The sequence below is a fragment of the Wolffia australiana genome, chromosome 12 (assembly GCF_029677425.1).
Source record: "Wolffia australiana isolate 7733 chromosome 12, ASM2967742v1".
In the NCBI taxonomy this organism is placed as follows: domain Eukaryota; kingdom Viridiplantae; phylum Streptophyta; class Magnoliopsida; order Alismatales; family Araceae; genus Wolffia; species Wolffia australiana.
Genome location: NC_135846.1, coordinates 10881184 through 10953272, shown reverse-complemented (window position 1 = coordinate 10953272; position 72089 = coordinate 10881184). Strand labels below are relative to the sequence as shown.

The window sequence follows — 72089 nt, the reverse complement described above, 5'->3', positions numbered from 1 at the left end:
TCATAAAGATAGAAATTTGAAATCAGAAGTAGTGTTTCAGAACAATAGAAATAGAGTCTCAGAAAGATAGAATAGGAAATTGAAATAGGGTTCAAAAATGCCAGAAATCTAAAATCAGAAGTCGAGTTTCAAAAATATAGAAAGTTTTGGAATGGTATAAATAGAGTTTCAAAAAGATAGAAATAAAATTTGAGAAAGACGAAATTCAAATTAAAACCAAGATTTTAGAAACGATAGATTTAGAAACCAAAGCAAAGATTTTGAGGGAAGGATTTCAAAATTGAAATCAGAATTTTAGAAATGATAGATTTAAAAGACAAAATGAAGAGTTAGAGGGAAGCAATTCCAAATGGAGATCAAGGTTTTAGAAACAGTAGATTTAAAAGATCAAAACGAAGATTCAGAGAAAACCAATTCAATATATAAATCAAGATTTTAGAAACTTTAGATTTGGAAGACAAAACGATAAAAAACAGAGAATGTCTTTGAAAACAAACAAAATTAGATTATGAAATGGAATGGAGATTTAAAATTTGAGAGTTTTGGAGAACAGAAAGAGGAAAAAAAAACAGAACAATGAATATGGATCCTTTTCTTTTGATATGTGAGTTGGAATATTCTACGCACGGTGAAGGAATAGTCAGGATCTCACGAGAGATCATTGGCAGAATTTTCTTTTTTTGCTTGGCAGAATTTTTGCCTATGCTTTCTTCTTAATCAATTGCCACAAACTTGTCAGAGAGATAGCACGAGGAAACCTTTTTTGTCATCTTCTCTTCCGTTCCTCCTGAGGGCGAAATCGTAAAATAAGAAAAATTCATTTAGAAAGCTTAGAAAAGTGAAAAGGGTAGAAATTTTATTCAAGATGATCTGGTGCCACCGGCGATGATAAAAATATTCTTAATATATAATAATATATTTTAATATACATATTCCTATATATAATTACACATGATTTTTCATAAACATCAATGACTAAATTCTAAAATTATCAAACTCATTCTAAGTCGCAATGGCGATGAGAGAAAAAGAGGGGAAAAAGGAGAGAATGAAATTTTAGATTACACACTATGTATAAGTATTGTCTTGCTCTCCTTCAATCGATCTTTCTCTCCCTACCTCATCCTCGACATGCCCTTGCAGTGACTAGCCAGGAAGATGAGACTTTCAGGATCTTGGTGCTCAACGTAATCAAAGTAAGTGTTTTAAAGTGTTAACCATTTGGATATCCTTTTCCTGTAGAGAAAATTTTTTGATCCTTGAAAAATATAAAAATCCATGTTATGTTTTAAGCTCACTAGAATCATGTTTATTCATTACGGTTGTTGTTTCATGTTTATAGCGAATACCTTTAGTACAAGAAATGATTTAGTGAATCATGACGAGATCATTATATGGTGATCACTAGTCTTTAAACACTGGTTCTAATAAATAAGCATATTCAAAGGATACTCAAGTAGGACATCAAACTATCCACAGAGAATATCACTACATGATACTAAGTAAATGATAAATATGGCTGATTTTGTTGCTGCACTAGAGATAAATAGTGGATGCTCTATATATAGAGTGTTTTACTTAATTGATCAGTACGAATATTAGAATAGCATTATGCCTAAACCTAAACTAGGTTTATTCATGTCAAGGTCATATGAGTGTTTCGTTGACCTGAGATACAAAGTACATCTTATGGATGGATAAATTTATTTGACTAAGACATAAGAGTTTTTAATCATAGGATTCAAAATAGTCTTATTTTGACTAATATGCCAAAAGTACATGAAGATTATTAAGGGTATGAATGGGACGTTACGCATCGTTATAAGAGGAGATTTATTCTAGAAAGAAGATGCCTTAAATTATTGGCCAGGGTGGTGGAGATATTGGAGAAAATTTTTTGGCATCTTCATTATGCATCAGTACTAGATGGATTACAGATTAAGATTTAATTTTTAACTATACCAAAAGTCATTCATGAGTCTCAACTAGATGAAGGGTTATACTTACAATCAATCCGATATGGGAAATGTTCCATGCGACAGGGTAATCCCTATTATATATCTTCTAGAGCACGAGGTTAAGATTGGATTCTAATGGGCTTGAGACTTAATAGATTGACTGGGTTAAACTGATTTAACCAATTGTTGAGTATATATGTGAATATAATTAATTAATATGTTCAACTAGAATAGGTCTAGATGTCACACACAAAAGTTATACAGACATTGGTGGATTAAAATAAGTTCTAAGCGGCTTTGTGAAAAGTCTCAAATAAGTATGAATAGAGGGGGCGCCCATTATAGGTGCCCATGTGAGCCAGATTTAATTCCCTCTATCGTCTTCTCTTCTTCCAAAATTACTCTTCTCACTATTCATTCAAGGTGAAAATATTTACTATATGTTGAACAAGAACTGGAGGTCAAGAAGAGGAGATCCAGCATGCATTTGTTGTGTGAATACATAAAGTAGGAGGGCATGTGAATGACTTGAAGATGCCCTTTCAAGGAGAAAAGTGAGCGTAGAAAAATTGCACACAAGGTGATGGGATCATCTAGGATTTTAATTACTCTTCTCACAAAAGATCAATTCTGAATGGTTTTCCTGATTCTGTTGCTCAGATTTGATGTCAACCATTAAATTAAAGCCATCAAACCCAACAACAATGACATAAAATCTGTAATATATACAAGTTACATAAAAAAGTATTCCATGAGTTTTCCTCTATATTTTAATTTAAATTCCCTCAAAATACATTAAATATAAATATTATACGACATTATTTATAATATATTATTCATTGCGACGAAGGAGAAAATTATTCCAAAGAATTAGGAATTCTAAAGGTTCAGGGTGAGTCACTAGTAATGTCCGAGTGGAACTCAGCTAATGGACTATGACATCTGATTCTCAAAAAAAAATACACCACATTCAGATATTTCTATTTTCTTGTTGTTGCTTATATTTAATACATCTATGAGAGCAATTTATGTTTAATGTTCATTCATTATTTATCAAGGAAAAACAAGATACAATAAATGAAAAAAATTATTTAGACATGAATTTAGATCATGCTAATGTTTTTTATATTACTCATTCTGAGTGATAATTTAAGCAACATGCTATTGGGTGACTTTCAAGGACCAGAAAGCTGAGAACTAAGAAAAGTAATAAAAATATAAATTAAACAATTCCGATAGCTAAAATGTGACTTTTCAAAATTGACCCTGAGTTCAACAAATGTAATTATTTTCACATAATTAAATTTATTGAAAATAAAAATGTTTTCAGAGAACAGAAAAATATGTGTTTTAGAGAAATGTAGATCAAATAAAATAAAATCTTAATCGGTGTATATTTTTATATAATATACTATATAAATGTTTTACTAGAAAAGGTTTAATTACTGACTCAGTAAGGATTTGCTGAGACACTGATTTTCAGAATTACTCGAATGGAAATATAGCTCTATATAAATGAAGCAAGCATTAAAAAAGTGAAAATTGTGTTTTATATAGATTTGAAATTTGCCAAAATATTGGCACACTTTTTTATAGTAACTTTGACTTAATAAAACTCTCCATTGTAAATGCCAAAAAATATAACTATTAAATTATTATCATTCTCCACTTGTTCTAATGTTTCAATACAATGCTTTATGTTGGCTTCTACAGCAATACACAACTTCAAATAAAATTGGTGTAGAGGAATAAATATAAATGACGTCATGAAAGTTTAATTTAACCTTAAACATATTGATGACTGAGTTATCTGATGTGGAGGCAAAGAAACTTTTTTTTGACTCGTTGAATAAATCATATCAAACTACAGAAGAGTAGGACCCCTAGACTTATCTAGGCAATTATCAGCATATTTGATTTCCTCATGTTATATTTTATCACTTCAGTTAGATATCCATAATCAGTTTTTCACCATTACAGTCACATGGGGGGTGGGATTTGAGACTTGAGAAACAAGGGAGAATAACTGAGCACCAAAGGAGAGAATTTCATGGAAGGACCCAACTAATTAATGAATACATACATGCAGTAATTTCTTATAGGATGACCCAGATAACTAACTATATCCTACATAGATATCAATTCTAAGCAGATTAATTATTCCTATCCTTAAATATAATCGCTGACACATAAGGTGTCAACCTACATCAGTTATTCTAGAAGGTACAAATGAGTTCACCAGATCTTTTTCTTTAAACAATTTTTTTATCATTTGTCATACAGTTAGAATGCCTCATCCACGTGACACTACTACAATGTGGTGTAACACGATGATCGGACTTGATACTTTGCGTTACGTCAGGAGGATAAACACTAAATGCAATGTTAATGACGTGGAATATTAAGATGATTTGAGAAAATAGTAACGAGAAGTACGTCAATCGTCAGGTGACCCGAGAAGCAACTCAATTGGACGACACGTGAAGGGTTATGTCAAGAGCAAGCTCCCAATGACCCGTGTGATTGGTTCGAGGGACGACATAGTGAGGGACAGTTCTTGTCCAAGGATGTCCACACCGTCGCGTGTACGAACCGATCCAGCACTAGCAAGGAGATTTCCTAACTGGGGACGATGGCTATTTCAATCATACTCTTAACTTCTCTCTGGTCGATGAGCAGTCAAAAATTGGCACTGAAAGCGGTAATAATCTTGTAAGAGAAGAGAAGAGGACGTGACCTGTGATGTGGGAACCAATTCCCGTGGAGCACGATTGGGACTGTCGGTTGAATCGGTAGATGATTCAGAGAGATTCCTCAGTCTTATAGAAAATCAGCAGCATCGACTAGCATCACCGGGCATTATCAATTCATGAGCAGTTGTTGACGCAGCTTCTCTAAGAATATCTTTGTTCAACGGGTGAGTAAGAGAATTAGATGAAAAAATTTCCCCCGTCGTCAAGAGAGAGAGAAGCTGTAATTTGGTTGAATTCGATCAGCGAGCCAGCGGTGCCCACCAGGAATCGCCATTCAAATCTTCATACAAAGGGATTGCTAGTCTCGGCGAGGGAAGGATCTATCGACCTCAGAGTCACAAATCGACGCCGTCTCAAAATCTTCAGCAATGTGGTACCCTACAGAAATCGTTCACCGTATCGTTCAGAAGGAAATGGATGATCGTCCGGATGAATATTCAACCAATAGGACTTCAGCGGATTCAGGCGACCAGGGCACAATCAACTCAGTGAAAATGGAGCTTTCAAAAGAACGGGCCTCTGCAACGATCTCTCTCGTCAACAGGAGAGGATGAAAACCAACTCAGACCTTCACTACAACAATCTTTTTCCGTCGAGTTTCCTTTGGGAAAACACCGTAGTAGTCACGTCAGTTGTACAAAGAATCCTTCGGTGATGATCTCAGGGCAGAACTGCGATGTCACGAATCCCCACTGGATGCTCTCTATCGACAAGGAGTTCCAAGATGCACCCGGAAATGGACGAATTTCTATTTCGATAAAGTAGATCCAACAATCTCCCCAAACATCAAGGCTTCTTCGATCATAAACGATGACAATAACAGCGTATGAAATCCTCGGGAATGGAAGAACAAGGAACCCAAAAAAATAACAATAACTGCCAATTGGAAATCAGATCGGGAATTCTTCAACACAATGACTTGGCCTCCACGTCCACTCCTCCCCCTATTGGGCCTCCTTTTAAGGAGAAGGCCTATTGGGCTTTCCCCTTAAAAATGGATCTTTAGGGGAAGAAGATGCCCAACATGGATTTCCTCCCCCTAAAGATGACATTTAAACATAATTAAAATAAAACACGTACGATGGGAGGCCGGTACTCACGAAGGAGGGGCCTCTCGATAATCCAAAGACGACGAAAGAAAGAAAGAACGTAAAGATACATGACGCGAAGCAATGAGACGATGTCGCTTATCAAGCTTGGTAGTGGAACCGTAGATTCTTCACGTCGGCTCGGGCTTCACGATGTGGCTGGCGACGGATCAGGGCGTGATCGACTGGATGGCCCTCCATCACATGACTCAATTTATTGTGAACAATCAAAGTCCAATCACCCATTCTTGTTAGGACTGATGCATTGAGAAATCGTCAAATAATATATTTAGTGGAATTTCAACTAACTTGGCCAAGGTCTCCATTTAATTGTCTTCCTTGAGTTTGTCTCCTCTTATAGCAAGGGGATATGATCCCTTTTCGATCCCACATTCCTATCTCTAATATTGTTCGTACATCCAAGATAATTTTATTTGGAATATTGTGATTAGAGTTTCATATGTTTTAAACCAAATCTAAATATTCATGCACTAGATGACTTTGGGGTCTCAGGTACAAGGACCCCTTACACAACTGGGATAAAAATTGAACAGATTTGTAGTGAGTAATAGAATGATCAAAAGAATCTTGTGGATCTAGGATTCCTTGTGGGCAAAACGATTACGAGAAACATTTCCCGATGGACCACCCACTATTTTTCCTTAGTATATGCATATGAATGTTTATGGAATCAGCCATCACCATCATAAGAGTGCAATTATATCCTACTTCTGTGATGACCTTGAATTCCCATGGATACGGATGTCCAGGATATGTGTTAAAAGATAAGTGATGACTTTAGAATGGTGCCCTCATAAATCACTAATGCACACATCCCTGGAGTTCATTAAAACAACTACATGTAAAAATTATATCTAAGATTTATAAAAAATCACACTAAAATTATAGAGCGACGTGTGAATGGTGTGCAGGTCATATAATCACATCCTTTTAGAACATTTTTTCTAATTCTATCAGATTCATATGTTACTCTTTGTATTTATGAACTATATAATAACCTAGAGTAACTCTTACCAACTCATGACCTTTCTATATATCGCAGAGGTATCAGAATTCTTTGAAATAAAAAAGCTTAAGCTTATTCTGCACATCACTTCTAAAAAATTAAAATTACTTGAAATATTGACCCTTGTTACTAGGTGATTCAGTTACTAAATTATGTATTCATCCGTCATGATTTATAATACCCAGAAGTAATCTTGTAGAAATTCTAATACCTAATTTCTTGTAAAATAAATTATTATGATTTATCATACCCAAAAGTAATATTGTAAAATAAATTATTCACATTGTAAATGCTATGAACAACACATTGAAAATGAGATCGCAATAATTCATATAGGCTAATTTCTTCATATCATAACATGTTAATATTTTAAGGTTTATTTTTCCAATGCTAATTATGGTATAAGATTGAATTCGTTTACTTATTTAAGTATGACTGTAATAACTTTACTGCATAATTATGACTTAAAACTTAAGTGATAAACATATAAATATATTTACGTTCATTAAAAGGGGAAATTAATTTAAACAACAGAAGAGCTTTAATGTATTATGGAAACTTGTCTCGGAATTGTTAATAATATCTTTTTGCTTCTCTTTTCACATTTCTCTAAACTATTTTGTAATGTCATCCTACACATCATTAGTATGCATTTAACAAAATGAGAGACATCAAAATGATTGAGAAATTATAACTTTAACAAGAATAAGAAAATATTTGTCTCAGGATAAATAAAATCAACTTCTCTTTAGAAAATTATTTGAAAACAAACAAATCTTTAAAGTTAACTTTTGGAGAGTGGATTCACCAGCTGTTACCTGAATAAGTATCATTTTTTTTTCAGAAAATGAATAAGTAAAGTCCTGTACCAGTCTCATCAAAAGGTTCAGAATGCATTCATAGATGTTTTTTGTCAAGACTCTTTAAAACTTGGTAAAAGGGAAAACAACTACATTTTACATCCCATATTATTCTAATTATTCATCATTTTCACACTGATATTATTATATCACTTAGTTTATTTATGAATCAGTAATCTAAATTCATTTTTTATCATATTTTTTCTTTAATTTGACATGAAATCTAATCTAATGTTGACTCTATCTGTATGAGTTTGAATTCATACCTCCTTTTTCTGTATGATACTTGGAAAAGAAAATTTATCAGGAGGGATTTTGATTCACGTATATACATTTACTTGGAGAATAAATTGTTTTATTTACTTTAGATATAACATCTACATATCCAAAGAGAGAACGTGTGGTTTGGACCCGAACCTTGGAGCCCATTTGCACTCTTTTTCCTTTCATCTTATACACTGTAGTCTATCTTTATATGTGTGTGTGTGTGCGCGCGCGCGCGCGCGTGTGCGTGTGTGTGTGCGCGCGCGCGTGTTCATATGGGCATTACTAGAGGTAAAACAGCATGACGGCCTTGTGATTTTTGATACATATGCATCAATCACCGTGATGTTTTTGTGTATTAGCATGGGAAATTGGTTAAGGTTCGTCGATTAAACAAGTGAGAGGAGAATTTCCCAGAATACATAAAATGTCCGAGTTTCAGTGTAAGATAAGGTTAACTTTCCAAAACTGATTTACGCATTTAAAATAGCATCCTACCCCATTGTTAGATTTTTGCCCTGGGTTCTTCATAAATCCTCTATAGATACGCATGTATTCTATGCTTACAACGAAATCCAAATTTCCAAAAATACTTTCATCCTAGATCTAGTGATGACGATAAACACGTATATGAAACAATCCTGTTCCGCGTACAGTATCCTACCTAGCATAAAATGCAAGTATCAGCCTGTATGTTATCTCTTGGAATATCTTCGAAGTTAGTAATTGCGTACTAAACACATACATAAAATAAAAAATTGATGTGACGCGTTCAATGCAATTAATAGAGTGCGAATATAATTCCTGATGCCTATCCCCCCATCTAATTAGGAGAGTTGATGCCTTTAGACCTTACACTAAGCAGTAAGCATCATCATCACTGGCCGTACTTTATCCTCATTTACACGACGGAGGATCACAGAATAAAGTCCACAAAATTCTTTATCACTTTTCATGTTATTCTATTATACACGTAAGAGCACCTTCTTTCCCAACGAAAGGTTGCTTTGGAACTAACATATGCACATTGAGTCAGCATAGGTTGAAATGACTCGCATTCCCATATCACTCGTACGGATTGCTATCGCGTGCGATAAATAGTTCGCTGTTTCTAGGCTAAGTTGTTGACGGTCGAGAGTTCCATGATGGAGGACTGGAATAAGAATAAGAGAATAAGATAACTATCTCTTTGCATACTAAGTCAAAAGAGGCACAGCGAAGCGACGTTGGATCGTGATATCATACGGATTTATGGCGACAAATTCGAAGACTTTTCTTCCACAGGACCAAACATCCGATGTAACAGTGAAGTAGAGCTACTTGGCACGTCACAGCACAAAAAGAACTATCTATCACGCGCCATCGTTATCCTTAATGCAGGAAGTTCATTTGCCATTCACTCTACGTCGGGGGACAAACTTTTGGCAGATTTGTCTCCAATGTCATCCAGACAAATTTTATTTCCGTCCTGTTGATAAAGTCAAAACGTTGGCACGAAATCAAATAATTGAAAGGACAAAATTTGAAACCCGATACACGTTGTTGAGAATTGAGATATCCTAGGATTGAATTATATGTTTTAGTGAATAAGTTGTTGACGGTTAAGAGCTCAATGTTTTTTAGTGATGGGCTGACCCACACCCAAGCAAGATAAAAAGACAACTATTTTTCGCTGTGTCTCACTTGATAGAAAATGTGCAAGTTGTTGACCGCTGTAACAGGAAAGACGTTGAATTAATAGCCGCGTCACAGCAAAAGAAGCTTTGTCTGCTGCGTCCAATCGCATGTTGGACGTTCTTTAAACCATACGCATCACTGCACGTTGGACTCCAAAATGTCAAATATTTTCTCGCTTATGGCTGCCAAAATGTCAAATAGTTCCCGTTCCGTCCTGTTGACAAAGACAATTACGGACCCAGAAAAACAGTCTTTACAACAAGTTGAGATATCGTATAATTAAATAATACGTTTTCCCCTCTATAAAAAGCCGTCGATTGCCGAGTTGGTTCTTCACTGCTCTTTCAAGTTTCGAGCACTACTATCGAATCCCGTCCAGTATCTTCTCTCGTGTCATGGCTTTCGCTCGTGTAGCACCCATCATCCTGTTCGTTGCAATGCTCATTCCATTGCTCCTGACGTTTGGTGAGTGTATTCCTTGAATATTCCCTCTCGTACAGACCACTAATCTCGTATCTTTGGACGTATATGACACCTACATAACTACTGCGTTTTTCTTTTGATGAAGGAGCCATACTATCGTTTTTCTTTGGATGCGTTCGAATTTTCGGACCGCACATCGGACAGTGTAATATTAAATCGCACTGCACATCGGCCAGGGGCCTGTGCGGTGCGATTGTGCGGTTTTTGGTCCGGTTTTTTCTTCGTTCTCTTGTCTCTCTCTCGTTCCTCTCTCCCTCGCCGTCTTTTCTCCCGTTCCTTGCTCTCCTCTCTCTCGCTCTCGTTCCTCTCTCTCCCTCTTTCTCTAGCGCGCTCTTCTCTCGCTGTCGTTCCTCGTTCTCTCTCTGTCGTTCTCCTCTCTCCCTCTTTCTCTGTCACGCTCTTCTCTCTCTCTCTCGTAACTCGATCGTTCTTCTCTTTCTCTCTGGTGCTCTTCTCTCTTTCTCTCGTTCCCCTCTCTATCACTCTTCTCTTTCTCCCTGGTGCTCTTCTCTCGCTCTCCCGTTCCTCTCTCTCTCTCTCAAACTCTTCTCTCTCTCTCGTTACTCACTCCATCGCTCTTCTCTTTCTTTCGCACTCTGCCTCTCCGGGCCTCTGGCGTTCTTCTCTCGTTCCTCTCTCTCCCTCTTTCTCTGATTCTCTCTCGAACTCTTCTCTCTCTCTCTCTCGTTCCTCTCTGTTTATATCGTTTAAGACAGTCCGACCACGCTCCAATCTCTCGCACTTTTCTCTCTCTGGGTCGTTCCTCTCTCTTCCTCTTTCTCTCTCGCTCTCTCTTATCCCTTTCTCGCGCTCAACTCTCTCATCCTCTTTCTCGCTCTCTCTCATTCTTGTCTCTCTCCGTGTCTATCTTCCCTCGCTGGCTCACTATTTTCTCTCCGCTCATTCTTCCCTCCCTCTCTTGAGTACGCAGCTACAGGCCTACAGCAGTATCCTGGAAGGGCTCGGCCGTTCGAAAAATCTACCCGTTTTCCCGCACATCTTTTGTTCGATTTTGTGCGATGTGCGGTCCGATTTCGTCGCACAAATTCGGACCGCACATCGACCTGTGCTTTTGTGCGATCGAAAAAATCGCACGGCGGCCGAAAAAATCGGACCGGACCGCACGACCTTCTCTACGGGAAAGCAAAGGAAATCACTCCCCAGTTGTATGTATTATATCGCTGACTTAAATTATTAGATAGATATTCCTTATCGTCTTCATTTTGCGCATTACTATCGTCACTGAAAAATATTTTCCCATCACTTGACGGCTTATAGTTTTATGCATCATTACTACCAATACTCCCTGAATATGACCGGTTCCATTTTTAATGTGTAGTCATCGGCACTGACACGTATATTTCCAATACTCCCCTGAATTTGTCTGATCGATCATACTCATTATTTCAGGTGACGGGCAAACTGTATCGCCCCCGCCTCCGCCAAGAATCTGTTTTACGCCAAGCCGAAATTTTACGGGGAGGTGCACGAACGACAACAACTGTGCAATAATCTGCCAGACGGAGGGATTTCCTTCCGGGCGTTGCCGGAACACACCCACAATCCCTCGTTGCTTCTGCACTGTACCGTGCCCCATTCAGTAGACCTCGTCGGCTGGCTACCCGGCGCCTTCGGTGGCCGCTGGCGAACTGAATAACTAGGCGTGGCCAGAGTCACCCCCCTTCGCTTGTGTGCGTGTTGTTTCGTCCTCTATATCGCCTCCCTCCGTTGTTCCTACGTTTCTCTTGTCAGTCACCCGTGCAATAAAATTGGTCACCCGTTTTAATAATGAAATGGAAGGTTTTCTCAAGAGGAAACCTCCCTCTATGAGTTCATTCAGTTGATATGTGATAGACACTGATGGTCTTTGTCTTCTCATTGCTTTACGAAATTTGGCTATCGAGTTTCTGGGCATGGAAACAGCTTGTAAGATAATTTGCTAAGTTCAGCTGGGTATCTTGCAACATTCACGCCATTATAGCTCTCGTCGGTAGTCTGAATTGCGTGGCTCTATCCTGATGATATTAAACCTCAAAACATTAAAAGTAGATGTCCAAACTTGTTAGCGCAGATTAAATGATAAACTTCTGAGAAATGGAAGGTGAAAATGCAGATAATCCCATTCACTGATCGGAGATGCTTTACCGGAGCATCAAACCGCGGCATTGTTAAGATTATTGCTGTATAACTGGCGGGCTAACTGAGAAAATTTACGCTCTGTCTTATTGCTCTTCAGCTGGGCTTCTTAATGCGATGAAAATTGCTCATTCCAAGGGGGGCTCCACTCCCGGAGATACATCGTCAGAGATCAAGAGAGAACAAAGAGCTAGAAACAGCGTCAATCTCTATAAACCATTGCTCGGGGATAACAACCAACGGCGGCTGATTTACGCACTTCCTTATCGTTCGACCCTTATCGTAACCCCGAATCAGTTCCTTCGACTTGTTTAAGTGTCTGAGGTCCAAGGAAAGTATTAGGAAAGAGAAGTTTTAAAGTTGGACTCTCATATCCTGAGCATAATGAATATAATCTCCTAGTTCTCACAAAAGCTGAAACTCTTCGAATGGACTTGAGATCGCATTTGTAACAAGCTTACTCTTGGGTAAATATGTGGATTGGTGGTCAGAGTATTTGAAATGTAGGAAACGTTGGCATAATCTTGATTCAGATATACTTGGTGTTAGCTATTCTATGTAGTCTTTTGAGCCTATGATAATTTTTGTACAGATTGGATCATGTTTTCGCACTTCTTGTAGAACATAACATGCAGAGATTTTTAACAGGTTTAAAATTCAAAAAACAAAAAATAAACTGCGTTATATGTTATCGTATATCTGAGAACCACAAAGTGTCTGCTGATTCCAGAAACAACAATTCTAAAAGCTCTAATCTTCGCCTTATCCTTTAATAGGGAACGGTTGAGAGTTAAGACGGTTGCCACGCTAAGACGGTTGAGAGCTTTTAATAATCCATCCGTTATTGTCAGTTCAAAAATTTCCATGTTGGTTTCACGATTGAAGCAACACACTGTTTATAGAGCCGGACAAGTTATACCATCACTACTATCTATTGATTTGGCATGGTGCGTCGACATTATCAGGGGGTCCTAAGCATTGAATAGATCATTAATGGTCATAAATGTTAAAGCTCGGAAAGATGTCAAAATACTTTACATTATTGAGCATGACCCGTATTGTAGACCCTCTTTGTGGGCTAGCGCAAAACTGTGGCCGAATATACCAAGGATCTTATATTCGTCTAGAGCAACTAGTCAGCGTTACCGGATATTATAATTAAGGAACCTATAATTTTTCACATGACTAAACATGGTGCATTGACTTCAGCAGGGGGACCCAAGCATTGCAGAGAAAGATTCCATTGTATGTCTATATGTCAAAAGTATGAAACATAATTGAGCATGACGTGTGATATAGACCGTGATTGTGGACTAGCGCCGTGATGCAAAAATGTGCCTAGATATAACGAGGATATTATATTCGTTAGGACCAATTCGTCGAGCGAGCGTAAGCGGACTCTAAAATTAGAGAACTGCATAGTCCTATCAATATTTTGTTTGTATAGTGTACTTACAGTGAATTAATTTTTAAAAATCTTGATGTTGATGAAATTTTTGTATAGATTAATTTTTAAATTCTCAGATAGTCTGTACATATGATTTTTTTAATGATATTTTTAAACTTGAAATTCATTCTTAATTCTCGGTATCCACCTCTCTATTTGTGTTGGTGAATATTTTATATACAACAATGTAGTATAAAATAATATTTTATGGACATCAGATAGTATAAAATAATATTTTATGGATAATATTTTATGGACATCAGATAGTATAAAATAATATTTTATGGATAATTGGTAGATTTGAATTGTGATGTTCAAAAAGTAAACACAAATAATTTTGCCGATATCATAAAATATGTAGAGAGGAATTTTATACATAATAACTTTACAACTTATAGAATTGGTTCATAATTAATTACATCTACTACTTTATAGATATTATTAAATACGCTAGGGATATTAAAAAATATCAATGAGTATTATAAACATCAGATAATTGGTAAACCTTAATTTTTAATTGTTATTCATAAAATATTTTGATGGATATTTTATGGATAGTGGGTATTTGATAGATATGATCTTTTTTAATAATAGCTTCATAACTTTGAAAATTCCTCTACAATTCTCAACTTCGAGTTTAAGAAATCATATTAAGCTTGAGTAATGAAAATGAAGATGGCATCCACCACTTTGTAAATATTTGATAATCAGGAATTCATAAATATTCATTTCTTAAAAATAACGTAGGTTTTCTCATCATGTCTCCGATCAATAACAAAATAAGTGCATAAAAGTTGAAGCAGCTTTAAGCAAAAATATAGAGTTCAACCTACCAACCCTTGGTTCCTCATCGCTTGGTATTGCTGTTAATGTCATCCTCAGCTCGCCACTAACACTTAAACGTAATTAGTAGCTAGATGTTCTCTGGCATTGAGCCGTATATCGTTTAGTTGATATATAAGCCAGTGGTGGAGAATAATCTCTTTTAGGGTACGCTCATTACTGACACCGACATTAATTCATTTGCAATCCATGTTAATCCTATATATTGATGGATACTATGCGTGCATCAAGCCAATCACACTTCCATGATTTATTTAAGTTCATTCAATTACATATTAATTCATAAGTATTATTATATGATATTAATAATCAAGTGATGCAATACATGCTTTGACTTAGTGAATTTTGATGAGATCACAATACAGAGATCACTAGTCTTCAAGTGTCTCTTCTAAATTTTCATATTCGTTGGATACTCAAGACAGACATTGAGTTACCTGGATAAAATAACACTATCTTGCAATAAGTTTATGTAGTGTAGAGACAATAAGGACAAATGGTGGGTACTCTCAAGAGAAAGAGTTCACTCAAGTGATCCGTAAAAATCCCTTAATGGTATTATACCTGAGCATCAATGAGGTTGATTCATGTCATGGTTGTGTAATTGGCTCGTTCACTTGAAACATCTTGTGTATGGATGGGCATGCTTTGACTAAGACTAATGGGTCCCTAACCTTGGGATTCAAACATGTCAAGAAATACATGAAGGTGATTGTGCATTCAAGAGGGGATCATCTGTCCTCGGTAGAAGAGGAGATTGACTATAAATAATATGCTTGAAATCTCTAGCAAGGATAGCACAGATATGGTAGAAATTATTCTCTTGTGATCCCCATTATGGATCAATAATAACCAACTGGTGGAGTAGTGTTTGACGACTAATTCATTAGGGAGCTTTGTTGGAAGAACATATTAAATATATATGATAACAACTGATGGTAAATGTTGTTGGGTTGTAGAGGCCTAGATCTGGATTAACAAATCAAAATGATACACAGCGCAATACATTTGTGAATCGAATGGCATCATTAAAACCATGAAACGATGTGCCTTTGCACGGATCCCATCCATGATTTCTTGGATCCCAGAGTGAGATGAGTTGAGCTGCTCAAGTGTGCAGCCTCTAGACGTATCCACGCGATCCTCGGCACATCAAATCTTGTCCTTCTCGTTGATGAGCCTCGTTCTACCTCCACCATCGTTGTTACGTCGTTCTGATCGCATCAGGCATGGAGAGGGGTGTTGGGAGAGGGGAGAAGAAAGTGAAAGCTCCTAAACACTTCTGGCCTATGTGAATTTCATTCAGGGCCTTCCCCTATTTATACTAAGTGGGTATTTTTCATAAAACCCCCAAAACTTATGTATATCTTCTGACGTCCAAAAGACCATTCGCGTGTGACCCTCTAGGCCAATGTATCAGTCTAGTTAATGAATCTAGTGGCCCATTAATCTTTATTGGCCTTCAAAATTAATTAACTATATTATCATATAGATTAATTAACGTCAGATCAATTTAACCCAATCAATAAGTCGAGTCTCCAACACATGGGGTGCCAAGCTACACCTCGTGATCTAGAAGATACAAAGGAGTGTGTATCGACTCACTCATGGAACCTATTCATCATCGGTTATTGTGTATGTATAGTCTCTCATCAACTTGACGCTCTTTGGACGAGTAAGGGTATGGTCAACTGTCAAACCCTAATCAATCATCTGAGTTAGTACTGATGTACTCGGAAATCATCGGAAAACTCTTCTCTAATATTTCACTGCCTTGGCCAAGGACTTCATCGCATTGTCTTCCTTGAGTTTTCACCTCTTATACCGAGGGTGGACGATCCCATCTTGACCACTCAATCCTCTTCGTGAACTTCTTGATGTACTTGAACTAAGGCCGTTTAGGATCCCATGATTAGAGACTCGTAGGCCATAGTCAAAGCACAACCGTCCATCCACAAGACGTCTTTGGTGTCTCAGGTCTAAGGACCACTTACACAACCGTGACGTGAATCGACCTGATTGACATTTTGGTATAATACCATTCAGGGATTCGCACAGATCAATTCAGTGAACTCTTTCTGCGAAAGAGCACCCACTATTTATCCTTAGTGTCTCCACACTAATGGCTACGGGAACAGCCATACTCATCATATGAGTGAGGCTAGATAGTGCTATTCTATCTAGATATTTCGATGTCCTTCTTGCGTATCCTTCGAATAGGAATTTTTAGAACACATGCTTAAAGACTAGTGATCTCTGTATTTCGATCTCATCATAATTCACTAAGTCCGATCATGTATTTATGGAGTTCATTATAAGCATCACACGTGCATTATAATAAATATGTTCTATTAATGAACATGGAACAAGATGTGGAATGTGTGATTGGCTTGTCGGCCACATATATTTTCATCATCTACATACAATTAATAAATTCAATGACTGATTTAGACATTGTATATAAATATATATTAAAAAGGAAGTGTGTAAATATTTATGATTGAAATTTTTTTTTGAATAAACACAAAGATGAAGAATAGGAAGTATATGAATAAAGACACAAAGAAGAATGTGATTCATGGGAAGATTTAAAGATGGAGCATCAGTTCCCACTCTCCAAATTCGCAAGACATCAACAAAGTTTTATATATATTTTTTATTATTATAAATATTCACACCAAACCATACAGAGGTCTGAGTGGTGTGTAGTGCAGTTTTCCCGTAAGATGCGTAGTCGGCTGTTCAACAAAACTCTCCGCGCATAGCAAAAAAAAGTGATCTTGATATGCAATTGAGCATGTCTCTTTCCATAGGCTCAGCTTTTGTCCCATGAAAAGTGTGGAAATCTCCTAAGCCCATGAACCTTCACACGAAATGATAAAGCGGACCGCAATCATCTTTTCCTTTGGACAAGATCAAACACTTTCATAGTTCACACATAAATTCATAAAATATCCTTATAGACAACAAAATACTTTAAAATAGAAAACTGGGAGGAGTGAGATACATATGTTTAGCACTACGGTATTGATTAGGACTTGCAACCAGCATACATAAGAACCAAGCATTTTGAAGCAATGGAATCCCCATTACAAAGATCTAATTATCACATATCCATAATGGTTCTAGAGGCTAACTCCTTTACTATACATTTTCTTATGGCAATGGTTTCTATTGACTTAATTAATATGCAATGTGTAAATGTAGCGTCATCATTACTAGGTTCTCAATTGCCATTATCAAGGAGTTATAGTTCATCATCTATAAAAGTAAAATACCATTAGGGTTTCCATCATCAAGTTTGAGCTGCTTATTTGGACGATCAGGTACCTATATCATAGAGAGAGTGACTCATCGTACGAGAGTCATTACACCATCATCAAGAGCAATCCAGAGGGCACCTTCAATTATGTTCCCAATTCATCAAGTGGTACTAAATCCAAAACTTTTCCTATGGTAGAATTTTTGCCATTTCTCATTACTCTTGATTTTCATGTTGGTGAGTAAGGGCCATAGAAGCAAAACATCATTAGGGCATTCATTATTTATGTTGAGCTGATTGCATGGTTGTCCAGTTCCCTCAGCCATAGAGGGGGTGACTCATATGGATAAACCATTAAAACATTATCAAGAATGATCCATGAAATAGACAACAAGTATCATTAGGGCATTATTGAAACCATTTTTGTTGTCCTTCAGAATTTTTAGGTACGTTCTAGATTCATTAATTGGTACTAGAGCCAAGAGTTTGTCCACTGTGGTATTTTTTCCGTATCTTCCAAGTCATTGTTTTTATTTTGGTAAATAAGTGCAGCATAAAACAAATATCATTAGGGAATTCATTATTGATGTTGAGCTTCTTACCGGGCCATCTAGTTCCCTCAGCAATAGATGGGGGTGATTTTCTTGCCAAAGTCATTACATCATTACCGAGAATGATCGAACGAGATAGGAACCCAGTTGCTGCTGTTATGGAACCTTTTGGTGCACTCTTGACCCATCAGATGATACCAGATCCAACAGTTTACATATGACAGCATTTTCTGGCTTCTCCCAAGTTTTGGTTTTATTTTTCATGAATGTATTGTTTATTATTTTATTTAGAGTAAACTGATATAAGAGCTCTATGTTATGGGCCTAATGTCCATGCTGGAAAGGAATCATTACTCTTCCAGCATGGCTACATAGACTACAACCAGTGAAGAGAGTAAAAAATGAATATACCAAATGGATACTAAGATCTGCATGACAGTATAGGCCGCACAATTAAAACATTAACAAAATAGTTTAGAGCTGGTCTTGGAGAACTATTGTTGCATTCTACGCTTTGACGAATTGTGATAAGTCATAATTCTATGCAGCGGAATGAGGAAATCAATTCATAATGATCTATTAAATTGTAGGTGATCTCATCACCTTGTAAGGAATCTATTGCCATTTTTATCCTAGCAAAGTTTTTTCAATCCATTCAAGCCCCTGGCCTCTTGACATATCCAAACAATCGATCCACCAATGGATCTTCTCTTAAAATTCATAAATCCTCCTTATATATGTAGTAGATATTCTCATTACCCACTAGCACTTGGGGGAGTGATATTTTGAGAAGCCAAGAAGACAAGGGGGTCACCAGATCTGGGTTGCATGGGCACCTCAAATGGGTGTCACCTCAATTTATACATATTATGGTTTTTAATAAAAGCCCCTTTCATTTAAATGTATCCTCTAATCTCCATAGAGATTGTGTGTGTGGCCATCTAGCCCCATATATCATTCTAGTGAATACCTTAAAAGTCCCAATAACACTTCTTAGTCATGAGGTGTCAAGCTAAACCTCATGCTCTAGAAGATGTAAAGTGTCAACTGAACTCTCTTATGGACCTTTTACCATAATTGGTTACTATAAATTATTTATCCAAAAGAACTTCTTAAATGATTTTGAAAATGGTTTGAAATAAAACCCCAACATATCATATTAGAAGTGTGTTATTGCGATCATTGGAGAATGTCTTCTCTAATATATTTACTACCTTGGCTACAAATTTTATGTGTCTTCGTCCTCAAGTCAATCTCCTCTTATATTGAGGGTAAATCATCCCACCTTAACAACTCGATCACCTATGAGTATTTGATGCAATATTGGAGCTAAGACTAATTTAAACCTCATTATGAGGGACTCATACCTCTGCCAAAACATAGTCTTCCATTCACCCAACAAGTGTCTACACTTATGACCCTAAGATGAGCCGTGATAAACATGTAATTAAGATCAGATAATGATATTTTTCTATATAGTTTGATATTCATCTAGTATGTTTTTCAAGTAAGAATATTTATAATGCATGTTTAAAGACATGGTCACTCTAATATAATCTCATCATAATAATACATGTTTAAAGACATGGTTACACTAATATGATCTCATCATAATTCACAAAGGAATTATACAGATTTAAGGACTTCATTATAAGTAATCAATGATCAATTTAATCCAATGTGATGTGTGTGAAGCTACACCTCACGCTTTAGAAGATGCAAAGGAGAATATTGACTTACTCTTGCAACTTTCCTAGAATCAACTACTGTGTATGTACTAACTCTCGTTCACTTGACACCACTAGAAAGACTAAGGGTATGATCAGTTGTTAAACCCTAATTAGTCATATTAGTTAATATTAATAATTTTGGGAAATCATTAGAGAACTACTTATTTGATATTCAATTCCCTTGGTCAACGAATACATTTTATTGTAATCATTTATTTATCTCCTATTATACAGAGGATGGGTGATCACAGCTTCATAAATTTCTTGATCCACTCCAGCTAAGTTAGTATGAAAGTCCATAATTTAGAACTCTTAAGTCATAGTCAAAAGAACAACCATCCATCTACATGAAATCTTGTGTCTGAGATCTAAGAAAACCTACATAATTCCACAATACATCCACAAGATTCAGCCTGATTTTGTAATAACATTCAGGGATTCATACAGATCAATTCAGTGAATTCTTTCGCCAAACAACTTCTATCCTTAGTGTATCTACAACAATGTCTAGGGTATCTGTCATAATCATCATATGAGTCGGACAATATACTTATGTTCTATCGGAATATGTTAATGTCGTCACGAGTACTCTTCAAATAAGAATATATATTAAAATTTCAGTGACCTATGTATTATGGTCTCATCAAAATTCACTCGCTCATATCATGTATTCACTGTCTTCATTAGAAGCATGACACGTGCATTGTATAATAGATTGTGTTAATAAACATTCACCGAGATTTGTATTGTGTGAGTATCTATCTCTATGGCCACATTAATGACTTAAAACATGTAGTGATAAATATGTGTTTTAATAGTTTTTTTTATATATCCATAATTTTCTCATAAATTATCAGTTATTTATGTCAAAAATGAAATTGATGCTCATTTTTCAGTTGGTCCTAACTAATGGAGTTTAATGACTTATGAACTCACCCCACTTTATTATCCTGAATCAAGTGATTTGTCCTCATGATTTCCCTAGATTTTCAATTTATTACAGGACTACGATAATTATCATATTAACATTATATCAATGATGGAGGAGACAGAGAGAGAGGCAAAGCACAATTAAGCGCGCTATGAAGCAGGCCCAATCCAGATCCCAAAAGGAGCTTAAGCCAAATCAAAGGGGAAAATATTTTTAAGGAAAATTTCAAGTGACTGATTGTTGTTTCTTTCCTTAAAAGGGGGAAATTGGTTTCTTATTCTAAAGATTTTGGGATCCCTATTTAAACCCATCTTATTCCTTATTGTTATCATCCTTGAACTTATGTCCCAAACTTCAGCCTTGATTGCATAATTATTTCTTGTATCCATTCTTGTTGAGTTTCATATTTAGTGAAGAAGCAAACCAGGTCATCATACTTGGAGGAAACTAAAGATAAGTGCATCCTTTACCCAAAAGGGAGTGACATCAAACGTTTGTGCATTCTTGAAGGTTCCTTCCCTCCACAACCAATTTTTATAGCTTGATTATTATTGATATCCAAGGCCCAGTGGTAAAAAAATTTTCCTACAGCTCAATTTATTACATTTTTACTGAACCTCAAAAATATAAAGGTGCAATACATTTTTTCGGCATCGCCAATGCTGTTAAACCTAGAACTTTATTAATTTTTAATCAAGGTGCTCCTGTGTGCAAATGCTGGTACTCCTTTCCAAAAACATCTGTAATCAGTTTTAATTAATTTTTACATAATTTATCTGTATTAAAATTTTCAATAAGGTCCTCAAAAATCTTTAAAATTCAACTCAACATAATTTAGATTTTCCTTCACTCCAATTGCTTAGAAAAATAATTGATTTTCTCTAGAAGTTGGTTTTGTTTTTATCATTAAACAATTAAAAATATATAGGGATATGATCACTTGGAAATTTTCTGTAATTAATTTTGGGCTCTTCGTTATTCTACCCTAACGTAAGCCTATTCTTAGTAATGAAACATTATAAATTTTCTGTTAATTCCATTAATCTGTCTCTTGTAAAAAATCCAATCAATCTTAGAGAAAAAAAACTGATTTTCCTTTATGTACCTGGCATATGTTTTATGAACGGAATTCTTCCATTGTGATATATCTTTAAAGATGATCTCCCAAATTAAGGCAAGTGCCTAGGCAAGTTTGTCAACTTCTAGTGATCAATTGGCTCTTTCGCATGTATACTAGCTTCATTGGTGTCACACAATAATGGAAAAGTTTCTATGATGAGCATTTTTATAACCCTTTCACCTTTGAGGAAATAGCTGTAGTGATTAATGTGAATTAATTTTGTCATTAGTATACATACATTTAAACTAATGTTTGTCTTTTCCTATTAGAAATGTATAAAATATAGATTAAGAAAGCATTACATCCCAGAGAAGAAGTTTTACACATGAAAAATTACAAATTTAAATTATTTAATAAAGATGTTAATTAAAATAGATGTAGAAAAAAGTATTTATATAGAATTTGATATGGATGTTTATGTTTTTTTTATCCAAGAAAATCAGAAATATAATTTATGTCCAAATTTCTAGTAAATACATGCATAAATTATGAATGGAATGAAATTAGATCAATTTTGAATGGTAAAAAATTCAATATTTTAAACAAGAAATATAGAATAGGAAACTCAAGGATAATATCAATTAATTGTTACATGAAATTTAAGAGAGAGATAGGAGATATAGGGAACTGAAGTATTGAATTAAATTATGAATGTAAAACTAAAGAGAAAATATGATTTTTTCCCCATTAAAATATTGATAAAATATAGAGAGTAAATATGGAAATTAATATAGAGAGAAAAGGTATAGAAAATTATGGGCAATTGATTTTTTATGACAATTTGACCTGTGTATAGGATTTTAATATATGGAAAAATATCAGGAACATGGTATAATCAGTATTTTATTTAACCTTGTACATGCTGCATGGAGACTTTTCAGAGTCCCAAGTTGGTAGTGATGTAACTAAGAAGGGGGTGAACTAGTTTCAAACTTTGTCTTTATGCTTTTTGTATATTTTTATATAATTTTATATATATGACACTCCCCCAAGCTCACAGTACACGTGCTTTTATTCTAGTTTATGGACCTAAATGATGGGGGACCATCCAACTTCGAAGACCCTATTGAACCAGTTTGTCGAGCGAGGCCTCACGTGCGAGACTCAACCTTCGGAGTAGCAGGCCTCGTCAATGGTCCACAAAGGTTTGACGTCATCTTTCCCTATGTTTTCTTTGTTTAATAGGCCTTTTATGTCAGCTGCGTATGTGTCTGTTTTCTGTTTGTTTGCATGTGTTTGTACTGTTTTATGGACCTACACGTTTGCACGAGTGTGAACCCATGTGTGGCCATGTTAGTGGGTTTATCTCTCCTATTAGGAGGCCCTATTACTCTTAATTGGGCCTTCTCCCCTTTATTTCTAAGGGGGAGGCCCATATTTGCCCCTATAAAAGGGGAGGCCCGCCCATAGGAAGAGGGGAGGAGAAAAAATGGAAGTTTATGTTTTTTTAAGGATTTTTCCTTTTTTAGTGTTTAATTCAGTTTTCATCATATTTACGAAAATGCCACTACAAAGTTAGGAGAGAGAAAAAACCCTAGAGTTCGCCAGAAACCACCGCCGTCTTCGCCAAAAACCATCACCACCGCTGCCTTCGTCGGAATTCTGGTCGTCACCTCTCGAGGCTGCCCAGCACCACCCGTAGCAGCTTGCACCGCCGCAGCGACTCGCGGCCGCTACAGCAGCCACCCACGGCCGTTGCAACAGCCCGAGGCAATCAAATCAGCCCCCCGCGGCCACCTCAGCATCCCGTGGCCGCCACCGCCTGCCGCCGGAGTTCCGCTGCCGCTACTGCTAGGCCTTCCCATCCGTGACCACCGCTTCCTTGTGCCGCCCGTGCTGCCGTTGTGGCCGCATTCACAACCACAGCCATCACCCACCGTTGTGGCCGCACCCGAGATCGCAACCGCCATCATCAACCACACCTACGTGCCTCACTGCGTTGCTGCCGTCATGTCTTGTCGCCGATGCGCCACTGTGCCTTGCTGCCACCATGCCCGTAACTGCACTTTTGCCACCGTGCCCATCACTACAACCACCGTCGCACCTTGCCTCCGTGCCCATCACCGCGATGCCTTGCCATTGTGCCCGTCGCCGTGTCGAGCCACATACTTACGCCGTTGCGCCTACTTGCGCTACTGCGCGTACTTGCGCCGCCGCGCCTACTTGCACCACCATGCCTACTTGCGCCACCACACCTACCTATGTCGTCATCACACCTACGTGTTGCTCGCCTTCCACTACTGCCGAATCAAACACCACCCGAGTCTACTGCTCTTGGTACGCTCATAAATTCCCTCTCAACGTCATATTATTTCTTTCAATGCCTCCGAATGTTTTCTCCACCGCCGGGGATTGATTAGTGATAGATAGGATTCACGTTCCAAGGATTAGGATTTCAATCAATACGTCCTTGGTTGAGACCGTCGAGGGTGTGCGCAAAAGCGGCAGTAGCCGAGCTCGCACCGTCGGCCTTCAACCCGACATCCGGATCATCTGGAGCCTTGTGTCATTTTCAGGTCACACTTACCGTTGCTGAATGGTCGTTGGTGCATGTTGACACCGGATTTATACTTCTCAATGCTTTCATCGTTGCATCATCACTTGCATGACATCCACATTAATCATCTTCCCTACATGACATGACTTCCCTCGCCCTCCCTGTGTGTAACACGAGTCGTTCGATCCTAGTGTCTGCCATGGTACATCAATAAAAGTCATGTACATCCAGTCCCAAGTATGTATGCCTCTTCTGCTCTAATCCTCACCAGGAAATCCTAATCTATACATCACAAACTAGGGTTGTAATAGTATACTTCTACAAGGTGCAGAGGATGCCCCCACAACAATCCCTACCATGTGGTGTGCCTCTTGAGTAAGGCAGTGTTGTTGTACTTCCTGACCTTAAAATCTACATGGATTCTCCGGCTCACAAAAACTCAACAAATGAGATGAATGGTGTATAGAATATCAACATTTAATATGCATATAAATTAAACTAGAGAGAACCTAGTTAAGTTACTAAAAAAGGATTGTCTTGGACCAAGGGTTGACTTTTTTTTAAGTTTAACTTTGACTAAAGAATGAGTTTGACTTATACATGCCTTTGCCTTAGTGTTAAATTTGACTCATGGTTGACCTTGACTTGGATTGATTTAGAATATGGTTGACTATTAATTAGGTTGACCTTGACTCTGATTGACTTAGATTCTTGACTTAGACTTGGCTTGACTCGACTTATCATTGATTTGAATTGACCTAAGATTCACTTACACTAGAATCTTGACTTTGACTTGGCTTGACTCAACTTATCATTATTTGACTTGACTTAAGATTCACTTACACTAGACTCTTGACCTTGAATTGGCTTGAGTGGACTTCACTTTATCGATACTAAGTTCATGTTTCAGATTAGAACAAACAATGTTCCTTGATGTACGAAGAACCAAAAAATTATGTTGTGTTCATGTTTGATTCATTTGGAACATTTGTGATCAAACCGCATTTAGGTGAGTTTCACTTTTGACAATTGAGGAATCAGTTTTTGTGCTATAAGATATCGCTCTTTTAAAAATAAGAAGTGTGGAGGCAGGAAAAATACACAAAAGGGTGAAGATGATGCATTCAAATGCAAGGTGAATTCAAAAAGGACGCCAGAAACAGCTAATGCAATGAAAATACTCTGCTGAATACACCTACTTCAATAGAGCTACAAAAATAGATGAGATACGAGAAGATTGGGAAGCATGAAATCATTTCTACATGAATTAAACATGAATTTAGGTGCAGAACATCAATTATGGCATTTACCACAGTCAAGAACCTAACTTAAAAATTTATGGAGCGAAACCTAGAGTAACTTTGATTTCCTTCTGCTTAGACAAGAGAGTGGTCGTAGATAGTGTTCTGCACAGGAGAGTAGCGAACTATGAGAGATATAAAGAGAGAGGAATAGATAAAGGGTCAGAAACAGTCTTCGTGCTGAAAACATCAATCTCTACACATGAGAGATGTAGATAATTAGAGAGAGGGAGAAAGAGAGACACAATAAGGTTTTTCTAAAAGAGAGATGTTTTTCATTTGTCCTAATCTATTGTGTCAATCAATCCAATCACGCTAAAAAGGATGCCATAGATTAATGATCACTTAGGAGTGTGATCAATCCAATGGCTCAATTAACTTGGTTCGAGATATGGTCAGATTAAACAATGAGCAGATTGAATTCCAATTCAAAATGTTCGTTTGATCAATATTCCTAATTTTCAAATGGTTTGATAGTTGGAGAAATTTTTCGTGAACACTGTTCGTGATAAAATTTTTTTGTTCACGCTCATTGATAAGCCTAAAAATAGTGTGATTAAATTCAAGTTTAATTGTGTCGTAAAATTTAAGCTTATGCAATAAAATTTATAAATTTCTCTTTTTCAAAATATAGAAGGTATAGAATGAGAAAGGGCTTGATCCACAAGGAGGCAATTGTCCTCAAAATCTGAATCTATTTTATGGTTCTAAGAAATAGAAATTACGCACAAAACAATGGGATGCCTAATAAATAGAGAAAGGATGCAAAAGGAGAGAAGGGGGTTCAACGGTCTAAACCTTCTCCTGAAGATTCAAATGACCTGAATGAAGGATGAGAAAGGCAGTGGTGCTTAGGAATTAATCCTCTTGAAAGGGTAAATACCTATGTGAATAACTCCTACCAATTCTTGATCTTGATTCTGTCTTGGGGAAAACAAGATCCTTAAGGAAAACATAGTAGTACTGCTGAAGAGGATGTAGGTAATAATAGATTGAATCTAAATGTGACCTACAATGGTAGATAACCTATCTAATTTATTTGATTTTATATTACTCAATGTCAAATAATTTTGATCATTTAAAGGTTCATAACACACATTTACAATTATTTTAATGCATTAAAAGGTGTCAAGTTCCTAGAATAACCCAATAATTTACGTGGTATCACGTGGTTAGGCATCTACAATTCCATGCATGTGCTTGTGTTCCAAGAATATGATCAATATGCGATATCTGACTCTCCGACCAGATGACTGAATTTTATTTCACATACGCTTGATAAATCAAGTATAAATGGATGTGGCACATCCTTTTTATTTTCCTCCGGATAAACTTCGAGTAGTTTGGACCTTATGCAAACTATACATAGTGGCAAAGCTTGATTGTTAATTTTGGAACCCAATACCCAAAAAATCTGCTAAGTACATGAAATCATGAATTAGTACTCTAAGGAAGAACATCTAGTGAAAAATGAGGGTTCTGACATATAGTGGAAGCACCAAAAAAATTTGATCAGATGCATACACATTCTGATGTAATATGAAGTGTCAGGATCGAGTGGCTCGTGTTACACCACAGGGGACGGAGATAGATGCAAGATGCGGATGTGATTAGTTGATGCATAATTCGTAAAATCAATGAGAAGAACGATGGAACACCAACTGACCGGCAGTAGACCCGATAGTGACAAGAGGGGCCTGGGCAATGTACAAGCTCCCAATGACCCGGATGATCAACTCAAAGGCCAACAGGGTGGGGGACGATCACTGTCCGTGAGCGTCTATGTCCGTCACTGAAAACTGCCCCAATCTGACACCGAAGAAAGACAGTCCCTAACACGAGTACGGTGGCTAGTCCTATAACTCGTAGAAAATCTCTCTCAAGGCAGCAGAGCAGTCAAAAAACCAGCACTGATGAAGATGATAATATTGAAAGAGGCAAGAGAATGTGTGACCTATGGACTCGGCCCAAGTGCTCGGGGCGAGTTTAGGCACTGACGAAGGTAGCCAGGATGAGACAGGCGTCGGTCAATGACCGTTCACGTTCGACGTGAAGGCTCAAGAGGAGCAGCGAGGGCGGACACCGTCACGGAGAATTCACGGTCACACTAATGGCGGCCGAGACTGGGTGGTGGCATCGGCGATAATAAACAGCAATAGAAATAGGGCAGTCGTAAGGGGTGACATTGATGAGTCGGTGTCGACTGAGCAGCGGGAGTCATGGCCCTTGTGTGTTGGTAAAAGGGTTGCTCCACGATAAAAGAACAAGCCGGTCTTCCGGGCAGTTGCACCATTGGGATCTTGTCGAAGGCGCGGGGATGGTGCCAACCATTGCAGTTGCACCCGTGGGATCTGTTGACGTCTGAAGGGACGAGGCCGGTCTTCTGGGCAGGTTCGTCGAGCGCAGTGACTTCCGGACGATCGAGGTTTTCGCAATTGTGACGTCTCCCACGATGGTCGATCGCCCGGTAACTGAATCCTGCAGCAACATTGACGACGATGGTGAACTTTCCGGTGGTGAAGAGGAACAGTAGACGGCAGCCGATGGCGTCCAAACTCAGGGTTGTAGGCGGTGCTCTAGTGACTCTTCAAGGTAACGGTGACCTAGGTGCAACAAGAAGAAATCTAAACTCCTCCCAAGGGGGGGAGGGAAAGCAGTGGAAACCCTTGAACAACAAGTAAAATTCCTTTCTGTCTTCAAAAGTCTCCAAACACAACGTTCACCACCCTTCCCCTTACATAGAAGAAGAGGGTGTGGTTGCCCTAATGGGCCACCTTAGGGAAGGAGTCCAACAAGGCCTCTTCCCTAAGAACCAAAACAAAGCAAAAATAAAAGACAAAAACTTTGGAGGAGGCCCGATACGATGGGGAGGGGCCTCCATAGTGATCAAGGGACGAGAGAAATAAGACCAAAACAACGCGAAAACTCTGATGGTCCTCCATAAGACCAAAATAACCAAAATGCAGCGAAAACGCGAAAACTCGGATGTCGTCAGACCTGATAGCAAAAACTCTGGTTCTTCACGTCAGCTCAGGCTCTGTGACATGGTTGATGACAAGTCTGGACTTGCTCTATCGGATGGTCCTCCATCGTCCGACATCTGACTCTTTGACCAGATAACTGAATTTTCTTTAATATACACTTGATAAATCAAGTATGCATGGATGTGGCACATCCTTTTTTATTTTCCTCATGATAAACTTTGTCTAGTTTGGACCTTATGAATCATATACATAGTGGCAGAGCATGACCTGTTAATTTTGGAACCCAATACCCAAAAAGTATGCCAAGTACATGAAATCATGAATTGGTACTCTGAGGTAGAACATCAAGTGAAAAATGAGGGCTCTGACATATAGAAGCACCAAGAAATTGTGATCAGATGCATACCCATTCAGTAGGATCCAAGTTAAAAGTTGGTTTCCAAATACCTTATCATCACTTTTAAATCATAATTTAGAATTAAACCACATAGAATAAATATCAATTACATATTTATCTCAATTTATTTTGACCTATGTAATTTCTGGGTAATTGAAGGAGCTTTTCTCATCATGCCATACTTGATTTTTTGGTTGGTTATATTTCCACTGATCCATAATGATCCATATATATAAATAAGCATAAAAAGATTGAGGTTCATCGATATCCATGTGAACCAATATCAACTAACAAAACTTTGGTTTTGTACAGAATGAGAGTTTATGATTATTTTGTTAGTTTGTTAAGAACAAAAATGAATTAAAACATCACATGCATGCAAGAATGGCCTTATATATTTTAGTTTTCATGTTTCAACTTGATCTTAGAAAATTAGAGTACGAGCCTCATGATATTGAAATGATAGAATTTTCATGAATTAGTGTCAGAAGCGCATTTAGCTTCAGCCATATATAGTTTTGATGTATGATATGCTCCACCTAATTTAGGTTTTTTTTAATGATATAAATATAATTTATTTTCATACCATTATCATATATTCATTTATTCCTGAAAATATGTATAAGTTAATTATTATACAATGACAGATAAATATAATTTAAAATGATTCAATGATGCAATAATTTCATCTCACCAACTTCTTTCATTTTTTTTTTGTCTTCGTTATTTCATTTCAACTTTTTTAGACACTATGAAAACCTTATAAAGACTAACCTTAATTTATAACCAACCTATTTCATGCATATTCTCCAAATTTTAGACTTTAAAATTTGGGAATTCTCTCGTAATATTTAGCTCATGTGCCTCTCTTACTCTAATCATCTTATTAGTTTTATCATTTTAATTCTTCTTCCAAATTTGGCACCATTATATTATTATCAAAAATCAGTAACCCATCATAATAATTATAAACTCAATTGCTTTTGGTATTATCTAATGTGTTATTAATCACAAATAAATTGACCTGAACTAACTTGCAGGGTCATAAAGTTTATGACTATAATGTGAATAATTCATATCTTTTAAATAACTTAAATATGAAAATAATCATATTAATATTTATGTGGAATATCAATGTATGGATTTATGATGTTGATGTTATATTTTGTTGTGACATAGAGAGGACTTCTCCTTCCTCACCGCATCAAACTCAGAGAGCATAATTTGTAATTGTAAATGAGCTGATATTGATTTCTCCTGCATAATATTTATAAATTTTAAGCAGATTTTGGAGGGGTTATGAAATTGGCCATCATGGCTAGATAGATAGATATAGAGAGGGAGAGAGAGAGAGAGAGAGAGAGAGAGAGAGAGAATCTGCCTTGCAATTCTCAATTTGGGTTGGCCTATTGGCATTTGTTATGGATCATCACTACATGAGGCAAATGTCAACAATCAAATATCATAAACAGTTCAATCAGGAATTTAGATCTGTTGGGTTGAATATTGCCTAGATCACAACATGTGATAAATCACAAAATGACGGATCACAAACAGAATGGAAAATAATCATATCCAATCAATTAATAGCCATATGCCTTTTTTGTCACATTATGTTTAATTACGTCATCGGCTATGAGACAATTACTCTAGTTTTATACTTGTAGTGTGCCTGTCTGTTTTGCCTAAGCCCCTCAGACGGGATGAAGCTAAAGACTCTGTGACGGGTGATGGAACAAATAACTAAGTGACCTCAGTTGTCCACACACCTTGCACATAAGTCAATTTTAATTTTTTTTACTTAATATTAAAACCTGGAAACTATCCCATCAAATCTTACAAAAACACGGCCGTAAAATGCAATTATTTAACCCCAAAGAATGATAGAAAAAATTCACATGAAGAAGAAACAAGTCCTCAAAATTTTCATGTTTAGAGTTTAGACAGAATTTTTCTAATTTTTGTATCTTTAATACAATCATATTTTAAATTATTTCTTAAAGTTCTAAGTTTTGTAAATTAAAATGGGGCCTAATCTAGGAGAATAACCGCAAAGTGACCAAGTGGACGAATGCAAGCACGAGAACGGAGATGAAGTTGCGCAGATTTACCAATCCAAATGCTTCCGTTCTCGCCGTCGTGATTCTCTTCTTCGTTGTCGCAGTGAATGCAGCCGATCGTCGCCATCCGGATCAACCGCAGGTTTTCTTCTTCTTCTGCCTCTTCTTTTCGAAAGAACAACGGAATTCTTCTCGATCCGCGCGGTTTGTTCATGTTTCGACGGCATCGATCTGTGTTATTACATCTGAGATGACCGAATTGGCGTTCTATGATTCTTCTCGATTCGCGCGGTTTGTTCATGTTTCCACGGCGTCGATCTGCGTGATTACATGTGAGATGACCAAATATGCGTTTTATGATTCTTCTCGATTCGCGCGGTTTGTTCATGTTTCCACGGCGTCGATCTGCGTGATTACATCTCAGATAAGCGATCGAATCTGCGATCCATAATTCTTCTCGATAAGCGAAGTCTGTCCCTGTTTCAATAGCTTCGATTTGGGTTTTTTAGATCTGAAATCACCAAATTTGCGTTTCATTACATAATTCTTCTCTATCCGCGCGGTTTATTCATGGTGCAGCTCCGTCGATTTGTGTTTTTAAATCTGAAATGACCAAATCTGCGTTTCATAATATAATTCTTCTCGATCCTCGTGGTTTGTTCATGGCGTAGCTCCGTCGATTTGTGCTTTTAGATCTGAAATGACCAAATCTGCGTTTTATAATATAATTCTTCTCGATCCGCGCAGTTTTTTCATATTTCAACGGCTTCAATCTATGTGATTACATCTCAGATGACCGACCGAATCTGCGATTTATGATTTATTTTTTCTGGAATCTCGATTCGCGCGGTTCGTTCATGTTTCAACGGCGTCAATCCATGAGATTACGCTCAATAGACCAAATCCGCGATCTACAATTCTTCCCAATCCGCGGTTTTTTCAACGGCGTCGTTCCGTGTGATAAACTCTGCGCTGAAAGACCGAATCAGCGATTTACAATATAATTCTTCACGATCAGCGATCTACAATTATCTTCTCGATCTACATGTCTGACGAAGACGAAATCACGCAGGCGAAGTGCAGCAGATCCTGCGCCGCGCAGAACTGTAATTGTAAGTCGTATCCGATCAAAGATCTCGCCGAGTTTCTCGTCCGATTGAAAGCTTGATCGATCGTCGTCTGTCTGTCTGTGCGAAGCGATCGGCATCCGCTATGGAAAATATTGCGGCGTGGGATGGACGGGCTGCCCCGGCGAAGAACCCTGCGATGAACTCGACGCCTGTTGCAAGATCCACGACGAGTGCGTCGGCAAGAACGGTTCATCTTCAAACACAAATTTCTCTTGAAAAATCCGTCGATTTCTTCGCAGATTAATGGAGAAATTTGTTCAAATTCTTGCAGGAATGGCAAGCGTGAAGTGCCATGAGAGCTTCAAGAGATGCATCAAGCGGATAAGGAGAAAGAACACGGCGGGATTCTCCAGGGATTGTCCTTATGAAGTGGCCATGCCCACCATGATCCAAGGAATGGACATGGCCATCCTCTTCAGCCAGCTCGGCAGCTCCAAATACGATTTATAATCCCCAATTTCAACGAAAATATCAGCTTTCTTCCGCGAATACGATCCCAAAAATTCCTTCCACTGAAGAACAGAAATGAGGTTCGTGTAAAAAAAAAAGAAAACTTGAAATTTTGAAGTCATTCCAAGTAATACCTTCATCTTTGGCGATGTTTGGTTGATCACACAAAAGCTGACTGAGCCCGGCGGCATCTCTAGAACTGGAAGATCAGCAGGATGTTTTGTTCGATGAGATGAATGTTGGAGAAATTTCTATTTAATTTCTACTAACCTAGTATTCCAGTTCAGTGCAGAGATCAACGATACCTTGAGATGGTACCTGCGAGATAAAAATGGCGTCGGCCGAGAGATTTCATTGATATTATTAGTGTTTACTCGATTATATAGCATGAACTGGGCTAGTAAGAGGCTTACTCAGATTGATACATCTCGTGGATCGTCTTCAGACCTTCTACGCAATCTGCGAGGCTTGGTTTGATTCCAATCTTAATTTGGCAGGAGATGGGAGTTGATTCTGACCTTGATAGTTGACACGCATCTTTGGATATCTTATCCAAGGATGCTACGACGCTTTCAAATTGTTTCCTGTTTTCCATCAAAAACGGAGTTTATTATGCATCGAAGTATTTTTAGGAGACATGAAGATCTTAAATCATGGTTAATTATACACTAATTTTTAAAAAAAATTGGCCTGTGCAGAAGAAAATCATGGGATTCCATGTCCAAATTCTAGATCAATCTATTTGAAGACCAGAATTTTTTGCTTGTAAGATCATCGCATTCATCAGTTAAAGAATAACGAAGGAACTCACAGAACCTCCTTCATGGCGGAGAAAATTCTCTCTAATGTCTCCAACTGCTTCCCCAAGAGCGTCTCTTTTATACCCCCGACACAAGAGAGGCCGCCGTAATTCTTCTGTTCTCTGAGAGCCTGCGGCCAATATTAATTTAAATTCACCTCACAATGACCAAAAAAATCATCCTTGAACGAGAAAAATGTTTTCTAATTTCATTTTTCATAAAATTCTCGTGATATATACAGAGTAAACCTTACAATGACCAAAAAAATCATCCTTGAACGAGAAAAAGCAAGACTAAACATCATCCGGAAATCAAACCTAAAGACAACAAAAATTAAGCACATTAAAATGTTTCCTAAGTTCATCTCATAAGATTCTAGTGATATATATGGATTAAAACTCAAGCTCTAACTGTATTTCTTGCAAGATCTGATAACAAGATAGATAAGTAGACAACGAAGCGAAACAATGGACGGAATAAAAAAGCCGCAGTAATCCAAAGGAAAATGCAATAACTGCTACTAAATTTCGACTTGCGCAGAAATTTTTGCACAGTGATTCGTTCATCGATAGCATTATGCATCAACGATCCTCTTTTTTGTCATTATCAAAAAGAAAAATCAATACAAGCAGAGGAAGAACAGGAAAAAAGGAAATGAAAACGGATCAGAGAAGATGAGGACGAAGACTGGACCTCCAACCGATCTATGATTGAGGTTGCGCTCCCGAAGTGAGAAATCAAGCGAGATTGGAGCTCGTCCCACCGCTTCATCTCTCCCTCCACTCTTCTGTACTTCTGCTGGTACTTCCGCACTAGCGCCTCCATTCTCTTCGAGAAAATAAATAATTAATAAGCCAAGGGACAGTAGTTATATTTTCTCAGCATCTTATCGGGCCGTTGGATCCGTGTACCCGAAGGGTCTATTTATTCTACGGCGATCCTGCATCCGCGTATGAGGCCGACCGTTCTATAAAATCCGAGGCCCTTTCCGCCAGTTTCCTTCGGGCCTGAGAAAGTCAACGTGGCTGATCCAATCGAGCGAAGCTTCGTCTCCGGCGTTGAAACTCTCTTATCAAAGCGTCGATCGATCAAAGTTTCCGTCGAAGGCGTTTGATCGATCGAAGGTTCTTCTACAGCGGCGAAAATCTCCGACGAACACTTCATCGATCGAAGCTTCTTCATCTTCAGCGAAACTAATCGATCGAGTCTTCCTCTCCGTTTTGAAGATCTCTGATCAAAGCGTAGATCGATCAAAGTTTCCGTCAGAGGCGTTTGATCGATCGAAGCTTCTTCTATAGCGACGGAAATCTCCGTCGAAGCCTTCATCGGTCGAGGTTTCTTCATCTTCAGCGAAACTAATCGATCGGATCTTCCTCTCCGGCGGTGAAAATCTCTGATCAAAGCGTCTATCGATCAAAGTTCCATCCGCGGCGGCGAAGATCTCCGTTTTAAGCTTCATCCATCGAAGTAGCTCGATTTGTCTCTCAAATCTCCGTTTCAGGTTTCATCGATCGAAATCAATCGATCTTTCGTTCATATATTCCTCTCCGGCGGTGAAAAATCCCTGTCAAAGTCGTCGATCAATCGAAGAAAAACGATCAAATCTTCCTCTCCGAAACGGTAGATCGACGATTTAGATCGCGTCGTCGATAGACCTATCGGAATTCAGATCACGACCATGGGGAACACGGAGAAGCTGATGAACCAAATCATGGAGCTGAAATTCACCGCCAAGAGCCTGCAGCGGCAGGCGCGCAAGTGCGAAAAGGACGAGAAATCCGAGAAACTGAAGGTGAAGAAGGCGATCGAGAAGGGGAACATGGACGGGGCGCGGATCTACGCGGAGAACGCGATCCGCAAGCGCAGCGAGCAGATGAACTACCTCCGCCTGGCCTCCCGCCTCGAAGCCGTCGTCGCGCGGCTCGACACGCAGGCCAAGATGCAACTCATCGGCAAATCCATGGCCTCCATCGTCAAATCCCTCGATTCTTCCTTGGCAACCGGCAATCTACAGAAGATGTCGGAGACGATGGATCAGTTCGAGAAGCAGTTCGTCAACATGGAGGTGCAGGCAGAGTTCATGGAGAGCTCCATGGCCGGATCTACCAGCCTCTCCACGCCGGAGTCCGAGGTTACTGGACTGATGCAGCAAGTCGCGGACGAGCACGGACTGGAAGTCTCCGTCGGGCTTCCGCAGGCCGCCAGCCACGAGATCCCCGCCATGACCGAGACGGTGGGCGAGGAAGATCTCTCCAGGCGCTTCGCCGATCTCCGCGCCCGAGGTTAGATTTTCAAATTTCTGTAATGAATGCTCTCTATTTTCAAATTCCTGTAATGAATGCTCTCTATTTTCAAATTTTCATGATAGAATCATTTTCATATAATAAAAGTTATCTTGGTTACCAGTGCCTAGGTGAGGTCCGTTAAGAACAAACACTCTCGAAAACATATTTGGACGTCAACCAATCCTGGAGGATTACCCGAGATGTCGTCATTCCCGAAAGATGTCGTCGTTCGCGTTTTCATGTAGGGAATGCCACGTCCGGGACATGACGCCCCAGACGTGACGAAACGTGACGGATTGTGACGTGACGAAACTTTCGTCATGTCACCGTCCCATTATGCGTCCTGCCATATGCAAAAAAAAACTGTCATGTTTCTGTCACTGTCCCACCATAGGGTGTCCCGTCACCGTGACGGCGTCACCGTCACCGGTGAGGTGAATAAAACCCTGCTTGAACGGAGTAGTATATCTCCAATTATTTATAGACGGCGTCGGTTTGCGTGCGCAAAAAAACAGGTACTTCTATGCAAAATTCCAGGAAGTTGAAATTGCCACATCACATGGCAAAATCTCAGCCGTCGGAAAGATTAAAAATAATGATTTTTATATGTATTTTCTGTCAGTTTTAACTTTTCAAAAATTCTGTCACGAACGTCATCCACAATGGCCGGTGTCACGTCACGCATCCTGGGCATCTCATCACCATCACGTCCCCATCACGACCACTTCCTCATCCGTCAATGTCTCCGTTTGTCAGTTCCCTAGTTCCATTTTGTACCATCCTATTTTGTTATCAGGTGCATTATTGTAGAACAGTACTGGCTTGGATTTGAGGACGGATGATGGATCACCACCTATCTTGTCTTAATCCATCATCCAATGGTGTCCACACATTTGATGAACGAAGACACTTCCGTCACTAGTCATCAGTCATCTGTCCGAGGTAAGAGGGAAAGAGAGCGAGGTGAATGAAGAGATGCAGAGAGATAATGAGATGGTGAGGTAGTGCACGTCAAAGGCACGGGGGGCCAGCAACATCATTAACATCTGAATAATTGGGCGGGGGTGTGAGAGATTGCGAGAGTTAGGGAGTCATTGATAGCATATCTATCACTATGTTCCATCATTCATCACAAATGAACAACTAAACATGAATAATGATGACATGGCGATGATGAAGAAATGATGGTCTTGCATGGCAGATGAACGAATGACTGAATAGACTAATCGACAGTCTTCATCTTTTGGCCTTCCTCCATCAAAAGAACTGGGCAAGTTTTAGGAGGTATTGTAAGAATCATCCTCCATTCGTTTGTTCGATGAGTGAATCTAATTTCTGGTGGTCCTCTTCCCACAAAATTGTGTCCTCACTTTGGGCTATATAGGTAGCCTCAACCTCAAGCACCGAGATTATCAGGGCATTGTCAGAGAAACACTTTTACTCTTTCAAATGGTGAGGAGGAATGTTATGTAGGATTGTTTAAGATCTATGTTCTTTGTTCTTGTTTTACAATGCACCTTGGAAATGTTGAATCTTGTGTAATATCATGTTATACTTTGGGAGTAGTTATTGGTTCCATTATATGTTTGTGTTGTGCTTCTTGGGACATGATGCCCCAAAAATTGTGTGGAAGACATGTTTATCTTGCTCTCAAAAGTCCACATTCTTCATAAACATATAGATGTTAGGCACTAAACAAATGTAACTCCACATAGGTTTCTTTCTTCAGCATATAATATCTTGGTATGCTTTGGATCTACAACTAAGGTTGACTATGACCTAGATAAGTCTTTATTGACCAATGATTTAACAGTCATTTACTACTTTAGGCAATGAAATCTTACTATCAAATTTGTCAATGCAATATATACACTATAACAATGCAATTTATAATATCCATCAAAAATATAATAAGATTTAAGCGTGATACATTTATGGACATCAGAAAAAGCCTACAAAACATGTCAAATGTATCAATTGGAATTGAATGTCTAAACACATTTTCCACAACATCATAAGCTTAAAATGTCAAAATATGGAATCAAACATTTTTCGTGGCCATTTGAATGGCTGGTTAAATTTTATCCAACTCTATTTGTATGGAGTTTCCAAATAACATCTAATTTTCTTGTTCAGGGATTTCAATAATTTAGCTAACATGCCACATGTGAGATAATTCTACATTTAATCCCTGATTTGAATTCTTCATTACCTACAAGGTGACTAATCTTTAAAGACTTATAACATTCTAATGAATATTCACTTTTTTATTAAAAGAGGTACTCATTGAACAGTTACCAATTTACAATCGATTTCATTAATTTAACGTAATTTCATTCTCTTGATATGGCTTATTCATAAAACTTTTATTATTTCATCTCATATCATGTATCATATGAAAATGAATATTTAAGATATGTGTATAAAGGCAAGTAGTCATTGTAGTGAGATCTTATCGTAATTCACATATCATTGCATACAAACATGGGCTTTAGTCAAATATTGAACATGAATAATGGATATGATTTGCATTAGTGTATTCAAACAAGATATTGACAGATAATTAACTTTAAGGCCATATGATTCCATCTCCTGCATGCCAAAAAAATATAGAGACAAAATGTATAGATTTTTTCTATGACTATGATGACACTGGCAATATATTTTTTAACTAGTATAGCTCTTACTTTACCATAATCAGATGGTATTTGACAAGTATTTTTCGAGATAGTTTGATGATAATTCTAAACAGGATGGATCGTGAGAGGATAAGATATTCTAACTCATTTCAGTATATAGTCCAATGCATTGCAGTATATAATCAACAACAACTAAATCAACTGGTAATTGAAATGGATTCACATTCGTTGACTAGTAATTTATTTTATTTATCTCCTGGAGTTTCCCTATGGGGCACGAGAATATAATACTGTCTTTTTAATCCCCCAATATACTCGTTGATTGCATGGGAGAAGTTCATGAACACATGAGTTGATTCGTGGTTTTCCCATTTCAAATCATATGTTGCCTAGATGATCTTGGATGAATAATGCGAACTCGTCTGCATAAACTTATGATTGAATCAATATTTATAAAGATAATATCATTCATGCAAATATGTTCTCATGTTTACTCTACATATGGTTCACATGAATTTCAGGGTAAAACTTCCATAGAATACTATCTTATTTGTTATGAATGTTCTTGAATATATCCTTTAAAATTGGGATATCATCAAATTGATAAAATTTACATTTCAATAATGATATATTTTAGATTTTAAGAAACTAAAAACTAAAACAGAAAGTAACAGTTTTTTTACAATTGTGTTGGACCTAATGGAGAACTTTATTCACAAGTACCATTTTTATTTACAACTTATTCTAATGGTTATGCTTTCAATTGCAATAAAAAACCCAAATTCTCTCTCTTCTCTTATGTTGATGCGAAGAATAGGAAACATGATTTCTAAATTAATATATGGCCCTGTCAAATAACCCTTGAATTCCCTCTGGCATTGAATATGAACAAAAAATATGGAAGAGTACTTCCAACACCAATGCAATGTTTCATGCTGGTTTCTTGATTGCATTTTACAGGATCCAGTTGGGGTGAAACATAACGAGAGGGAATCACATGAGCAAAACTTGTGAAGAGCTTTCAGGATAAAATAAGAGACATGCATATCAATCAACTAAAACCTTGACTTCATCATATCTTGATGAATCAAAATCTGATTACTAGTGTTAAGGGAATACAAAGAATTTGTGGAGGGAATGCAAACCAATGATATTATTTAATTATCTTTGAAAAAACATTAACTTACATTATCTTCATATTTGGGATCATTTTACTTACATTATCTTCATTTTTATTTGGATTCTCATTTCATGCATAAACGGAGCACTTGGTCAAAACAACAGTTCTTAACAATACTTTTTACATATTTTACAAGTCCAATTATTTGCATCCAAAATTGGTTTTAAAATTACTATTTTAATGGATTAAATTCCCTCTCTAGGGGTTGTTCTACCTTTTTCATGTCTAAAGGGAAATAAATGAATAAAAATATAAGAATAAGAAGTAATACATATATATATATATGTATAGAGAGAGAGAGAGAGAGAAATTGGTTTTAGCAGCCAAGGAAACTAGCTAGGTGCAACCACACACAAGCCAATCGCAGGTTGCGAGGGCATAGTGCTCAAGCCCACCCACATATAGTAAGCACCAATGACCCAACAGCAGTGCCCAGAAAATGTGCATAGAAGGCCTATTCAAGGGAGCCTATACAGACCTAGCATAGAGATAGCCTATGCACACGCACATGGGAGATGACATTTTATTTCATATACCATATCCTAACAAGATTTATATAGCTATTTTTTAAAACATTTTATGATATGGGATCAGATCTCATTATTTATTTCAGCTCTGTTCTGGACCAGGCCGACAAGTAATGAGATGGATTACAGCCCAACATGCCACAATCTTAAGACAAATAGAAATAAAACTTGACCGAGCTCCAAGACAATCCAGCCCAAAGCCTTTGTCATAAATGGCTTTCAAGCATTGGGATTTAGTCTCGATCGTCTGATTTTCTTAAGTAAGATCAGATGGCAAGATTTTATTATTCTGATTGATTGTTCTTTCTTTTGTAGGTTTCTGATTGGCTACGATCTCGCTTATGAAGATGAAAGGACCTAACATCGGGTGAATCCTGTGGAAGGATGGCTGACAAGGCTGGTGACATGGAAACAGGGTCAACTAGAAGGTATAGAGGTCCACAGCTGCGATTTGATCGCAGTTGTTGGATCCTTTATGAATGACAATGGATGACCATGGGATACATCCATCTCCACCCCTAGTTGTTGACTCTATCAGTTGGATAGCGGAATCTGATAGAAAGGGGGAACTTTAGGCCATCCTACGGCCATCAGAGGACCCCCAAGGGCACACCATGAGATCCACGGTCATTGGACGTCCTCCTTGGTCCTTAAAAAGGCATCGATGGCCCCCCGATTTTACATCTTCCAACAAACCTTCACGATAGTGGGAGACCCCCCATAGAGTTTTCCTGGCTGTCTAATGGAAGTGACAGTTCCCTAGAGGTTTGAAGAACTCATAATGGCACCGACAAAGCTCTAGATCATCATGGATTCACGCCACCACAAAGGAAGGCAGACAAAAGTGCATACCGATGTTAGGGGGTGGTGATCAACGCCCCCATTCTCTGCCTGCCTGAATCAAGACAATCCAGGTAAGGTGTTGGTCTCCATTTGGTAGATTTAAATTATTTATCACACTCAAATTCATATATTGATCTAAAATGACCTACCAAGGTTGATTTATTTCATCTTTTATGGTTTAGCCCCTGTGTGGCATCTTGACCAACAACAAAAGTGCGCCAAGTATTTTTTGCAATTTACACTATTTCCTCTTGAATTATATCATAAAATACTATAAATAAATATTATTAATATAAATCATATGATCGCACTATCTTATCGCATTATGTTCCCTAACCATACATCAATAAATATATATATATAGTTACATCTAATTACTTATAGTATTCCTACTATCTTCTGTCCTTCTCTCTCTCTGTAATTGGACCATTTGTATCTATAGGCATCAGGATCCCTATTGATGGATCTCTCAATTCGAGAAAAAAGAGGATCAAAACAGTTCTTCTGGCTATTTTTCAAATTCGATAAATTTTGGTTGATTGTATATTTCATTATAGCTATATGATCCTAAAGTCAAGTTGCGCCCAAAAGGGAAGGCACGCCTTGACTTTAGGAGCGGAAAAGAATGACTGGGAGAGCGGCCGCAGAGCTATGGAACTTGGTTATGGGTCTTTTGTCGAAATGGAATGGCCTTACTTTTTTATCGTGAATTAATTTAGTAGTGAAAGGTTCGAATCAGCATATTTATGTTACTGTCACTCTTCCTCGGCCAGGCTTGGGTAGCATAGCCAAGCGTTCCTCGTTATTATTTTGCTCGCAGTAATTGTGGCCAATCGGGAGAATTTAGACTGCATCTTCTTCTAAAATCAAAGAACTATATTCACTCTATATCTCTATATAAATATATATTTCTCTACTTTATTAACCTATGCACAACTAAATAATATATCTCCCCTATCTGACCTAATTCTTATCTCCCTTTCCATTTTCTCACTTATGGTATATCCTACTCAAACAAACACTCCGATTAATTAACCCTTTACATATTAATCCTCTCTCGATTACTATATCTACATACCATTAGCTTACCTAAATAACAACTCTGAAATCATCCTCTCCGAAGAATAGTTCAATATTAAAATCTCTATCTATTTGTCAAACCTTATGATTAAACACTAAAAATAATTGTTCCATTACCTATTTTTATATCATCCTTCATTATAAAAATAAAAATCCATTGCATCATCTCACTGGCTTACTATTTTGAATATCCATAAAAATATTAATCATAAGAGGTGATATAGTTATCTTATATTATCACTGTCTTAACTCCCTTTCACTAATTCTCTCTATCACTACTTTTTACTTATTATTATATCTACCTATTTCTACTTAATTATCTTTGCCTTTTCAGTACCTTTATTATTATTATCACTTATATTGCTCAACCTCTAACTAATCCCTTTAATTACACTTAATCATTCTCCATTACCATAACTAATATCTTTAATTACACTTAATCATCCTAAATTATCCATTACAATAACTAATCTATTTAATTACACTTAATCATCCTAAGTTCTCCACCACCGTAGCTAATCTCTTTAATGACACATAGAATCATTTGCTGATCTCCGGGAAAGGTTTTTCCATCCATCGATGAAATATTCATCCTGTCTAGGGACTTGGAAGGTGGACAGGATGAAATTTGTCTCAAACATCTGATGGGATGAGAATGTCTTGGACCGGATGGTTTTCAGATGGTGGTGGGATGTGGAAGAAAATATTGGATGAGAAGAACTCTGGATGGGTCGATTTGGATGAATTTCTAAAAATTATGATGTACGGCATGAGTATCTTCGTCTCGTCCCGTTCTTTGTCCCTGTCCTGGGAAATAGCATTCTATAGTTGAGATAAACATTCATGAAGCATATTTATTCATGAATAAATCCTGGGGAATGACCAAAATTATGAGGATGATCACCTCCCTGCCTTGTCATTGCCAAAATTATTAGGATGATCAACCAAATAATGTCAGGAGAATATCCGAGAGGTTGTCATCTGGTTTGTAACGACCATGTGTGGTCACCATCAAGATTATTAGGATGAACAACTAATTAATGACAGTTGCATTCTCGAGATGTTATAATTATCATTTTCTTGTCCTTGTGTGGTCACCGTCAAGAGTAATGTTGGGTCCTAGAGGCCTAGATCTGGATGAACAAATCAAAACGACTCGCAACGGAAGACTTGAACGAATCGAATGGCATAAAAAAACCATGAAACGATGTACCTTGGCACAGATGGCATCCGTGATTTCTTGGATCCTAGAGTGAGATGAGTCGAGCTGCTTACATGTGCAGCCTCTAGACGTATCCATGTGATCCTCGGCACGTCGAATCTCCTCCTTCTCCTTGAGGAGTCCCGTTCTACTTCCACCGTCGTCGTTACGTCGTTCCGATCACATCAGGCATGGAGAGGGGTGTGGGGAGAGTGGAGAAGAAGGGGAAGGCCCCCTAAACAATTCTAGCCTGAGTGAATTTCGTTCAGGGCCTTCTCCTATTTATACTAAGTATTTTTCATAAAAACCCCCAAAACTTAAGTATATCTTCCGACGTCCAAAAGACCATATGCGTGTGACCCTCTAGGCCCATGTATCAGTCTAGTTAACAACTCTAGCAGCCCAATAACCTTTATTGGCCTTCCAAGTTAATTAACTATATCATCATATAGATTAATTAACGTCGAATCAATTTAACCCAATATAGGTCGAGTCTCCGACACGTGGGGTGCCAAGCTACTCCTCGTGTCCTGGAAGATACAAAGGAGTGTGTATCGACGCACTCATGAAACCTGTTCGTCATCAGTTACTGTGTATGTACAATCCCTCATCCACTTGACGCTCCTTGAATGACTTAGGGTATGGTCAACTATCAAACCCTAATCGATCATTCGAGTTAGTACTGATGCATTCAAAAATCATCGGAGAACTCTTCTCTGATATTTCACTGCCTTGGCCAAGGACTTCATTGCATCATCTTCTGTGAGTTGTCACCTCTTATACCGAGGGTGGACGATCCCATATTGACAACTCAATCATCTTCAAGACGTCTAGAATGTACCCGAACTAAGACCGTTTAGAATCCCATGATTAGAGACTCGTTGGCCATAGCCTAAGTACAACTGTCCGTCTACAAGACGTCTTTGGTGTCTCAGGTCTAAGAACCACTTAAACAACCGTGACATGAATCAACCTGATTGACATTTTGGTATAATACCATTTAGGGATTCGTACAGATCAATTTAGTGAACTCTTTCCACTAAAGAGCACCCACTATCTATCCTTAGTGTCTCCACACTAATGGCTACGGGAATGGCCATACTCATCATATGAGTGTGGCTAGATAGTGTTATTGTATCCGAATATCGCAGTGTCCTTCTCGCATATCCTTCGAATAGGAATTTTTAGAACACATGCTTAAAGACTAGTTATCTACGTATTACGATCTCATCATAATTCACTATGTTCAATCATGTATTCACGGACTTCATTATAAGCATCACACGTGCACTATAATGAATATGTTCTATTAATGAACATGGAACGAAATGTACAATGTGTGATTGGCTTGCCGGTGACATATATTTCCATCAATCTCCCACTTGGACAAAAGCCAATTACTCTTAATGAACAAACCTTTTTTTTACGAGTGATACTCAAAATAAATTGTGCTAATAGCTCTGTGTATGGATCTACTATAATATCAGTCAATGGAACATTTACATTATGTAATCTCTTACCAAAGATGATCTTCCTAATCAAGTGAAGCATCTTAAGAAGTTCTCCAACTTCAAACGAGACCTTGATTCTTTCACTTTTGCAATATCACCATTAGTGTCACACAACAATGGAATAGGGTTTATGATCAAATATAAATGCAGGGTTAGTGATGAACATTCTTTCCGCTTGTGGGAACATCAACTACAATAATCTACTCCACTCTCGTCATCAATTTTTAAGTTGATCTACTTAGAAACTTTCTAATAGGCTATACTTTTATACAATAAAGTATAAGTTCAAATGTAGACTTCCTATCATTTGAATTTCATTGAAAACTCAAGGGCTACAGCCCTTGAGTTTCAACCCAAGACATAAGAAGATATCTCATATTGTTTTAGTCCTCATGATAGTTAGAGCTTAAGCCACTTTAGGGCTCACACATGGAATGATGTACATGATTAATCTTATTATCATGGTACAATGAACCCCTCTCAAAGCCCTCCATCCCAAAACTCATTTTGGTGATGATATATATGTTTATAGACTTAGAGAATAGTGATAACCTTCTTGACATATTTCTATTGTTTTGTATTCTCAATACGTAAGTTACTTCTCTTAAATCCAATCATGGAGAAGATATTTCAAAATCATTCTTTTATTTAGGATAACAATCCTACATCATTCTCAATGAGTAGAATTTACACTATATAAAGAATATGATAATTATGATAGTATTTATGCTCCCATTGGTCTTCATGTATACTTGCATGGCTCGTTTTTCATTCTCAATGAAGACATGGCTTGATAACTCTATCAAAACTCATATTGTAACTTAGGAATGAATGTTTCAATCGATAATTAGATTCTACATGCTTGCACACTTTGCTGTATAATTTTAGGTTGTATTTTTTTTATTGGCAAAAACACGGTGTCGGGTATGTCCAACCCAAGGGTTGTGCCTCTAGACCTATCCAGTCGTGCCCTTGTCTCCACTTAGGGGGTCTTATATATAAAGAGTAGTGTTTATCAGTGTTTATAGTGAGGAGAGAGCATAAATGTCCCACTTACACACAGACCCTACTATGGTACAGTAAAAGAAATGATACAATAGTGGTACATAGGCATGGAATCTGGTGCCCCGTAGCAATGGTGGCGCATGGAATCTGCTTGATCCATTGTCTTCATTAGGTCTAAGCGTTGAGGTGCGTGATGGGTATATCAATTAGGTGAGAGGGCGAGAGCTCCCGCCTCTAGTGCTCCATGGGATACGCCACTCGCGGGACCATCCTTCGGTAGGGTGCGATGTGTGCAAAGAGCAGGTAGGCCGAGGAGCTCAACTCGATGACAACCTCAAGCCGCGCAGGGGAGATGTTTCCAAGTAAGGATAGGGAGGTAGATGTACGATAGCATATCGCATATTTCGCAAGGGCATCTATCGTCTGGTTCCCCTTGTGCAACTGATGACGGATGCTTTTCAAGTGGCAACGACACCTTATGATGTAATTCCATACATTCTAGAGATGCCAGTAGGAGCACGTACCTACACGGAGCATATCGACTAACAATTGTGAGTCCAATTCTATGACGATATTGTGGAGGTTTTGCTCCTCGCAGAGGAGCAAGCCATCACGTATTGCCATAGCCTCGGCTGTTTTGCTATTTTTGACTCCATAAAAATAGGAAAAAGCAAAAATGATATTCCATGTGTGATCGCAAATAATACAACTCCCACCAGCTGGACCCAGGTTTCCTTTTGCCACACCATCCTCATTCACCTTTAGAATGTAAATTGGCAGCGGGTGCCAACGGACAATCTATAGCCGAGTGGTGATGGGATTCAAGGTGGTCGGAATGCCCTAGGTGCAAAGAAGATCACACGTAAGGGCTGAATTATGGCAAAGGGTGGTATGATGTGATGTGTGCGTTGTACCCATAGTTTGACCCCTCGCAAGATATCCATTGCTCGCATGGGAAACCCTGCAAAATAAAAAGAATTTTTACATCCCAGATCTCCCATAGTAGGTAGTAGGAAAGGACGCAGTCTGACAAAACTTCGGTCAGAGCGAACCAAATCTGACCGTCGCTCAGATTTTTAGGGCTGACCAAACCTTTCGCTCTAGGTCCAATTCACATGTCAAACCGGACCGAAGACCGGCCCTCTCTCACACCCACTATCCGCTCTCACTCTCTCTCTCTCTCTCACCCTCGCTCACTCTTTTCCTCTTTCCTTCTCGTTCTCTCTCTCTCTCGTCTCTCCCTCTCTCCCGCTCGTTCTCTCTCCCTCTCTCTCTCTCATCCTCTCTCCCCCTCCTGCTCGTTCTCTCTCCCTCCTCCCGGTCATTCTCTCTCCCTCTCTCTCTCACACTCTCTCCCGCTAGTTCTCTCCCCCTCTCTCTTTCTCATTATCTCTGTCTCTCGCCCCCTCTCTCCCCTTCTCTCTTTCTCGTTTCTCTCTTGCTCTCGCCCCCTCTCTCTTTCTCGTTCTCTCTGTCTCCCAACCCATCTCTCCCCCTCTCTCTTTCTCGTTTTCTCTGTCTCTTGCCCCCTCTCTTCCCCTCTCTCTTTCTCATTCTCTCTGTCTCTTGTCTCTCTCCCCCTCTCTCTTTCTCATTCTCTCTGTCTCTCGTCCCTCTCTCACCATAGTTCCAGTCTCATTCTCCCTCTTGTTCTCACCCCCTCCCTTCCTCCCTTCCTCCCTCTCGCCCTCTCCCCTGCTCTCACTCTCTCCCTCTCATTTTCTTTTCCTTAATCTATCTCTTTCTCTTGTCATCTCTACATCTCTTCTGCTACTTTTCTCTAGCTCTCACTCCTGCTCGTTCTCTCCCCCTCTCTCCTTGTCTTTTTCATTGTCTCCTTCCATTTCTCTAGCCTCTCTCTTGTGCATTCTCTCCCCCTCTCTTCCTTTCTGTCTCTCCCTTGTTTGCTCTCCCTCCCTCCTTCCCTATAGCGCTCTCCCTGTTTTTCTCTCCCTCTTTTGCTCCCCCTCCCTCCTTCCCTATCACCCTCTCTCCTGTTCTCACTCTCTTCCTCTCGTTTTCTTTCCCTCTATCTCTCTCCCACTCCCCCATTCCTTTCCTCTCCCTCTCTCACTCTCTCGCTCTCATTTTCTTTCCCTCTATCTCTCTCCTGCTCTCCTATTCCTCCTCTCACCTCTCTCACTGGCCCTCCCTCTCCTTTCTCAAGGTACTCACCCTCTCTTTCACCCTCTCTCCTTCTCTCCCTCTCCTCCTCTCTCACTGTCACTTTCTCTCTTCCTCTCTCTGTCCACCTCCCTCCCACTTTCACTCTCCTCTCTTCCTCTCATTTTCTGCTCGCTCTCCCTCTCTTTCTCTTTCCTTCTCTCCCTCCCTCATTCTCTCTCATACTCTCTCCCTCACGCGCTCTCTCCCTCTCCCTCTCACTTCCCTCTCATGCTCTCCCTCTCTCACTCTCTTGCTCTCTCCCTCTTGTACTCTCCTTCACTACTCTCTCTCTCCCTACATAACTCTTCCACTCTCTCTCTGTCTCGCCCTCTCACTATCTTGCTGTCTTACTCTCTCTCTCTCTCTCTCTCTCTCTCTCTCTCTCTCTCTCTCTCTCTCTCTCTCTCTCTCTCTCTCTCTCTCTCTCTCTCTCTCTCTCTCTCTCTCTCTCTCTCTCTCTCTCTCTCTCTCTCTCTCTCTCTCTCTCTCTCTCTCTCTCTCTCTCTCTCTCTCTCTCTCTCTCTCTCTCTCTCTCTCTCTCTCTCTCTCTCTCTCTCTCTCTCTCTCTCTCTCTCTCTCTCTCTCTCTCTCTCTCTCTCTCTCTCTCTCTCTCTCTCTCTCTCTCTCTCTCTCTCTCTCTCTCTCTCTCTCTCTCTCTCTCTCTCTCTCTCTCTCTCTCTCTCTCTCTCTCTCTCTCTCTCTCTCTCTCTCTCTCTCTCTCTCTCTCTCTCTCTCTCTCTCTCTCTCTCTCTCTCTCTCTCTCTCTCTCTCTCTCTCTCTCTCTCTCTCTCTCTCTCTCTCTCTCTCTCTCTCTCTTTCTCTCTCTGTCTCTCTCTCTCTCTTTCTCTCTCTGTCTCTGTCTCTCTCTCTTTCTCTCTCTGTCTCTCTCTCTCTCTCTCTCTCTCTCTCTCTCTCTCTCTCTCTCTCTCTCTCTCTCTCTCTCTCGCTCTCTTACCCTTATTATCCGATACTGCTTGGGCTCCAGAGGCAACATTAGATACGGCAAGACGACCAAGTCAACTTGACATGGACTTGCACATTGACTAGCCAATTTGATCGATCGAAGATTAACCGGGACCGAGACCGAGATAGGACCGAACTTCAGGGCTAGGTTTAGGTTTTCGGTAAAACCAGACCGAGACCGGACCGTGTCCTTCCCTAGTAGGTAGGCTATGGTGATGTAAAGGTATGGGCTCCATTTAGAGCAAGCTGATGAGATAAATATCTTGTCAAAGCACTCTAATAGTGTTCGTGTAGGGTGGGTGGGTATTAGTGGGTGCCAATGGTATGTAAATTGACGCCAATACTCTAGAGCAGTCTAACTATGAAAGAAAATGTGTTCCATAATCTCAACCTGGGGAGAAAAGGGGCAACAATGGCATCGTGAACTGAGCGAGTGACAAATATGGGTCACCCGATTGTCCATAGGGAGGCCACAATACATGAGTCTGCACAGGAAGAATGAGATTGGAGTAATCATCGACAGATGCCAAATGCAGTGACCCCAGGTTTGTGTATGGGATCTCTTTCAAAAATGCTCACCAAGAGGACCAACAAGAGAAATTCCCATTGACCTTGAGCGTCCAAATAGGGCGGTCATGAGAGGTCCCTATAGCATTAGCCAGTACTTGTTGTGAGGTATCTAATGGAAGACTATGTTGCTCCCATAGGTGTGGAGTGTTCCCCGTGAGCAACTCTGCCATAGTCAACCACAGTCTATGATGGATGAAGTGAGTATGGTGGGCTAAGGACGTGTCGGCAAGCTATGTATCAGACCACACACTAATTGTGCCTTGGCCGACGTGCCAATGGGTCACATTGGATATCTCTAATCAATGTCCCTGTCAAGTCTCCCACCGTTTATAGCCCCGGATATCCAACTCTCTACGAGCCCACTCGATGTACTTAGCTGAGAGGAAACTCTTCAACGGGAGTCCATGGTACGCATACACCACAGAAGCTTCTTCTAAAGCATGTCTTGGACGTCCTAAAGGCATCTAATCCCTAGAACCCCTTGTTCATCGTTCGACATACTTTCTCCCTAGAAACCCAATGGTGTTTATGCTCTCCTCAAGGAGACCCGACCATAGAAAATGTGCACATAGTCGCTCCATCGAGCAAAGGACTATGAGGAATAGCGAGTGGACAGATAGGGTATGCAGTGGGATGCTCATGAGTATGTGATGAATAAGTTAGATGTGCCCAGCTATCGAGTTTCTTTCTCAACTTGGGCAACATGGCTTAACTTCTGAATTTGTCATGTACTCTATCAATTAAGAGTTTGAATAGTCATCAAAAACTATGAATGTCAGGCCCCCACAAAGCGAATGAAGAAGGAGAGTAACATTTGAATGGATTGTTTTCTATATTATGATCAAAATGTTTGCAAAATAGGTATACATTTGAAGTATTAAATTGAAAATATATTCAATTAGAAAAAAGAGATGGAGGCAGAAAGGACCACACGGACAACCCTTTAATTTCAAGTAGATAAATTCCCTATTTTCCCATTCATTTTCAAATTATTAAAAATATGAACCTGAAGTGTACTTTGTGGAAAAATTTAATACTTTTTTTAAAATACCACTAATAATGTTTTCCTTATCTATATAAGAATCATTTATTTCAGATATAATTATCAAAGATAAATAAGTATGCATTGACTATCATATTTACTGGATTAAGAGATACGATACCAAGAAAAATAGTTGTACTTTGATTTTTACCTATTAGTGATTGGTCAGTCTACATTTAATGGTTTAATGTCACTGTTTAATTTTGACTTAGTCAACAATGTTTATATTTTTTTACTTAAATAATCTATTACAAATGTAGTGTAAGCGATGAATCAATCTATATGCAAGAATTTTTCAATTATTAAATTGTTTCTAAGCTAGAAAATATGTGAAGTAAGTTTTTGCTTTCAAGAGTATATTTGGAATTCATTATCGATAATTTCCTATGATTTAATGGTTATTACTATGATTTTATGATAGTGAAATCCGGAACACAGTACCTTATGACTTGTGGTGCCACCTAATGAAAAGACAAATGAGATTCACCACAACTTCGACATCCTCTTCTTTCGTTGACTTCAATGCCAGTATCATTTTCCTTTTCCAAGTTGAAACTGAAACTAGTTTTAATTCCCACAGTATCTGATAAGGTAAGATATATAACTTTTCTTAAAAGATTTGATCGTCAATAATTGGTGAAAAGGCCGCAGTTTCTGTCATTCATCAAAGATGTTCGAGTATGCAGCAGTTATCCATAGTAAGAGAGAGAGGAGTGGGAAGGAGGAAAGAGAAAGAGTAAGCGAAAGAGAGAACCAGAGAGGTAAGAATAGCAAACAGACAAACTGGTTGAGCAAGAGGGAGGGAGGGCGAGAGAGAAAGAGAGAGAGGACAAAAGATATCTTGTAGAAGTTTTTCTTGTATCGTCTTGTTTGATATACTATTCAAAGGGCTTTTTACGTAGTATCATCTATAGATCCTCTTCCATCCTCCACAAAATCTGTTGAAGTACGCAGTTGTCGTTCCATGAAGCCGGGGTTAATGGCAATAGCGATGCACATGTTACAGTGAATATCATCTATACCCGCAGTTGATGCAGATCACATGTACTTACCGCAAAACAATGAAGAACCCAGAGCTAGAATCTGGCCACATACAGACTTTTGAGATTCCCTCGGCGGGGACTTTTCTGATTCTGATTTGAAGCAGATTGAGATTTCCCCCATCCAATGTGAATAAACTGACCCAGTCCCCACCACGCTGCAACCAAACTTTCGTTGGGTCATTGATAACACCCTAATTTCGGTCTTTATTTCATGTTATTAGCATGATTTATGCATTTAAAAGGCTTAAAATTGGGTTGTTATCATATATTTACACGAAAATAATGCTTTCAAGTAATTTCTGATTTTTCCCTAATTTTATGTTAATTATATGAATTTTTAAGGATTTATTGAAGCTTGAAATAATTATTTTTGGATGAAAATGGCACATTAAAAATTTTATTTCGACATTTATCAACATGGGAATGAATCAGGGAATTTTCTAGAATTTTCTAGAATTTTTTTACGAATTTTTAGGAATTTTCTGGGATTTATTTCAAGAAGAAATGCATTTATTCTATTAAAAAAGGGCATATTTATAAGAGAAAAAATGTATTTATGCAATTTCTAGACTTTTCGGGCCTTTTTGCAACGTTTCGTTGCAAAAAGACCCTGAAAACAGCTCTCGGTCGCCATGACAGGCGTAAAGATCCAATTTAAAATCATTCAGGGTTTATTTGCAATTGCATTATTAATTTTAGAGAAAATCGGAGGAGAGAGAGTGCCGAAAGGACATATATACAAATACCTCTGGGCGGCGTCAGATATCAATAATCTGTTTTATGAAGGGCTTTGTTGAAAAAGCACGTCGGTGCCTTCCGCCGCGTCGACGTGGCAAAATCATAGCCGTTGGATTAAAATCCAACGGATATGAGATGTGCGCTACACGCAGGAGGTAAGTACACCGCCCGTGCAGTGCATACAATGCGCGTGCACGGGTGGTGATGTGGCGACAGTTTAATGGATAAGGTATAAAGAAACGCACCGGTACGTGCGTAGCGATGCATATGCAAATCCCGCTTTTCGATTTTCTTTTGTTTTTCTTTTCTTTGCAGGTGGGGTACGTGGCGCGATGAGAGAGAGCCCGCCAACAAAATTTGAAATGCGGCAACCAATAGGCTGCCGACACGTCATTGCGTGAATTAAGAAATAAATCAATTTTAATCCAATGGTTAAAATTGGTTAAAATTGATTTATTAATAACTTTTGATCCTGAAGTCCGATTGAGATGATTTTTTATGGATTTGCTCGTCTTGATCCCCTCTTTCTATCTGTACGGTTTGGATCATTCAGATCTAGCCTACATTGATAGATAAAAATTAATTACTAAACGGGGGTAAAATGGTGATTTTCACCATGTAACCTAGGTATAAAAGCTGAATTTCGAGAGGAGGGGCTCATTCTGGAGGGCGCTTCATCACAGCTGCAAGACAGAGAGGAGTCCCAGCTTGGATCAACAGTTTTGGTTTTTTTTTTTCTTTCATTGTATTCAAACTTTTGTGCATTTTGAATGAAATAGGTTAAGTTGTTTGTTTCTTCATCTCCATTCTAGTCTGAACTTCTAAATCGATTGGCTTGAGCGGCATATACAAGCCCTGATTAGGATTGAGAGGAGAAATTGAGAAATTTTACCTGGGCATTCAATTGCATTACAAAAGAAAATTCTAAAAAAATTAGTTTTAATTCTCAGAATTCTCAATTTCCCCATTTTAGTTCTGAATTATCAATCTGCAAAAATCAACCCAACTCATTTTAAGAACCCTCTTTCAACCTCTCTAAATGACTTGTTGGATCCTTTAATTAGGATCAAAGAAGGAAATTTAGAGCCCTTAATTCTTCTAGTCTTCTCATCTCTTCTATCCCCCTCTCTAAATTCTCACCTAATTAGGGTGACTTGATCCTCATTGAAGATCAAATTCACTCTAATTAGGATCTAAACCACCAAAAATAAAATCAAATTGAAATTCCTACTTGCCTCCCTTGGACGACACTCATACTTATCACTATACATATTAAGTAGAGTTTTATAAATTTTATTGCATAAGCCAAAAATTCACAACGACAAGGGCTAAAAAATTTGCGTAATTTTCACCCCTATTTTCGGCTTATCAGTCATCAACCTGAAGCAAAAATAACCCCTCATTATTTAATGTCCAGGCTCCTATCTGTCGCTCGTTGTAGTGTGGGAATTAAACGTGGTGGGGCACACGACCATGCCCCATCATCGGACATGACACCACTACTGCAGGAAGAGATGACCCGTGTCATGACATGTCGCCATCGTCAACCTCGGATCCAAGTTTCAATTATTATTAGATTTGATTTCTGAAAGTCATTTCAAATTTCTAGTTATTTTCTCATTCCTCCAAGGCCTTAAATAGTCATATTATCATCATTTTCTCCAGATTTAAATTATCGAAATCGATCATGGTTATTTGTGGTCTGTTTTATCCATCCTTCGTTGACTTTAGTGTATCCCGCATCAAAACCAGGCAAGAACCATGCAGTATTAGAGTATGGAAACCAGCAATGATGCCAGCATTGCTTATACTAACCATGTTTTGTACCCATCGGAGAGGGAAATCCCACCTAAAGATTAAAATCAAATGGAAGGAAATGAGAAGGGTCGTCCTCAGACTCAGCCGTCGGCGGGTCTGACTATCTAGGCGGCATAAATATTCTTACACTCGGCCCTATATATGAAAGGTATAGAGTGCGTTATAGTTCAGAGGAAGAGCATCAGTGAGAGTTGGGCAAATGCCATGGCGGTGCACTCGTCCCTCCTCGTCATAGCGACGCTCTGTCTCTCCATCGCCGCTGTGTCCACTGAGCACAAGTCGTACAAGAACAAGACCCCTCCTTCTCCATCTCCCCCGCATAACACTTCCCCTTCTCCTTCCCCGTCTCCCTCTTACAAGACTTCTCCTCCTTCCCCAACTCCGCCACGTCCGACTCCTCCGTCTCCCCCATACACTTCGCCTCCGTCTCCAACTCCGCCACGTCCGACTCCTCCTTCTCCTTCTCCATCTCCCCCATACACTTCTCCTCCTTCTCCAACTCCTCCAAGTCCGACTCCTCCTTCTCCAACTCCGCCACGTCCGACTCCTCCTCCTCCTTCTCCGTCTCCCCCATACACTTCTCCTCCTTCACCAACTCCTCCAAGTCCGACTCCTCCTCCAACTCCGCCACGTCCCACTCCTCCTTCTCCAACTCCCCCACGTCCGACTCCTCCTCATCCTTCTCCTCCTTCCCCAACTCCGCCACGTCCGACTCCTCCTTCTCATTCTCCGTCTCCCCCATACACTTCTCCTCCTCCTCCAACTCCGCCAAGTCCGACTCCTCCTTCTCCAACTCCGCCACGTCCGACTCCTCCTCATCCTTCTCTGTCTCCCCCATACACTTCTCCTCCTTCCCCAACTCCGCCACGTCCGACTCCCCCGTCACCTTCTCCGTCTCCGCCATACGCTTCTCCACCTTCCCCAACTCCGCCATGACCGACTCCTCCTTCCCCAACGCCTCCACGCCCGACTCCTCCTCGTCCTTCTCCGTCTCCGCCATACACTTCTCCTCCTTCCCCGACGCCGCCACGTCCGACTCCTCCGTCTCCTTCCCCATCTCCCTCATACACTTCTCCTCCGCCGACTACGCCACCTCCGACGCCTCCCTCGCCGACTCCGCCACGTCCGACGCCTCCCTCGCCTTCCCCGTCTCCCCCATACACTTCTCCTCCTTCGCCGACTGCGCCACGTCCGACTCCCCCGTTGCCGAGTCCTCCACGTCAGACCCCGCCACCACCTTAAACGAGAGAGAATGATTAGGGCCGGGAAGCTGAGACTCGGCAAGACACAAAATCTGTTTCTTTCTAGGAATCGTGACATGAATAAAGCAGTGGTCGTCGCACTTATTTCTGCGGTTGTTTACGTCTCCTCTCGTTGGACCTCCAGCACTACGTGTTGTTTCTTCGGCGTTGCCGTGTAATATCGTATCTGTTTTCATTTTCTAATGTTGGCATATCTTTGTCTCTGTCTGTCTCTCTCTCTCCCTCTCTACAACGTTCTTCTTAATCTTGTGGTACCGCAGAGGCGTTTCAGAGCTGTAAGACATGTCCTAGAGGGGTGGATAAATGGCGCGAGAGGTAGAAGTAAGAGAGAGAGAGAGAGAGAGATGAAGGGATTTGTAGAGTTTGACTTCATAATGTAGATGAATTGATAGAGATGGGTCGATGCGTATGATGAAGCTGAGGCTTGTCAATAAATGGGGATAGAGAGAGAGAGAGAGATAATTGGGCAAGCGATGTCAAACACATAAGAAATTTATAAAACATACGTAGAGAAAAATGTCGATGTATAAATAGGCACAGAGATAGTCATAAACAGAGTTAGTAAGCAAATACCCGGTCGAGAGATGCAGCCAGAATGGTACCGGTGAGGGGCAGGGAAGGACAATCTGCCTCTCTCCCTCGTTGTGGAACATCTGGCATATCGCACACCTGTCATGTCAAGGTTGGCAGATAGTGTTGAAGGATCGGCATTGGAAGAGAGAGAGCAGACGTGAGATAATGGACTGCATTTCATCGTTAAAATTAGGGTAGAGAAGTCCAGGAAAGACAACGTAAGGCGAGTCAGAGAAAGAGAGAGAGAGATGAAGAGAGAGAGAGAGAGCCAATCAGAGTGACATGGTCACCATCATTTAATCTCACAAATCGATTCAAAGGGCGAGAAATATAAAAAAAAAAGATGTGGAACACGCAGAGGAAAACAGAGAGAGAGATAAAGGGATAGCAGAGTTAGGGCACTCGACTAAATTTCACCATACAAATCGATAGAGAGAATAAGAGAGGTGAAGAAAGGGAACTTAGGGAGAGCCAGAGGAAGAGGAGTAGAGAGACATAACATTATTATAATCTGAAACGCAAAAAGCCGAGGAAGATAATCGCACCATTTACCATATGATTCCTTCGTAAGAAAAGGCAATGTTTACACTTTCAAACAGGCAGGCCTCACTTTTACTTTCCACTGCTGAGGGCGTCTCATTGTGTTTTCGCCAGTCGACGAACTTTAATATTTTGAATATGTGTAAACTATGGGAATAGATTGTGAGTTCATTAAAGGTTGGATATTTTGGAGCCAAATATTAGCAGATAAAATACAACGAAATAGATCTATGAAATTATTACTATGCGGTCCATGGATGTGTAAACTATGATGACTCATGAAACTAAAAAGTAGTGGAGAAAATACTATGCGGTCCATAGATCTATGACGCTGGCCTGTGAAGTTCAATGGATGTGTAAACTATCGCACAACTCATGAAACTAAAAAGTAATGGAGAAAAGGCATTGAACTAGAGCTGTTACACTAATAGGGTGCAGTCCATGGATTATAAGATAAGAAGTAATGAAAAATAAATACATAAAAATGATTATGGAAATGTATCTCAAGTAATTATCTAAAAACCATTTATGAGTAGTAGAAGAACCTGAGTGTCACAACCATTTTTCTGAATTGGAGAATCTGTCGAGATAAGGGAAAAGATAACATTGAATGCAGGCGATTAAAAATCGCTATGATTACACTAAGTAGGAAACCCAACAAGGGTAGGATTACAAAGAACTTGATCTGCGAAATACAATCCTTCTTTTGGGACGTATGGTGAAAATTTAATTTTAGAACCATTTTAGAAAAAAACATGGATATGAGAGACATGATAATCTCAATGTGCTTATGCTCCTGGTCTCTCACAAGATAACCGAAATCTGCGACAGATATAACTCCGTGTGTATCAAATGGGATTTATTCCTCCTCGATAATTATATGTAGCCCGGAGCAGTTGTATCTCTGCCAGTTACCGTTCGTAACATCTCTCCCCCACCATCATAACAAAATCCAGACTTCAGGCCAAAGATCCATACTTGCATGAGTTTAGCTGATAAAGGTTACAAGTCTCTAGAGTCTAAGTAAAAAAAAAATGCTAACTATGAGAACAAAAGATGGGTCTTATAATTTTATGAAAAAATTTATTTTTAACAACTGATTTTTTGAAAAAAAGAAACCCTGAATAGTTGTATTATATTCATAATAGCCTAATACTAGATTTTTTGCCCATGCTAGTAACAAAACTTAAATAAGTTTTACAAAACAGAAACAGGTATTTGACTCAATGGAGACAATATCAAATGTTGGGTACAAAATTAGTTTTCCCCAAAAAACCAAAATCCAGACCAAAACTGCCATTTCCTGAGATAAAGAAAGAGAGCCAAATGCCAATATAAGTAAAGCTAGGTGTCACACGGTCAAATCTCGAGTTAGGACTCTGGGCTTGGAATTGACGTGTGCCGGCCTCAGTGTTTGGGCGGAACACTGAGCAGCCTTGAACTCTTGCAACGGAAGCTCTTGGGATTGCTTAAGATCGCATAGAAGGGGTTAGAGGAGTGGTTGGTGCTAGGCACCGTTGGTGAATAGGTTCATTGCATTGATATCATCAAGAATACATCGTAGATCACATGGGGGAAGACGAGGGGTGTTACAAGGAACGAGACGAGGCGCCTTGCGCCGAGGTAATGTCGCCACACCGCCTCAGGGCCGCCGCTCCGCCCGCGAGCGCCCGCTCTACCGCTCAGCGGGCGCCTTGCGCCTGCGGGTGTGGCGATCACACACGCCACCCCTGCCTTGACGATCACACACGCCACCGGCACCCATGTCTACACCCTGGCGTGCAGTTCGCGCAGCGTCGTCGCATTCGGCGTCCCTGAGCTGGACGCTGTGCGCCCAGCATTACCCGCAGGAGCGCCACGCGCCCGCTGTGCAGTCCCGGCGCTCTCAGTGCACCACATGCCTTGGTCTCCTGGCGGGGATGTCTCCCAGCCGCGCGCCGTCCGCGCTGCCGCTGCGTAGCATCCCGCGCAACTCTGCGCGCTGCGCCCGCGGCATGTCGCCCAGCCTGCGCGTCCCGCACCCGCGCGCAGCGCTCAGCGCTGGCGGGTAGCGTTGATGCCCGCGCGTGGCGCTTGGCGTTGGCACGCCACGCTTGCTCGCGCGCACCTGTGCCGTTCAGCCAGCGCGCCCAGCACGCACGGACCATACCTGATCCGTCCCGCCTTGGGCGTGGACGGGCACGTGCGCAGTCTACCGTGAATCACCACCGGCAGTGGCAATGGCCTAATAGATCAGGTATTTGGATATCGCTATCCATAATGACTCAGTCCTTAGAAATGTCATTAGCCAAATACAAGGGCAATCCATCCCAATAAGCACGCAGGCCTCTGGGCAAGGAATGCCGACTAGTTAGGGGCCTAACACTAGGCGAGAGAGTGTGTGTGATTTTATATGCGTGTGTGAGAAAGAGATACAAGGAGGTAGAAATAGAGAGACCTCTGACTTCAACGAGACTAAGAAAATTGAGGGGGAGACGAAAAGAGATGTATCTGAAATGGGGAAAAGAAACAATTAGTGAGAGATGGTGGATGGGGGCTAACAGAGAGGGAGAGAGTGAGAGAGAAAGAAAGATAGGGAGATAGATACATAGGTAGAGAGCGATAGATAGATACATACATACACATAAAGAGAGAGAGAGAGAGACAGAGAGAGATAGAGAGGGGCAGTGAAAGAGGAAGAGGGGAAAAGAGTGAGTGATATATATAAAAATAAAGAGAGAGGCATAAAGAGAGGGAGGGAGGAAGGGAAAGTGGGGTGAATAGAGGAAGCAAGGGAGAGAGAGAGAGGACAGATAGACAAAGACAAAGATAAAGGCAGAGACAGAGAGAGTGATGGAGCACGCCAGCTTGCTCCTTTGATGTCGGACGTCGTAGTGGGCGTCGTCTGATGGGTAAATCACTTGGAGATGTAACAACTATGTGATGACATGAATCCTAGGTGAAATTACGTGCGGGCCCCGACTGGTGGGGAATTCGTCAAACTCCAAGATCCGAACGGACGGTTGATGACGGTAACGGTGACCTTCTGACCCTCGTCAGAGCGATGATGGCGACTATAATGTCGAACGGAATTAATTCCATTAACGCTTGCACATAACGGACGGGCTTGACCCATACCAAAGAATTCGCTCTTTTGTAATTTTATTTATAAATTCTCTCACATAAACAAGCCCGAGCGCGATGAAGTGCAGCCGAAAATATAATGTGGAAAGTAATGTAACTGACGAGCAAGGAGACGGTGTACCTTGTCGATGGTGTCGCTCGTCATGGGAGTCTTCGTCAGTGCTGGCACCAGTATGGGCTGATGTAGAGAGAGAGTACCAGAGTCGATAAGGCATCACTCGATAGCCGGCGGGACGCGATGTTAGAGCTTGACGCTAGAGGTCGACGGGGATGAGGAGAGTCGCAGGAGCGAGGGCGTGGGCTCGAACGTTCAGCCGAGTCCAGTGACGCGGTGACACTAGCCCGTAGTGTGGGGTAGAGACAAGCAGGCACTGCAGCGTTAAGAGAGAGAGGCACGGGAGGCGTGTGGCAGCGGGCCACCCTAACTTGCGATAGTGACAGGAGGGATGCAAGCGATACAAGGGTGTGGCGTACACTGGTAGTTGGCAATAACACAACGGCCAACTGGGCACCGTGCTCAACAAACGGTCAACTGGACAACAATTACGACGGGAAGTATATGTTTCCTAGGTAGTTACTTCGTGGACCCTTCAGCCGGGATGCCGGAGGGTGACGCGTGTGGCCGGCAACCCTAGCGCAGTCGAACCAGGCGTTGTGCGTACCAGGGTAGGCATCGCCCACGCCGGTCAACTAGGGTATTACCGAACGGAACGGTGTAACCCCCCCCCCCCCCCCCGAGGAGTGCACGCGCCAGCTAATAGGAACAACCAAACGACGAAGAGCGCGCCTAGAGTTGGAGTTTTGGGGGGGGGGATCGTTCGTCCCGATCAACCCGATTTGCTATCGACCTGGGACGGCATACTCCATCCGGAGGATCCTGCGCGCCAGTCAACAAGGGCAGCCGGTCCAGGTGATGAGCGCCCCAAGGGATGGTTCTCTCGCCTCCCGTCAGCAGCGGGTTGCAACCAGGTGGTGACGATGGCGCCTCAGGGACCAGCACTCTTCATGGTCAAACAGTGTCAGAAGATACCACCGAAGGATGACCATTCAGCCCAGGGCGCGACCGGGTGCATTTTCTCATACCCTAGGGGGTTGTGGCATGCAAAACCATGAACAGTTGGCTTCGAGGTTGCGACCACGAAGAGAAGGTGGTGACTGAGGGTGACGGTGAGATATCCCGGTGGGCGGTGGTAGGCTTGCAGGGAGGACGAGAGGATGCCAATGCTGGACGAAGCTATGAGCACGGGCAAGTCGGCACTGCGCCCTTGTCTTTCTTTTGTCGAACCTCTTCCCCGTTCTCTCTTCTCTACTTCTTCCTCTCTTCCTCTCCTTCTTGGTGAGATCTGAATAATGATGAGTAACTGCAACAACTGAACTCCAGATCTAAACCAGAAGCGGGGCTCATCATGGCCTTATATAGGGCCATGATGGGGCCCTTACAAGGAGTCCATTAGGGGGGCCCATTAGATGAACCCCCCCCCTTTTACAACAAAGATGAAACTAGAGAAATTAAAATGATGCGAGAATAAATGATACGGACGGATACGGACATGGAAAAACATAAAGGTACGGGTGCATCACAACGAGTACGATGTACTCGCTGTGACAAACACAAAACATGACATCGAACGAATGAAAAGCAGATAACTAAAACATTAGCACGTGTGCGGACATGCATTACCCAGGGTATTTAAACCCGGGCATCTTCATGGATGCTTTGGCGTGCCGGTCGGGCTGGACACGGACCGGCAGTGATGTTATTTATGATGAGGATGGCTGCGATGATGTTCTGTCGATGTCGTTTCGGCACACTCCATCACCCTTTATGGACCTCCCTAGGGCCCACTTGACTCCCCCTATATAAGGAAGAGGTGGCTCCCAAGGAAAGACAAACCAGGAAATTTTCGTATTGAGTATCTTCGTTGATCTATTGGTCTCACTACAGAAAAAGAAAGAGGGAAGAAGAGGGAGAACAAGGAGGAAAAGAAGTGTGGAAGGTTGGGAGAGGGAGTCAACAAGGGGAAGGGTGGATCCCATTCTCATTGTTACTCCACCATCGCCTCAGAAGATGCGCCCCCAGACTTGCAGATTCCACGCCATTGCTCGTCGATGACTCTCCCGCGATCGCGCGCATGTAGAAGTCACATTGTGCGAGCTGGTGACGTCGTCGATCTCGTTTGAGTCCACATACGGTGGTCACTTTGAGAGCAACGACCTCGACAGCCTCAGACTCCTACGTGCCAAGTTTGGGTGCAGTTGTTCTCTCGCGGAGGATTCTGCCACCGCCCGGCCCTCGTCGAGTCAAGCTCGCTTGATGACGATCGTTGGGCTATCCGTTCCTCGGTCAACTGGCTCGAGTTGAGCGACGACCACTGATAATCTCTATTTTAGGGTTAAAATTTGTCGTTGGTGATTGAGATTATTCAATAAAAATATATGTTTAACCGTACTTAAAAATATGTAGTTAGTGATGATTACGGATCGTCTCCACAAGAAACGATGATCAAGGAATTACTTTCTATTACTAGTGATGATGAACAAGAGGATCGGCGAAAACAAGATTTGAGGACGTGAGCTAATGATATCGATTAAGAAATATGTAATTTATAAGTTAACTTAACTTAAAGAAAAGTGTAAGAAATTGTGATGGATATGACGATGAACGACGGTATGAACGAGGATAGTGAATGAATTTGGAGTAGTACGGTGGTGAGGATGAAAAGATGAGAAAAGAATGTAGAATAAGAGTGCAAGTATGATTATAAACCCTAATTATGTTAACTATAGTGACAGGAAAGAGACAACGTAAGGCGAAGGCACTTCCCTTAGATCCTTACATTCCGCCAGGATCACAGCGATTTACGAGTGCTGGTAAGCTCCCCTCTTCCCCAATGCTTCTTCCCCCACACTCAGGACACCAAGAGTACTCTTGATGGATCTCAAAACTCACTATCTTTCAATCAGCCCACAAAAGTAGGAAGCAAGTTCAAGATGAATTTCACAATAATCCAGGCCTCTATTTATATATCAGAGGGTATGGATAGAAACAGGAGGACAAGACGAAGCTGATGGATATTATGTGGTCGTCAAACCAATCACACTACCATGTTTATTTAAGTTCATTAAATAAAATATTTGCGTTCATTATTATTCTGTGTGATGTTTATAATGAAGTCCGTGAATACATAAAATGACTCAGTGAATTATGATGAGATCATAATACAATGATCACTAGTATTTCAACATGTATTCTAAATATTCCTATTCGATGGATAGTCGAGACGGATATCGAATTATCCGGATAGAATAGCACTAGTTGATCCTATTTATACGATAAGTATACCTGATCCTGTGGCTATTAGTGTGACGACACTAAGGACAGACAATGGGTGCTCTTTGGAGAAAGAGTTCACTGAATTGATCCGTACGAATCCTTGAATGGTATTATACCTAAACGTCAACCAGGTTGATTCAAGTCACGGTTGTATAAGTGATCCATTGACCTGAGACACCAAGGACATCTCGTGAGTGGACAACTATGTTTTGACTATGACTTTCGAGCCTCTAATCATGGGATTCAAATAAGTTATAGATCGGATGTAGTAAGAAGCTTTTAGAGATGATTGAGTGGTCAAGACGAGATCATCCGCCCTCGGTATAAGAGGAGATTGACTCAAGGAAGATGATGCAGAAAAATCCCTGGCCAGGGTAGTGTGGATATTGGAGAAGGCATTCTCCAATGATCCCCATTACGCATCAGTACTAATCGAATGACAAATTAGGGTTTGACAATAAACCATACCCTAAGTCATTCGAGGGTCTCACGCAGATGATGGATTATACATATACGATAACTGATGACGGTAAAGGTTCCATGAGAGAGTTCGAGACTACTCGGTATCTTCTATAGCACGAGGTGTAGCTTGGCACCCATGGGCTGGAAACTTAACCTGTCGATTGGGTTAAATCAATCCTTATTTAATTAATCTATATGTTGATATAGTTAATTAATAAGGTTGGTGAATGAATGTTATTGGGCCATTAAAGTTATTAACTAGAATGATACATGGGCCTAGAGGGTCACACACACAAGGTCATAAGGGTATTGGTGGATATATTTTACTTTGTAGGGTTTTTGAGAAAAACCTTAAGTAAAATATAAAGAGGGAAAGGGGTCTCATATTAAGCACCCATGCAAACCTGATTTGAGAGCCCCCTCCTTTCTTCATTCTCTACATCAACCAATCCAAAGAAGAGTGTCTTCATGGTGAGGACATCTTCTAGATTTTCAATAAGATTTGAAGAAGACGACGTGGAGATCCAAGCACCAAGGGATCATGTGGATACTTCTAGAGGCCGAACCTGTGAACGGCTTCAGAACGATCTCAGAGTGGCGAAGTCAAGGGTGGAACGAGTTCCACAAAAGGTACATCCAATATGTTGATTTTAAAGATCAATTTTGAATCAATCTACACGCTTTCACATCCATGGAACGTGTTTTCCATGGACGAACCAAGACACCGAACCCAACAGGTTGTTCCGTTTGCTTTATGCAAATCTATGCGATTTGTTAGTTCTGTTTTGTTTTCCAAACAGAACATTAACAAATTCACACAGATCATCACACACACCCGTGTGCAGTTCGAATTGTTCGATTTGTGCAAATTTGTTTTAATCTGTTAGGTTTCGAACTTTCAAATAACGCTCTCCCTCGGCAGTTCCTCACTCACTCGGTGATTTGCTCTCTCGCTCGGCGATTTCCTCTCTCCCTCGCCGGCACGACAATTTGCTCTCTCCCTCGGCGGCTCGACAATTTCCTCTCTTCCCCAGTTCCTCGGCAATTTCCTCTCTCCCTCAACGTCTCAGCAATTTCCTCTCTTCCTCAGTTCCTCGGTGATTTCCTCTCTCCCTTGGCAGCTCGGCGATTCCTCTCTTCATTTTTATAACTAAGACTATTTCTTTAATTATACATCCACACTTAGTAAGAAAAAAATACTCTAAACATTTTTTCTGAGAATTTGTGTGAATTGTGCAAATTCTGTGCAAATTTATAGCAATTTGTGCAAATTTTATAAATTGTGCGAATTTTGTTCGAATTGTGCGAATTTTGTTCAAATTGTTCTAATTGTGTGAAAAGCTGTTTTAATTTTCACACAAACAAATAACAGAACAAAGAACAAGGCCTTGTGCGGTTCTTTTGTGTGAATTTTTTGTTTGTTTCAAAAGCACAGAACAACCATGTCTATCGGGTACAGATATGTCACTCTACACTCAAGTGAATTCTTAATTGCAGGTTATGCCATTTTCTATGAAGATATATTCACTTTGAATTTTTCACTATACTTGAGAATCCTGGGTTGCTAGGATATTTTTCTATAGATAGAGATGAAACCTCTATATTTTTTATTCACTATAGATAGTTGTTCCAGAATCTATATCTACTGATTTTTCTAAGGTCAGTTTTGAAATAACCTTATCATATATCTCATTCATAACTAAGTCCATCTCAAGATCAAGTCACACCTCAAGATAAAAATAATAAATCTACAGAATTATGATCCACTTCTTTGATCGAAGTGGATAAAGATATTATTCCAGATAAGATCCCACTCCTAAACCTGGAATTATCTTGAAAAAAAAGAAACTTCATGAAATTTTTCATCATGAAGGAGTACATCTAGAGATGTGTCATGATCAAACTCCCTTTAAGCCATGAAAATAAAATTTTAGATGATTAAATATTTTCTATGTTAAACACCCCCTGCCACATTGTTTGTCAACTAACATAGCTAAAATAGATAAGCGTTTACTTCATTCAAATGTGCATCCAAAAATAAACAATGGATGAAATCTATGTATTTATAGCATCAGGCCTTGATTCTCAATAAGACTTGGAAATTGGTACCAATAAATCCAAATTTCCATGTCATTGGGTGTAAATGGGTTTATAAATTAAAGTATAGACCTACTGGAGATATAGATAAGTATAAAGCCCGTTTGGTTTAAAATGATTTAACCAACAAAGAAGTTTAATTTCACTAAAACAGTCATTATAGTTATCGAGCAATATTTATTTCCTTTATTACATTTATTACTTGTTACGAGTGATTGGAAAATTAATTAACTAGACATATGAAATCCATCCTCAAAAGAAAATATATATGGAGTAACTGCCAGATTTTCAGGTGAAAAATTATCCTAATCATATCTGTTATCTTAACAAGTCAATTTATCGACTCCATAAATCTCATCAATATTGGTTGATGAAGTTAACTACTATTTTGGATCTTCATTTTATTGGATAAAAATAGATGCATCTATATTTTTTACGCTTAAACATGATCCCATTTTAAACCTGCTTGCGCTCCAAGTGTTTTAACATCTGTTCAAGAAAGTACCTAGGTTTATGTAGGTTTATGTAGGGTTTACAAACAAATCATCAGCTCAGTTTAGTATCTCACTCTATCCAGACTAGACATAATTTTTGCAGGACAAAAAAGGCATACTAGAAGATACACTCTTTGTACAGGTATGACTAGCAGACCTTGAGATATTTACTTTGGGATTTCAAAGGAAGCATTCTATGTGTACTATTCATTCATAAAGCCTCTAGGTTACTAATTAAGGCTCTAGTGGTACTGAATGGGCAGCTGACAACGCTTCCTTAAGGCTAAAAAGACTATTTGTAGTGTATATTGGTAAGAATCTTATTTCCTTGATCTCTAAAAGGTAACCTATAGTTGTGAGGTCAAACACATAAAGAGAGTCTAAAGCCTTAGCATATTTTGTATCCAAAATTATGTGCATTTTGTCTCTTCTCAGAGGAATCAGTTTTGCCGATATTGTGATGGGACAATATCGGAGCAATAGATCATATATTCAAATCATGTGTTTCAACCAAGAGCCCAACATACTGAGAATGATTTTCCCTTTTTTAGAGAGCATCAAAATAATGATGTCTCGTTGGGCTGTGAAAGATAGGGCGTCCAAGATAGTCGAAAGGAAGGCATCCTCGTGAGTATCATGTGTAGTGTTGGATAATCTCTGAGTGCTTTATGTTGGTGGAGGGGGACCATAAAGCTACTCTTCAAGGCATTGACGAGTTGATCGGAAGTCTGCTCGTACGATGTGAGTACACTCATAAGTTCCCTAATAGATTTTTTAGATTCATTGAGGAAAAGGATGTCATCATCTGCAAATAGAGAATGCGATAAGATCGGGCAGCCCCGTTTCATAAAATATTGTTGGATGAGGCCTCGGGGCAACCGCTCGTGTGAGTGATCTGCTAAAGGCCTCCTCCATTAGTATGAAAAGGGTGGGTGAGATAGGGTCACCTTGCTGAAGACCTCGTGTGGCAATGAAGAAGCTCGTGGAGTTTCTGTCCACCAAGAGAGAGAAGTGATTCTCTCTAACGCAAGCATCCACAAGAGCAATGAATGCATCAATTAAACCAAAGCTTTGTAACTAGCATGATATTGTCATGGATCTGTCAACTCTTGACAAAGCCTCACTATTCAGGCAAAATGTGTCTATCAATGAAGGTCCCTTGTCAATTTCTAATGATTTTGGATGCAACTTTTTAGCATACATTAAAATAATTATAGGACCAAAGTCTCTAAAAGAAACTGGATCAACCACTTTTGAGATGAGCGCCAGTAAAGTGGATTTTCAACTTTGAGCTAAGACTTTGCATGTAAAGATATCTTTGATAGCTAGTACCAATTCTGTGCCTATGATACCCAACAAGCTATGTAGAATTCCACGTAAAACCCATCCGCCCCCGAGGCCTTGTTCCTACTAAAGGAGAAGACCACCTCCTTGATCTCTGCTCTCGTAGGAAGGGCCGTAAGTATGGCATTTTCCTAGTCGGTCACCAAGTGTGGGATGGATTCAAGTAGATCCGCACTCACTGTAGTCAGTTGTGATGTAAGGAGAGAACCATAGTACGTGGCACCAGCTGTCACTAGCAGGTTTGGGTTTGGATTATACACCCCTAATAGGGTCATATAAGTAGGTCGGGATCTATGTCAGATCGAGACATGAAAGAAACATGTTTTTTTGTCACCTTCTCGCAGCCATTGGATACACAATTTCTGAAGGTAGAAAATCTCATGTCGGCGCATGGCATCCTCAAGATGTGCACTAAGCCTTAGCTTGCGCTCCCTAGCTTCATCCATCTAAGCGCCCTGCAATTTCCTCTCAATGGTTGCTAGCTTCATCTTGAGCACTTCAACCAGTGCGTGCACCTCCCTGAAGACATGTCTATTCTACCATTTTAGATGGAATTTGAGATTCCTTAGTCTATAACTGAAGTTCTCCATAGGCGATGTAGAAATTTATTTGTGCGAATGGTGATGCACAAAGCCATGAAAAGCATCATGTTCAAGCCACATAGCCTGGAATCGAAAGGGAGGCTGACGAACAAGAGCACTCGTGTTAGGGAGAAGTAGGATCGGTGAGTGATCGCAATAATATCTCGGTAAAAGCTTGATAGTAATTGTGCATTGCATTAGGGCAGTGTTATTTGTGAAACGACGATCAAGCCGCTCGTACATACGTGCATGTGTCTGGCACTCATTACACCATGTCCAATTCTCACCTATAGTGGGGGGCTCCACATGTGAAGCCTAGTGGATAAAGTCATTGAATGCGTGCTTGTATGGACCTCGACCAAGGCAGTCGACCTCCTTAGCGTTCATTGATTGCTCTTATGCAATTGAAATCCCCAGCTGTAAACCAATGGAGATCAACAAGCCGAGAGTGGGCCTGGATATGCTGAGTAAGTTCCCCCCATATGGCCTCACACTCTAGGTGTCTATGGGACGCATAGACTACTGTGAGAGTGTAAGGCTTCGGGGAGTACGGTGCTGCGAACGTGACATATTGAGTCCCTTGGCAAAAAATTCCAACGAATAATCTCACATCCAAAATAGACAGAGCTTATTCGTAGAATTACAGTAGACATGGTCCATCCTGCATTTCCTCAGTATGGATTGGGTCTTATCCGATGTGGTCATCAGCTAAATAAGCCCAACTATTCCTAGTTTGTGCTTATGGATGAGTGAGAGGGTTGACAATCCCTCTACAATTCCAAATAAGACTTGGGATCATGTAACTATCAGTTGTTATGGTTCACTCAAGATCGAGTGTTATATATGTGATGTGTGTGTCTGAGTCATGACCGAGAGGAAGGATTGTGTCTGTATCTGAATCCTCATATATGGAGTTAGAGAACGTCGGGCGGTGCGGTGCAAAAATTTTCACCGTCTGTGCAAAGTTTTGCACCGTCTGTGTGAATTTTTGCTCACACGAAAGGCACCGTGCGATGCGCGGTGAGATTTTCGTGCAAAAATTTTTGCACCGCACCTCGCACGGATTCACACAAAAATGGTAACACGTGTGCAACTCCCTTAGAAATAAGAAAATTGAAAATATGTCTGCAAAATTGAAAATCGAAAAGAAGAGGAGGAAGAAGAAGAAGAAAAGGAAGAAGAAGAAAAAGAGGAATAAGAACTAACAGGTAATACGCCTGCAACGCCCTTAGAAATAAAAAAATTGGAAATACGTCTTCAAATCGGAAATCGAAAAGAAGAGGAAGAAGAAGAAAAACAGAAAGACGAAAAGGAAGGAGAAGAAGAATATGAACTAAAGGTCATTCGTTCAAACCGGATTTTTTGATGATGATAAAAGGGTTCAAAATAACATACAAAACTAAATACCCATGTGTCAAAGATGTCACAACAAAATTCAGAATGAAATGGTTTGATTTAGTAACCTGAATGGTTTTAATGTTATTTTATCAATCGAAATTGAAAGTAACCAAGAATGAATCAAACACTAAGCTTCGTAACGCTGAACTAGAAGCAGATAAATAATTCAATTCAGGCTCTTATGTCTCCTTAAATTTGTGATAAATTCACAATCTCTCACACTCAGTGAGTTATATACTCATCTTTCTATCAAGCATAATAAAATTCTCCAAACATGGGTATTCATTTTCCAAAAAGGCCTGAAATATTCAACCTTTCACTAGGAGAGGAAGAGACAAGGTAGAGTGTTCAAATTTGTGCCAATCAATCCGACCATCAGATCATAGTAGACAATGTGGATTTTTCATATTAATTCCATCATGTTTATATGTGTCCCTACAATCATAATAGACAATGTAGATCGATAAGTACCTTTGCCTTCGGACTTGGAAGCGTCTTCTTCAAAGGAGAGTATAAGAAAACGACAGAGAGCGAGGGGAAGAGGGGAGGGAAAGCAAAAGCAAAAGACAGAGAGTGAGAGATAAGGAAGAGGGGAGAGAAAATGACCGACTGTGAGAGAGATAGAGGAAGGCGAGAGAGAAAGCAAGGAGAGAGACCGAGACTCTGAGAGCGAGAGGAGAGGACGAGGGGGGGGAGAAAACTCTTCATAATTTTCGCACATTTGCACCGCACAGAGGTCTGTGCTGCGTGCGGTGCGGTGTGCAAATATTTTATGCAAAGTGCGGTGCAATTTTTGCACCGCACCGCACAACTGCACGAAATAGAATCGGTCGCACGTTTGGACCTACTCTATATGGATTCGTCATCTTCCTTTGGGCTAGTGGAAGCCAGTCCTCTAGTATAATCCTCGCTAGGGAGAGAGGCTTGACAATTGGTCAGGGGGAAAGGGGTAGGCGTCAGATGGCTAAGGGGGGTGGTAGGATTTTTAGTGCGAGAGGGTGTCAGATGGCGAGTGGGGGGCGTTGGGTGGCGAGTGGGGGGCGTTGGGTGGTGAGTGGGGGATGTTGGTTGGCAGTGGGGGGCATTGGGTGGTGAGTGGGGGTGTCGGGTGGTGAGTGGGGAGTGTCGGGTGGCGAGTGGGGGACGTTGGGTGGTGAGTGGGGGGTGTTAGGGGGCAGTTGGAGGCGTCGGGTGGTAGGACACAACCCTGATGGTGGGAGAAATAGAAGTGGAAGGATGGGAAATTGACTAGGGCTAGGGGGTTTCAAGAGTTGGTAGAGAGTAGAGGAAGAGAGAGGCGTAGAGGATGATGGGCCATCAACAGGTGGTGATGGAGGGTGAGAGAGGACGGGCTGATCAAAGTGGTTCTAATGGTAGGAGAAGTATGCATGGCCGGACTCGATGCGACCTCGATGCATTCGTGACCATCATTCCCGTCTAGGGATTCCAATAGAGAAAACACATTGGAGGTTGAAGTGTGTGATGTGGACGCTTTGCCCTTACGTGATGGTATTGCATTAGGGAAAGTGTTGGGGCTCTTGGCAGTGCCCTTCTTCTCCCACTGCAAATCTATAGTTGAAGTCTTAGCAGGCTTGGCATTCGGCACGCTTGACTCTCCCTATTGTGCAGGGATGGACCATGTTGTAGGAGCCGGTCATGGAGTTGTAGGCTTGGTATACACAAGCGTAGCTGCGGCAGGGGCTCGAACTAAAATGGGTGGATCAGTCAGCTCACCGTATGATGTAGGAGGGGATGGTCTTTGATTAGGGTGATGTGTAGGAGGGGATGGTCTTTGATTAGGGTGACGCACCTGGGTAGTGGTCTTGGCCGCTACAATGTAATCATTGTAGGGAAAATGGGGAAGGAAGCCAACCTGGGTGATTGAGGATGGTTGCGTCGCTTTTTGGCGACACGTGTGGATAGTGTGACCCAAAAGATTGCAGTGTGTACAAAATTTTTGTACATTCATGTACACAAAGGGCTGGTGAATCTTCTAATCGCCATTCAGAATGAGTATCATGTGGTGGATAGATTTCAACAGATCAATCTCTACACGCACACGTGCATACCCTGGGTTGTTGAATAGATGTACATCTTTGTCTAGATGTATAAATGATCCTACAGCACTGGCCAGTGATTCCATGGAAGTAGGCGTGAAGAGATGAGGTCATAGTCTAGGAAATCCTGTCCAATTGGGACATAGTGAGGGTAATGATCTCATGAGCTGCTCATTTACTCTGCCGTCGAGCGATATGTATGCATAGTGGGGCCACTAATCGTCCATGTAGTACGTCTCCAAGCCTTCCTAAAATCTCTAGCATGTGGAAGCGGATAAAAACATCCGATGATTGTGAGCTCCAATGACTAATGGCCCAAGGAAATTCCCTAGTGCTAAGTATATCCGTGTAATAAAGGGATGCTTAGTGGCAAATCTTTCTACCACGGTGTGGTCAAATGGCATTGCCATTTGCAAAACCTCCTCTTTAGAGATTCACAAGTCACAGTCCCTCTTATTCAGTGT

At 40.1% G+C, this 72089-nt stretch overlaps 3 protein-coding genes across 3 annotated transcripts; 2 read left to right on the top strand and 1 right to left on the bottom strand.

Moving 5' to 3' along the window:
- Positions 1–31349: 31349 nt before the first annotated feature.
- LOC144710004 (putative phospholipase A2 homolog 1) lies at positions 31350–33098 on the top strand. Its single transcript, XM_078583649.1, has 4 exons — positions 31350–31511; positions 32442–32481; positions 32567–32686; positions 32771–33098. The coding sequence occupies exons 1-4, from the start codon at positions 31401–31403 to the stop codon at positions 32947–32949; spliced, it is 450 nt and encodes a 149-aa protein (XP_078439775.1). The 5' UTR covers positions 31350–31400; the 3' UTR covers positions 32950–33098.
- LOC144710003 (Pentatricopeptide repeat (PPR) superfamily protein) lies at positions 32345–34601 on the bottom strand. Its single transcript, XM_078583648.1, has 6 exons — positions 34443–34601; positions 33761–33879; positions 33363–33533; positions 33220–33267; positions 33084–33148; positions 32345–33011 (listed from the first exon to the last, which is right to left on the bottom strand). The coding sequence occupies exons 1-6, from the start codon at positions 34572–34574 to the stop codon at positions 32971–32973; spliced, it is 576 nt and encodes a 191-aa protein (XP_078439774.1). The 5' UTR covers positions 34575–34601; the 3' UTR covers positions 32345–32970.
- A 135-nt stretch (positions 34602–34736) lies between these two features.
- Positions 34737–36151, top strand: LOC144710002 (ESCRT-related protein CHMP1-like). Its single transcript, XM_078583647.1, has one exon. The coding sequence runs from the start codon at positions 35428–35430 to the stop codon at positions 36034–36036; it is 609 nt and encodes a 202-aa protein (XP_078439773.1). The 5' UTR covers positions 34737–35427; the 3' UTR covers positions 36037–36151.
- The last annotated feature ends 35938 nt before the right edge of the window (positions 36152–72089 follow it).

Excerpts from the sequence above, each read along its gene's own strand:
- LOC144710003 (XM_078583648.1), bottom strand. The coding sequence starts at position 34,574 with ATGGAGGCGCTAGTGCGGAAGTACCAGCAGAAGTACAGAAGAGTGGAG. Across the intron at positions 33,149-33,219 it reads GCACTGAACTGGAATACTAG|TTCTAGAGATGCCGCCGGGC; the intron begins GTTAGTAGAAAT and ends CTGATCTTCCAG. Across the intron at positions 33,012-33,083 it reads AAACATCGCCAAAGATGAAG|TGGAAGGAATTTTTGGGATC; the intron begins GTATTACTTGGA and ends TCTGTTCTTCAG.
- LOC144710004 (XM_078583649.1), top strand. The coding sequence starts at position 31,401 with ATGAAGTTGCGCAGATTTACCAATCCAAATGCTTCCGTTCTCGCCGTC. Across the intron at positions 31,512-32,441 it reads GCCATCCGGATCAACCGCAG|GCGAAGTGCAGCAGATCCTG; the intron begins GTTTTCTTCTTC and ends GAAATCACGCAG. Across the intron at positions 32,687-32,770 it reads CGAGTGCGTCGGCAAGAACG|GAATGGCAAGCGTGAAGTGC; the intron begins GTTCATCTTCAA and ends AAATTCTTGCAG.
- LOC144710002 (XM_078583647.1), top strand. The coding sequence starts at position 35,428 with ATGGGGAACACGGAGAAGCTGATGAACCAAATCATGGAGCTGAAATTC.